Here is a 71874-nt window from a genome sequence, read left to right on the forward strand (position 1 = left end):
TGTAATATCATCACTTTGGGGTACAATATCTATAGCAGTAAGATCGATTCCATGAGATATAATTAGATCTAGTGTATGATTAAAACGATGAGCGGGCCCGGTGACATTTTGCTTGACTCCAAAGGAGTTTATTAGGTCAGTTAATGCAAGTCCTAATGTATCATTTGCATTATCAACGTGAATATTAAAATCTCCCATGATTAGCGCCTTATCAACTGTAACTAGAAGGTCTGAGAGGAAATCTGCAAATTCTTTTAGGAATTCTGTATACGGCCCTGGTGGTCTATACACAGTAGCCAGAGCAAGAGATACATTAGACTTCTTTTGCATGTCTGACAGTGTAACATTTAGCAGAAGTATTTCAAAAGAGTTAAACCTGTATCCTGTTTTCTGGGTAACATTGAGAATATCACTATATATTGTTGCAACACCTCCGCCACGACCAGTCTGACGGGGCTCATGCTTATAACAGTAGTTTGGTTGAGTAGACTCATTTAGACCAAAATAATAATTTGGTTTTAGCCAGGTTTCAGTCAAGCAGAGTATATCAACCTTTTCTGTGATCATTTCATTTACAATAACTGATTTGGGTGTGAGTGATCTAATATTTATGAGCCCATAAGTTTTCATAAGTTTTATGAAAAAGCAATGAAATCCTTATAATCAAGTGATTATAAACTTAATCCGTAACACTTTTGAATAACGGTCCATTAGTTAATATTAGTTAACTACTTTAGTTAAAATGATCTAAGCAAGAACAATCCTTCTACAGCATTTATTAATCTTAGGGTGCTTTCACACTTGGTTCACTTGCCTGGTCCGAACCCGAGTTCGGTTGCTCCCCCCTCCCCCTGCCCCCGCTGGACTGTGTTCATATTATAATATTTGAGTCCGAACCGCGGATCGCTTGCGTCATAAAGCCAGCAGCTGTTTACCCCGTTGCTTGGTAACGACAGCCCAAACACACAACATTACTCTCTGCACTTTTATGTATTACGTTTTTGAACTGTTCGTTTTGTTCATAAAGCTTCGGTACATAACGGCGCTTGCGTCTGTCTTACGAATGTACTGAAAATGCTCTAAAGAACGTTGAAGGCGAACATAAATGAGATGTACAGCTCAATTCAAACGAACTGAACTCTGACGTCAATCGAACCCGGGTGCGCACCAAAAGTGCTAGTGTGAAAGCACCCTTAGTTGATGTTCATTTCAACATTTACTAATGCATTATTTAAATCAAAAGTTGTGCTAACAATGAAAAACTGTATTTTCATTAACTAACATGAACAAATATGAATAAATACAGTAATAAATGTATTGTTCATTGTTTGTTCATGTTAATTAATGAATTAACTAACATAAACTAAAGGACCATTATTCTAAAGTGTTGCCACTTAATCTTTGTAAATAAGTAACGGTAGTGAAATTAAAGAGAGAAGCTTTAGCTCCATCATTAACCTAGACAGTCAAAGGGCTCACTCTGTATATTGTGCAACACCATTTAGTTTTTTATATAAATGGCAATATAAGAACGTAATAAGAATTCATTTAAACTTTGAATTCTTATAAAGTCTCAGCTTTCACTGCTAACTACGCTAGCGATATCGCTAGGTATTATTAATAGTCTGACACTGGTGGTTAATCAAGCTGTCAACATAATGTTAAAAATGACCAAAAAACATCGAGAAAGAACAGCTGAGTCTTACCTGTGAAAGATAACACCCCGAGATCTGTTTTTATTATCGTGTGACGGTTTGTAGGTGTCCAATCTGTCGATGAGTCAGGTATGGTTTCTTCTGTCCTGATGTGAACGTTATGAGAGTTGCCCGCTACAGTCTGCAGCGAGGAGTAGCTACTTGGAATCAAACGGGAAAACGTTAAATAAATAAAACTTATGAATGATGCAGTGCTTATTGATTTATCATTTATCACAGTACAGAAACGATAAAGTATATTTTCTACCTAATTCTGTGCAGAAAATTGAAATAATTAGGCCTATAAACCAATCATAAAATTGCCATTAGGAATAAACATATAGATTACAAATGATTGATTATTATCCAGCAGTGTGTTTGATTTCTTATAGCAAATTCAAATTAAGATAAGAAAATAATTTATTGAAAAAAAAAATTCTAACCCTCTCTCTAACCCATGGTTCTCTAACCATAAAGGCTGCTGTGTAATTTGCCCTCTGACTAAGCATTTAAAGAATTTAAGGCAGGGTGTCCGAACACGGTCCTGGAGGGCCGGTGTCCTGAAGAGTGTAGCTCCAACCCCAACCTGAACCAGCTAATCAAGCACTTACGAGGCATACTTGAAACTTAAAGGCAGGTGTGTTTAGGCAAGTTGGAGCTAAACTCTGCAGGACATCGGCCCTCCAGGACCAAGCATTTAAATAATCCTGTAAATGCACTTAAGGCAGGGGTGTCAAAATCAATTCCTGGAGGGCCGGAGCTCTGCAAAGTTTTGTTCCAACCCTGATCCAACACACATAAATAACTTAAGTAACTTATTTGTAGTTTTCAAATAAGCCTGAAGGAATTGATTAGTTAGATAAGGTGTGTTTAATTAGGGTTGAATCTAAACTATGCAGGGCTCCAGCCCTCCAGGAATTGAGTTTGACACCCCTTAAAGAATGCAGAATCAAATCATTATAATCAAATCAAATTGAATTGTAAACTGAATCGAATTGAATCTTTCTTCATTAAAAAAAAAATCATTCTTGAACCGAAAACCTTTGAATCATGAATCGAATCGGTTTGCGGTCTACCTAAAGATTCACAGTCCTACTAGGTGACAGTAATGTTTTTTTGTTGTTGTTGTTTTTTTGGTGTTGCTTTGGAGGAATTTTACTAAATGCATAAATGCACAATTTTTCAAAAGTAACACCACAGATTTCATGATTTCCATGGTTAATTTTCATCTAATGCAAAAAAGATCATTTGCACAGCCTAGAAAAATTTTGTGGAAAAATCATGCTTTCAGCACTCTTGGAGAGTGGTTAGTTTTTTCTCATGCATTCTGCTGGAATATAAACATCTTTTTTTTAGACAAAAAAAAAAAAAAAAATTTAGATGATGTGATTGTGTGCGTTTGTCCATTGAAGGAGTTTCAAAGAGATTACAGGCTCTTCACTGGAATCTGCAGATTAACATTCTTGCTTAAAACCAGCTGGAGCAACTGAATATAAATAAATATAATAAAAAATGCCACAAGTCAATGGTCAGATAGTTTAAATGCATGCTTGATGTCTGTCTGCCCTCTTCAACATCTTCGTTATCATACTGAATTTTCAGATATTTATTTCAAAACATTAAATGAACCAAATACTGAAATTCTGATACCAGAATTTTCTCTCTCTCTCTCTCTCTCTCTCTCTCTCTCTCACACACACACACACACACACACACATATATATTAATTTTTTTTATGTGAGCTGTTAGCTCAGTATTTCCAGTTCCACTTTTTTTTATCTGTTTGTGAACTGAATGTTTTCCTGAATGACTCTATATATACTACGTAAACAGATATATTTTACTAATTTATTCCAATTCACATTTACTTCAACCCTGCACTCACAGGTCATTCACCAACCTTACAAAAGAGTTTATTTCTCAATTGCTGTAAATTTCTCAACCTGATTTTTGCATGTATTCTAGTTTGAAACGGAATTAGTGCTGTTGCCACACATTCCTAACCTTGTTCACCAGCTGGTCAACATTACAATTCAAATTAATGCATTTTCATCATAATTCCAAGAGTTTCAGGTAAATAGTCAATGCAATGTGGCTGAAAAAGTATCTTCAGTCACATCACACATGAAACGATTGAAAGTACCAATATAGATGGGGAAATGAAAGACTCCTTACTTACTTTGGATCACTTTTATTACATAAATTCATTTTGACATGGTCTTACATTTAGAAAATGCATGTTTATTTAGTAACCCAATTTATAAGAAAGTAAAACCTGGTACTGACTACTGAAGTTCTGGGTACTGAAATTGTTAAAATGTAAAGATTTACAAATCCGACAGAGCTTAGATGAATTATTTCAACAATATCTGATACAATTTATGATGCAAAATAATCTATTCAATTTATATATTTACTGATTGCTAGAAGATCACAGACTGTTGATTTTGCTCCCTTTTTCTCTCCTGAAAAATCTCACCTGGTAGGTCTGAAAGCTCATGCTGGTGCCATATCTGCAGTACATGACGTAATGCTAACAGTTGTACCACAGCAGACTGTAAACCACGGAGCCCAAGGGCTTCTCGGCTCTCTTAGCGACCTCCTCACCCTCAAACAGAGACCAACTGCACACCTTGTCCATGTGGTTGACCAGAATTTCTGCTCCATACGCAAAGTCCTCCACTGAGTCTACGCGGACACCTGCTTTCTTTGTTATCACACCCAAAATCAGCCTGTTGTTAGTCACCATTTTCTCAAGGGCGTTCTTGTCAGTGGTCAAGACTGGCATGATATCATATGAGTTGAGCCACACGGTTGTTCCCCAGATAAATTCTGAAATGTGTAAAGAGAGTTCGAGGGACCTCTAGTAGATCTCCTCTTTTGTACATGGAGATGTCATAATGGACCACTTGCTGCTGCTTCTTCTTTTCTTCAAAATCTGTGGCCATAGAAATGAAAAACAGGCTGAGGAACTGTAGAGGAAACATCCTGGAGATGTGGTGAGATTCTAGATAGTGTGACACCTGCAGGTTTTATCTCACTTGAGGCAGACTGGGGAGGGGCTTGAGGATTACAAACCCAGAGCTATTTTCAGAAAGAAAAAAAAAACATTACATGCCTAATGAAACAAACTATTCATAGTTACTCAGTGACTTTCTCACACTTTGTGGATTAAATTACCCAAGGTTTTCTATTTCTGTAACATAGAAAGGCATGCTCCTTATATAATGAACAAATGTTGTGGCGATGACGATATATAATTCCTTAACATGAATTACTAATTATATTAACTTTTTTAAGATTATCTTTGGTTAAATAAAATAAATCAATTCTTATGCTTGAACAGACAAACATAAATTAACAATTTACAAAAACCACTGCAAAAAAATTCAGTTAAATTGTAAAAATAAAAGTTCAGTTGCAAACTGTACGTTTTTAACAATTTAATTGAAACAACTGATGGTTTCATTGGTAAACAAGTCACAAAATAAACACTAAAGCAAAAACTTTATTATTAATATTATTATTAATTAATATTATTAAAAAGTCTCATTAATGTAAATTTTACTGCACAAACTTAAAAGTAAAGGTTCCCGAAGGGGGGTGCATATTAAAACAACTTTTAATATGGGCCTAACATCGAATTTCATCAGGCTGCAACAGGTTACACCCTTTAACATAAACTTAAGATTTTCGCAATTTAACATCATAAAGGTCTTTGGATTAGACTGACCAAATATTATGTTCTTGTCATTAAATCTCTAGGAGATTGTTACAGCGTAAAAAATGTCACTTCCTGTTGCCAACAGGTGGCGCTATGACTGTAGCTGAATATTGGCATGTAGATCTCTTCAGGTCAAGAGTCTTATCAAACATGTGAAGTTTGGCCTGAGTTATAAAAACTTCCTGTTTCATGGTGACACATGGAAATTCGTCAGGCTGGCACGGACACACCCTTTAATGAGAAGTCAAGATCTTCACAATTTAATTCTTCCTGTCAGGTGTCGAGTTTTGTTCCAAGATACTTTTTTTTAGGTATTGGGACGTTAAATGTTTCCACTGAATTTCATACTTGTATGTGAAACGTAGCTCAAGGGGCAATTTTGCCCCACCCACTACTGAAACCCATATCAGACGATTTTGATTTTGAAAAGATTTTGAAAAAAGATTTTGAGAATGTTTAAGCCCTCAAAAATGTGAATAATTTTGAATAATAATAAAAATAACAATAAACAACTGAGCAATTCCAATTTCGTTGAAAGGCGTGCCCTGCGGTGCTGGGGCCCTAAATATTTTAGCCTGTATTTGTACTAGAATTAGGCAAGAGCGCATAAAACAGCATTATATCATTTGAAATTAGATTTATTTACTTGTTAATACTGTACAGTATGTTTTCTAAAAAGGGTGTCATAAAAAAATATGTAAAATGTTAATATATGAAGGTAAAAATAATGAAAAAGATTAAGTTATTAATAGCAAAAAAATACAATTGTCAGTGACAACAATAGCTGCTGTGACATTCTATAATAAAGCCAAAAAACTTTTGCTACGTTAAATTGTTCGTAAGGGTTTAGATTTGAAGTGTCTCTCATCCAGCCATCCACAAGATGAAAGGAATGATGAAAGTTGGAAGTGCAGTGGATGGCGCTATTCCAAGGAAAAACATGGAAAGCATTCCGATGACACTGGTCAGAAGAACACTCCTCTGGTCCCGGATTACTGATTTTACATTTTCACAAAACTGTTGAGGGAAAGAGATGGCATAGATGAGATTCCGAACACTAAAACAAATAGCCTAAAAGCAGTCATTTGCATCTCAGACACTTCTATATATTATGTTTTATTAAATAAATAAAAAAAAACGAAAGAAATTCATTAAGGTGTACATTTTTTGTTTTTATAGTAAATACTAGATATAAAGCTAACTGTGCTAAAATGTTTGGCATTGAAAAAAGTAGGAATAAAAAAATGTTGGCAATATCTTTTTTTAGGCTATTTGAATTTTCTAAAAATTTTCATATTAACCATATAACAAACAACAGTGAAGCTATTTTACAAATATTATTATTAACAGTTCGTTTCAAATTTAAAGTCACGTGACGAAAACAAAATGCAGAAAGCCATTTTGTTGTCATGTGACAAGAAAGATCGGACTGCACAAGTTATAAATAAAATTTTAATATAAGGGAAAAAAAGCAAACTAATAATAAAAGTTTTTCAAAAAGTGGGAAAATATAATATTTGTAAATAATAATAATAATAATAATAAATGATTGTTACAATACTTTTCTTACATTTTTTAAACTCATAATTATTTTTTTTTGTATATAAACGTTTTTCAAACGTTTGGATATTACATTCTGAGCATGTCTTTATTTGTCTCCGACTCTTTTTAACGTCAATTTATTTAAGCTAAAATAATTCATCAGTTTAACCATATTACGTTTTTAAAAAATATATCATCCGCGTGTAAACTTGGATTTCATCTGTATTTTTATATTAATCTTGCTAAATCTATTTTAAAAAACAATCTTGCTAATGTATAACTGTGCGTAACATCCAAAGAATAAAATCAATATATTGGTAACATTTAATAATTAAATTCTAAGTTTCTCTACATGCTGTGGATATGAAGTATGCACTCGAGGATTCACAAGGAAAGTGTGAAGAAGAAACTTACCTGCTCGGTCTGTTGGCTGGCCGCTGTCCCGTAGCGGCAGTAAGTGACAAAATGTTCACAGTTATTCCACAGAAGACTATACGGAATATGACCAATAAGTTTTTCGGCTCTTCTGGCGACCTCCTCGGCGGCCAGCGGCTGTCTCCTCAGGGTAGTATCCATCGTGTTCAGTAAAATAGGGGATCCGTAGGCAAAATCCTCCACCGTGTCGACGCGTATTGAGGCGTACTTGTAGATCACACCGAGCAGCAGTCTCGTATTCGTCACAACTTTCTGGATTTGAGATTTGTTGCTCGTCAGAACCGGCAGTATGTCAGGCATAAGGTGTGCAACTTTGTTGTCACCGAGATAAATCCCAAAATGAGTGAACAAAGTGCGAGGAACCTCCAGCAGATCCCCGCGCTGGAAATAAGTGCTCTCCTCGCGGCGTATTGGGCATTTTTCTTGTTTAGATGAAGTTGTGCTGAAAAAGTTAAAATGTGCAAGAAGGAAGGTTTTTTCCAACAGCAACGCAAGGGAATCTAACATTTTGCAGTGCTGCTCAGGCTTCACTTCCCCGCTTCGTTTTATTCGGAGCAGCGGTTCGTCTTTGCGTCACTGCGTTGGCGGAGAGATTATTGGCCAGTGATGCACCACTGAAGAGCTGTAAAAATCTAAACGACTGTATATAACATCATATAATAATGGTTCAATGTAAGTGTAGGTTACCTTATCGTATAGGCTACTGTAAAACTTATAATTTGGACACATATAAGAAATGTTGTCTTAACTAAGTTAAAGGTAGGCTCCAGTCTAAACCCTTTTCAGCTAATATGTAAAATTAGTGGTATTTATTCATGTATAAATTAGTATTTTTTTTTAGAATTTATGTATGAGGACCTAAATAAAAAAGTAGCCTATTTATGGAGCAATATTTAGGAAGAATACAAGTTTATGAAGAATACACTCAAAACATTATCCCAATTGGAGTATTGTGTTTGTGTGTGTGTATACAAAAGTAAAATGTATTTTGTATTTAAATCAATTTAATCTTACTTGTTGATACAGGAAATCAGCAGTCTAATAAAGAGGTTGATTGGCAAAAAGTATTTTATGCGTTTGGAAACTACAAAAATACTAAGATTAAATGTATTTAAATACAAAATAGTATTTGATGTAAAATATTATATGTATTTGAACTTTTTTTTTTTTACATTTTTCAAATATAAATATTCGTTTAATTTTTATATCGATTTATGTTCTAATAATTTAATTCTGAACTTAAACTTTGTTGATCTATTTAATTTATTTCTTATAGCTATTGGTGAAAAATTAACAAACAAACTAGTTAAACGGAAGGTCTTTGAGCTCCAGAAGTGTCTGGACTTTTTCTGATGTAGGTATGTGCAGGGCAGATGAATGTGGAAAAAGTGAGAGCAGAAAGTTTGGGAAATGGTGGTTTGAAGTAGAGAGCTAGTTCATGCCATATGGCAATAATTAAAGTCCTCAATACATTCACCCAGACCGCACCAAACAAGAGCCTCTTTTACCAATAGACCAGTTTGCGGGACGTGCAGACAGAGCGCGTCAGCACTTTATTACAAGTCCTAAGAAACGCAGCCATTTCCAATTTACAAAACAGAAAAGGATTGAATTCACCACGAGATCAGCAGCACTACTAATGAATACCAATATCACTAATGTCCTAAACTAAGAGTGTGTCAATGTGAAAACAACTAATTGTCTTGTTAATACTCCACCTTCATACAATCCTTAATGCAAAGTTTATAAAACCCACATTGGGCTTAACAGGACATTTAGTGGTAAAGTGTTAGCAAAATGATGCAAAACAGTCTTAACTCAGAGATAAAGAAAAGGATTAAAGCTGCCCCAAAAAGCCGCCCTCCCCCTGAGGTTCACTTTTGTGGGACAGCGATGATGGACAGGAGGAGAAATCAGTGTCACAGTGGTAACAAAGGTGTCCCAGTGAGGGCAAAAGCTGAATGTTGAGTGATTAGTGATTATTCGGTTCTCTCGCAGGGCTGTTGCTTGCTTGAACAGCAGTCTAGCACTGAAAGATAGCGGGTGATAAATGATAAGCCATTTATCTTCCTTCTCTGTTTTGTCCCCCAGCATCCCAGTGTCTGCATGTGACAGCTGAATGCGCTTGTGATAAATGTATGAGTTTTGAATGAGAGTGATTTGGGTTTATGTGACCGTGTATGTGTTTGTTGTGAATGACACACTGTTGCATTACGATGAAGCCAAGAAGCTCTGCATGCACACAATGAAGAACTGCTGGATCTGTCTGTCAGCCGTTGACAAATGAACGCTTCACACATCTCACCGTCCACTTCCCACTGATCACTCTGCGCCGCTGAGGTCATGCTGTTAATGCATGCTAATGCGGGTCAAAATATCACAGTTTGAACGATTTCCCATAAAACCTGACAAAAGAATGTGTTAATGTCACAGTGAATAAAAATGCATTGAGGTAGTCGAGTTAGGAAAATTTTCGCCAATCATTCTTTAATTATAAGTACTGTTTTTCCAGCATCATTAAAGCAAATTCTTTTCTTTCTTAGAATACATGTGTATTTCCTCAACGGTAAACAGCAACTCAGTCATAAGAAGAGGAAAAACCTTTTGCTCTCTCACTTCCTGTGTCGTTAGGGGTCAGAGGTAATGAGAGAATGATGTGACTCTGGACTTCAAGGGTTTGTTGTTTTGCCATCGCCTGTTAGAAGTGACCAACTCAACACAACAGTTTGGGAACTGTTAGTAGACACAAACTAAAAATGGAAAACACTGTTTACATTCTACAAAGTTCATAATATAATCCATCTGGGCATTTTCAAACATTATAAAATCACATTTCTTTCACATTATTCATTTGAAGCAGTTTTCAAATGTGAAATCTCAACACACCCCTGACATCTTTTAGTCCTTGTCCTTTATTAATCGACCAGTGATTTCAAATTAGGAAGGCCTTTCAGTTTGTAGTCAAGCAGCATTTGCCCATAAGCTTTTCCCTGCAGAAACAACACAATTTTAGTAACACTAAACACATGATGTAACACTATGTTGTGAAGGATTTATAAAACTGGTATATCTAAATGCTGGTTAGAATACACACTAGCATTCAAACGTTTGGGGTCGATAAAATGTTAAATGTTTTTTGTAAGAAGTCTCTTCTGTTCACTAAGGATGCATTTTTTTCATTAAAATACACAAAAACACATAATATAGTGAAATACTAATACAATTTCAAATAACGGCTTTCTATTTTAATCTTTTAAAATCTAATATATTCCAGTGAAGGCAAAGCTGTATTTTCAGCATCATTACTCCAGTTTTCAGTGTCACATGATCCTTCAGAAATCATTCTAATATGCTGATTTGGTGCCCAAGAAACATTTCTTATTATTATCAATGTTGAAAACAGAAGTACTGCAGTATTTCTGTGGAAGCCGTTATATTTTTCCAGGATTCTTTGATGAATAGAAAATTTATTTAAATATAAATCTTTTTTAACATTATAAATGTCTTTCCTTATGCATTGATCAGTTTAATACATCATTGCTGAATAAAAGTAATAATTTCTTACAAAAAAGAAACCCCAGTCTTTGTAACTTAACATAACGGTTCAGAACAAAATAAGGGTGAGGAAATAATGACATTTTTAGAACTATTTCTTTGAGGTTGTACAGTAAATATCTAGATACCCAAGTAATCTCACACCAAGTGTAAATAGTTTTCTCTCCCTTATAGAGTTTTATTATCATTCTTTAAACTCTCTGTGAAACCCACATTGGTTGACGTCACTGTGTCTACATAAATTTTGATGTAGTCTGAATGAATGAATGTGTGCCAAACTGTCTGCGTATGTGCATATTACCTGAGGGTCGCTGCGCAGTGAAGCCACCCCTCCCCCTCCAAGTGAGTTTTGAAGAATGAAGTTCAGACCATTAATGCCAGGCAGTTCGTACCTGGAAGCCACAGCAAACATGTGAAATAGATTATTTTAATTGAGATCACCTCCCTATTTTCACACATCTGTGCATTAGCTCACACCACACTCTTACACAGCCATGTCGGTCCTCAGCATGAGGTGGTCCTCATTAGCGGCACCAAAGGAGTTTTCCCCAACCCATAAAACAAGAGGCTTGCATGCATGGACTCTCCCTCACACACACAGGTCTTTAAAAAGCGGCATAGGCTACAGATGTGGAGTAGCTCAATATAAAGCTGTGACAATGTTTATTTTGCGTGACTGTAACTTCCTTACAGCTTCAGACTTTAATGATTTCCTTAAAAGTAGGTTACTAACAAAGTATTATATTGCGTTGTAGGATAATTTATTTTAAAGATTATCCGTCTTTGCCTTTTACTTCATCAAACCATTACATGTTAACATGTACATGTACATGTCTTTCACCGCTAGACATGGTCGACTAGCACATTTTTTATTTCTTCTTACCGTATGACAGAGGGTAGGTCAGTCTGATCCTTTCTGATCAGATGTTGGAAATACTGTTCCACAACTTCAGCAGTTAAAAACTTTTTCAGGTAGGGGAAATACAGTGGGTGTCTTGCAATAACCCCTAAAAACAGAAGTTATACATATTAGATTTTTAGATCTACGGATCAACAAATTGGGACACTGAGATAGTTAGATACTGTAAGCTAAAATAGATAGATAGCTAAGATAGATAGAAAGATAGATTTAACCTATTGAAATTTCAGTATGAGTTCAATTTGAAATGTCAACAAACTTTCACAAATTATAAAAAAAAAAAAAAAAACTCCCATGTCTAATGTGGACAATATTTAACCACCCGTACACATCTTAGATTAATTTAAGACTAGGGCAGGTTGCCACATCACATGAGAGTGTTGCCTTTTGGGCTAGAGACAGAGAGCTGTGATTTGTGGTTTGTGGTCAGAGAACATGGTCTGCCCCAGCATTTTCCCAGCATTTATTGCCAGAATGGCTTTTTTGGTATGACAGTGACATGCAATAAGCAAACTATCTCATCATTCAAATATTATTCACTGCGTGTGAAAGCACATGGGGAGACACTGACCGATGTTTGAGGAGTCCCCTTTGTCTCCACTGCGCGTGTATGCTAACTCCTCCAGTCTGAAGGTATGCGGGCCAGAGGGCAGATCTGAGAGAGAGAATTTTATTCTCAGCGTAATTCAATTCAGCAGTTGGCAGGTTGAACTAACAGCGAGCATCTGAACCTATTCAAAGAACATTTTTCTCCCAGTCAGTCAACTCACAGATTCCTTGATTTGACTGATCATTTAAATTGGTAAAAGCAAACAAAACAAAAAATTTGCATTTACATGTACACTTTTGTTCAAAAATTAGGGGTCAATAAGATTAGTTTAATTTTTTTCTAGAAATTAATACTTTTATTCAACAAGGATGCATTAAAGTGATAAAAAATGACAGTAAATACATTTATAATGACTGAAGATTTCTTTCAAATAAATGCTGTTTTGAACTTGTTATACATCAAAGAATCCTGAAAAAAATCTGCTTTCATAGTTGATAATAATAAGAATAATTTTGGCATAACAGGAATAAATAAATGTTTTAAATATATATATATTAAAATAGGAAACAGTTATTTTAAATTGTGATAATATTTTTAAAAGTTGCTGTTTTTACAGTATTTTTTTTTATTAAATAAATGCAGCCTTGGTGAGCATCATATTTTTCTTTCAAAAACATTAAAAAAATTGTACTGACACAGTAGTGTACTATATATTTTACTGAAGGATGTAAGAGGCTCCCATGATGCTAGTACCAGGGTTGCAGGTGTTTTGAGCAGTTGCTCATTGCCTCAAGTCTAAAAAATAACTAACCCTTTAAAAGAATTTTTCACCCCAAAATTAAACAAAAAATATATAAAAATCTATTTTCTTACCTTCATGTAATTCCAAATTGGTATGACTTACTTTCTTCTGTGAAATACAAATATTTAAAGTAGAATGTCCAAAAAGCTCTTTTCCGTACAATGCAAGTGAACTCTATTGGGGTTAGACAACATGTCTCAGGACCTAGTCATTGTCTAAATCATACTCTAGATTTAATACGGTCACATGGAATTGATGTTGATTGTGTTGAAATCATGCAGTCAAGTGATGATATCTCAGATCATTATTTAGTTTTGTGCAAACTTCATATAGCCAAATTTGTAAATTCTACTTCTTGTTACAAGTATGGTTGAACTATCACTTCTACAACAAAAGACTTTGTAAGTTATCTTCCTGATGTATCCAAATTCCTTAGCATATCCAAAACCTCAGAACAACTTAATGATGTAACAAAAACTATGGACTCTTGTCATTTCTAGCATTTTAAATACAGTTGATCCTTTACGCTTAAGGAAGGTTAAGGAAACCAGTCTGACACCATGGTATAATGAGTATACTCGCACCCTAAAGAGAGCAGGCCGAAAAATGGAGCGCAGCTGGAGGAAAACAAAACTAGAGGTATTTCGTATTGCTTGGCAGGAAAGTAACCTATCCTACAGAAAAGCAAAACTGCTAGATCCGATTATTTTTCTTCTCTTTTAGAAGAAAACAAACATAACCCCAGGTATTTATTCAATACAGTGGCTAAATTAATAAAAAAATAAAGCCTCAACAAGTGTTGACATTTCCCAACATCACAGCAGTAATGGAGAGGAAGAATTGTATAAACTTGTTAAATAATCTAAACCAACAACATGTATGTTAGACCCTATACCATCTAAGCTCCTAAAAGAGGTGCTTCCAGAAGTCATAGATCCTCTTCTGACTATTATTAATTCCTCATTGTCATTAGGATATGTCCCCAAAACCTTCAAACTGGCGGTTATTAAGCCCCTCATCAAAAAACCACAACTTGACCCCAAAAAACTAGTTAATTATAGAACGATCTCGAATCTCCCTTTTCTGTCCAAGATACTAGAAAACGTACTATCCTCAAAATTATATTCCTTCTTAGAGAAAAATGGTATCTGTGAGGATTTCCAGTCAGGATTTAGACCGTATCATAGTACTGAGACTGCTCTCCTTAGAGTTACAAATGACCTGCTCTTATCATCTGATTGTGGTTGTATCTCTCTATTAGTTCTATTGGATCTTAGTAATGCGTTCGACACTATTGACCACAACATTCTTTTGCATAGACTTGAACAATTTGTTGGCATTAATAGAAGTGCATTAGCATGGTTTAAATCATACTTATATGACCGCCATCAATTCGTAGCAGTGAATGAAGAGGTATACTATCGATCACAAGTGCAGTACGGAGTACCTCAAGGCTCAGTACTAGGGCCGCTACTCTTCATGCTTTATATGTTACCCTTGGGAGATATCATCAGGAAACATGGTGTAAGCTTTCACTGTTATGCTGATGATACTCAGCTCTATATTTCTTCGCGGCCCGGTGAAACACACCAATTTGAAAAACGAATGGAATGCATAGTCGATATAAGAAACTGGATGACGAGTAATTTCTTACTGCTTAATTCTGAAAAAAAACAGAGGTTTTCATTATAGGACCTAAAAACTCTGCATGTATTAACATAGAACACTGTCAAAGACTTGATGGCTGTTCTGTCAATTCTTCGTCATCAGTTAGGAACCTAGGTGTGCTATTTGATAGCAATCTTTCCTTAGAAAGCCACATTTCTAGCATTTGTATGCATATGTCAATTTCTAGCATATGTCAAATGCAGAAATGTTAATCCATGCATTTATGACCTCAAGGTTAGATTATTGTAATGGTTTATTGGGTGGTTGTTCTGCACGCTTAGTAAACAAACTACAGCTAGTCCAAAATGCAGCAGCAAGAGTTCTTACTAGAACCAGGAAGTATGACCATATTAGCCCGGTCCTGTCAACAATGCACTGGCTCCCTATCAAACATCATATAGATTTTAAAATATTGCTTATTACTTATAAAGCTCTGAATGGTTTAACACCTCAGTATTTGAATGAGCTCCTGTTATATTATAATCCTCCAAGTCTGCTGCGTTCTAAAAACTCAGGCAATTTGATAATACCTAGAATATCAAATTCAACTGCGGGCGGCAGATCCTTTTCCTATTTGGCGCCTAAACTCTGGAATAACCAACCTAACATTGTTCGGGAGGCAGACACACTCTTGCAGTTTAAATCTAGATTAAAGACCCATCTCTTTAACCTGGCTTACACATAACTTACTAATATGCTTCTAATATCTAAATCCGTTAAAGGATTTTTAGGCTGCATTCATTAGGTAAGCCGGAACTGGGAACACTTCCCATAACACCCGATGTACTTGCTACATCGTTAGAAGAATGGCATCTACGCTAATATTAGTCTGTTTCTCTCTTATTCCAAGGTCACCGTAGCCACCAGATCCAGTCTGTATCCAGATCAGAGGGTCACTGCAGTCACCCAGATCCAGTACGTATCCAGACCAGATGGTGGATCTGCACCTAGAAAGGACCTCTACAGCCCTGAAAGACAGCGGAGACCAGGACAACTAGAGCCCCAGATACAGATCCCCTGTAAAGGCCTTGTCTCAGACGACCACCAGGACAAGCCCACAGGAAACAGCCTTTTTTCTCCATTCTGTCACTAATGGAGTTTTGGTTCCTTGCCGCTGTCGCCTCTGGCTTGCTTAGTTGGGGTCACTTCATCTACAGCGATATCGTTGACTTGATTGCAAATAAATGCACAGAAACTATTTAAACTGAACAGAGATGACATCACTGAATTCAATGATGATCTTAACTGTCATTTTGCATTATTGACACACTGTTTTCCTAATGAATGTTGTTCAGTTGCTTTGACGCAATGTATTTTGTTTAAAGCGCTATATAAATAAATGTGACTTGAATGGTGGCCACAACTGTTTTGATTTTTCATGAATAACAATAACAATTTTGTCTTTTTCTTATACAAAGCTATTTTATGCTTTGAGGAGACAGTACATGAGCTATATAATCTGCTTTATGATGATTTTGTTAAGTACCTTTAATGCAGAAAAGAGAGCAGCATGAACATTCTTCAAAACATGTCCTTTCATGTTCCACAGAAGAAAGAAAGCCATGCAGGTTTGGAACAACATGATAGTGATTAAATGACAAAATAATTTTCATTTTTGGAGTTCAACACAGCTCACTGTCGGTCTAATTGCTTTATCTGGTTATCATCATTTGATCAGTTTTTCAGTCTCAGAAAAAGCCTCTGGGCTGCAGAAACATTAGAAGCCTCTCTTACAATCAGCCCTCTGTGATGCTCTAATGACCGTGGCTCCAGGTTCTTCTGTCTGTTTGTGTCTGTGCAGATTTGGGAGGGAAGCAAGGTGAAACAAAGTGAAAAGAAAAAGTCCAGAGACAATGTTGCTTTATATTGTGTTCATTTGTATTTAAGACCTCCTGTGTTTTGTGCATGGCCCTTGTGTATTTGTGAATTAATGCAAGTGTGTGAATGAGAGTCTGCACTTGCGCGTGTTCAAACACCATATCCAATGAAAGGATGTCCCTGATTATTTAAAGGCTGCTTGTTTAGGGCAACTGAGAAGTGGCAGATAGTTAAAAAGACTCAAGCAAACACTGCCAGGACATCACAAAGGTTGTGTCTTTCAGAGAACCTAAAGCAAAAGGACTCTGGGAAAACAAGCAGCACTGGATTATGGTGCAAGGGATCTTATAAGACCTCTTGGTAGAACAATCACACTGGCTCTTAAAAGAAGGCTTAAGCCTACTTCTTTCAGTTGAGTTGGTTGCTTAAACATTCCATCCACCTCCACCTTGAAGTAGGTCATATCAAACACTGAATGCTTGTCTCCATGTAAAAAAAAAAAAAAAGTTCTGATACACAATAGTGTCTATCATTAGTAAGTATAGTTCTGAAAAGTTTACAAAGCTTGAAAAATGTTATCTGACAAAAAGATACAGAGAATAACTCATCTGTGAAAAGAAAGAAATGCAATACTAACCATGTCATATTCAGACTCATTTTGAACAGATTACCATAAACTATCAATTCTAAAGGATCCACTGGATCCAATGTAAATCAATGCGTTTACAAACAAACTTTTAACTTATTATTGTCATTAAATTAAATAATGTTATGGATATTTAATTGAAAGTGTATTGTTATGTCCTTTAGAAGTGGTGTGTTGTCGTGGAGCTTGACAGTCGAGGTTGGCACCGTTTTTCAATGTGTGGAAAAGAGCAGCTTGGACATTTTGCAAAAAAAAATATATATCCTTTTTGTCATCATATAGGTTTCAATTGTAAGGTGAACAGTTGATGGCTACATTTATTTGACAAAAGAATACAGTAAAAACATCAATGTGAATTATTATTATTATTACAATTTATAATAACTTTTCTAATATATTTTCAAATGTAATTTATTCCTGCTATAGCAAAGCAGAATTTTCCGCAGTCACATGTTCTAATATGTAGATTTGGTGCTTAAAAAACATTTTTATTTATCATGTTGAGTTTTTGCTGCTTTATATTCAGTGATAACCATGAAATTTTTTTTCATGATTCTCTGATAAACAAAGTTTAAAAAAAAAGACATTATTTGAAATAAAAAGCTTTTGTAACATTATTAATGTCTATTCTGTCCCCCTTTTAAAATTTATTTAAAAAAAACACCCCTAATTTTGTAGTAGTAGGTATAAAATAGTGCAAGTTTTATATTTATGTGTTAAAATCTGTGTGTCCTTTTTAACTATTCCATAAACACTTTACATTTTGTAGTCTACATACTGTACTGTATAATCAGCAGGGTACCTGTGGGTGCTGGGCTATGTTCCTCTGAATGGAGGAACGGGTTGTGTCCTTCAGTTAATGAAGGGTCTGATACTGCCTCCCGGTGTGTCTCCACAAGCTCCCCATTCACATAAATGTGCACCTGAAATCCCCAATTAAGATTCATTCATTCGTTCACTCACTCACTCACTTACTCACTCACTCACTCACTCACTCACTAATCCATATGTATAATCAAATGATCCATTTCCATATTCTGTACAATACTCTTTTTACGTTAATAAACTTAAAATAATACAATGATGGAATTTTGATAAAGGATAATCAGGCCATTTTTTCTCCATTTATCTTAAGAAATCTAAGCCAATTTACCTGATTTCACCATATCCTTTGTATTTCAATATTCAAAATATACAATATGGTATCTAAATGATTCTCCAAAGGGATATAACAGTAGTAGCATGTTACATTTGAACAAAAATAAATAAATAAATAAATAAAAACAAATAAATAAACCTGGTATTATCATGAAAATCATAAAAATAATGTTACTACCTCCAAATCTGCTTTGGGATGAAGGAAAAAGAAAGGCTTCAGCACTGGTGATCTAGAAAAAGAAAACAGACATTAAAGGCTCAATATGTAATTTTTCTGCTTTAAAAATAGCAGATATCACTATATCTATGTTATATATATTTTTTAGTTGTGTACTTACATTATCCCGAAAGTTTCCACGAACTTTCAAATCCAGAGAAAATTATAGTTTAATTAGAAGACACGGCACGTTTCTTTATTTCCGTTTTGTCGCCCGTCTATGGCGTCATATAAACTTTGACCCCTCTAGTTTATCTAACTTCCTGTGGAACCGCCAAATACAAAGGTGAACAGAAGCAAAGACGAGACGAAGAAGAAAAAGTAGTAGCTAGTCTTGATCGAGACTATTATATTTTATATTTATATTGTTTATATTCGTATTTATACTTCAATCAATAACTTAGTTATGGATCATGATTATGCTTTGACTGCACGTTCTGTGAAGCGCAAACGTACGGGTGAAATAAATGACCTGAGAAGGTTTTGGGACGAAGAAGAAACGAGACACGGGTAAATATTGGAGTTGCATTTCCAAGATAGAGAGCGCTTCGTGACAAGCTGAAACTACAGAGAGATGCTTGCATTCTAATAAACAGGTATGCATCCATTCAGCTAACTGTATCTATCCGTATATTTTGTGAATCGATGATGTCTTGTGTAAAACGCAGACGGACTAGCTCTCATGTAGAGTATAATGTAAATCTACATGTGTTCTATATCTAGCTGGATAAAGTAGCTTTTTTTAACATATATTGTGTTTTATACATATATTACTACTAGCTAGATGGAATATTGATTTGATAGGGGTCTGATAATTCATATATCTCTCCGTTCGAAAAGACGTGATTGTCAAAATACTAGGCTGCTGCTGCTGTAGGTGAAGGGAGACCGCTGACAGACCAGGCTCTTGTCTTCATGACAACAATATCTATACTTCATGTTGAACATAAATATAAAGCCTACTGATAAAGGACACCGTCAACAGTATTGACGGCAAAATAGACGATGTTTGACAGGTGCAATATTTGAAAATCGATAATTATTTATTAATTTTTTAAATTACATTTATATCTGAATTTATGTCAACCTATAGACTTCAAACATCAAAATGTCATGAATTAATATGTATTTGTGTACAAAATTACATATAAACATATTTTCCTATTATATTTTGCCTGGAAACGCTTCCAACACGCGTGCGTGTCGCGTGAAAAATAGGCGTCGGTTCTATTTCTAGCAAGCACGCGTTTCCACACAGGCAGTCTGCAAGCTCTAACCTGTTAACATGGGAGCCGAATTAAAAACTGACACGCCACGCAGCTGAGACGCTTGGGCCACGCATCCAGTGTGTCGCCGGCCTCAGTTAAAATGAGTGAGGAATTTGGGGAGCGACAGAGCGCGTGTTCCAATGAACAACAACTCCCATGAGCCTACGCTCTTTCCCGACGTCATCAAAGTACGTCTTATGTTATTATTTTGATTGATGACCCCTGGTGGCCAAAAATTCCATACTGTGCGTTTAAATAATACACATGCAACATTTGGCGGGATACTTTTATATGAAGTTCTAAACAGTTTTTTCTGTACTTAAAGAACTACTCACTAATACTTACATTCTTGGTCGCCCTCCTACAATAGCTGTGAGTCCTGGAGCTGAAGAGAGAAAGAAATTACATATTGGCCTAAGTTGTACAAATGTGCTTTGACTTTAAAGGGATAGTTCACCCAAATATGTTAATTACCCCATGATTAACTCACCCTCCAGCCATCCTAGGTGTGTATGACTTTCTTCTTTCAGACAAATAAAATCAAAATTATCTTAAAAAATGTCTGGGCTCTTCCAAGCTTTATAATGGCAGGTTGATAAAGTTTTAAATATGAATATATATGGATTCTTGGATTCTTACAAAAATGCATCCATTCGCTTTAGAAGGCCTTTATTGACATCCTGAATCAACGTGGAGTACTTTTTACGATGGATTGATGCACTCTATTTTACTTCAAAATCTTGACCACCATTGACTGCCAGTATAAAGCTTGGAAGAGACAGTAAACTTTTTCTATATAATTCCGATTGTATTCATCTGAAAGAAAAAAGTTATATACACTTAGGATGGCTTGATGGTGAGTAAATCATGGGGTAATTTTCATTTTTGGGTGAACTATTCCTTTAAATGAAACTAAAGTGATTTAGAAACAAGGCAGGAAAAAACTGAGACAAGGTTTTTTCTCACCCATGCCTGTACCCGCTGGTGCCACTTCTCTGGAGAAAAACTCTAGCGCTTTCTTCTGCTTGTGATGGACAGCCATCCAAACCACAGCCTCACGAGGACTCTGCACAATAAAGAACAGCCTTCAAAAGCTGTAGGTTACTTGTTCTAATTGTAAACGGACAGTTTACCAGTTGTTACACAATTAATAATTTTCATGTGACGTCACAGGAACGCCCGCATGGAGGGCAAAACAAGGCTTTCCTCCACTGAACACCAGTTATTTTTATGAGGCTTGCATTAAGTAGTAATGTAGTAAGTAAGTGATATTTAAAGGCCAAATTCAATAAACAACTTATTGATGATGCATACTTTGTACAGGCAAGCAGATGAACCCAGAATATAAAAGCAATGCACAAAGTTTAATATTAAACGTTTCCCCATAGAAAACCATTATAAAGAAAACACTTAACCATTTAGCGCATTGCATTCATATTCCGGGCTCATTTGCTTGCCTGTTTTTAGTGATTGAAATATTGTGGTGGGTGCTTCGTATGGATTGCTAATGGCCTTGCATTTTGTTCACATATATTTGTTTTTTACTTTTGGTGATCTAAATATTTTTGGATTGGAACAGATAGAAAATTGACAGGCTTGTGCTGCAGTTCTATGGATGTTCTGCCTGCCAGGTCTTCACATTTTTAACAGAAAACAGAAGCAGACAGCCTACTGCATTGACGGCATGCGGTCCATATGTGTCCTCAGCACCCAGAACTTGAATGTTGACTTCAGCATAGTCCTCCAAACCCAGTTGTTTGAAAATTTGCTGGGTCCTATAGATATTTCATGACGTAATTTCACAATACATACACTTTATAAACACTGTATTTAACAAACTCCATTTAGGATATTTAATCTTAGCTGTATTGCTAATTGAGATAGCAAAAAAAAAACAATAAAATCACTCAGAATAAGCGATTAACCTTTTGATAATGCTCTCTGCTGTTCTTCTGGCTTTTTCTACAGCTCTCGGGCCACCAACAGGACAAACTGCCGTCGCCCTGAACCCATCCATATATGTGGCACAAACCTATAGAGAACAAAATATAAAACTTTATATATATATAAATATAAGTAGTAATATAAATATAACTACTTTATTTATTTTTGATCATTGCGTAAAAAGAAAACAAACTTAAATGACTGACTTAAACCAACCAAACCAGAAATGGTGACCAACCTTGTAGTCGCCTGATGGAGGTGATCCTTTGGCACCACCTACCTTCACTGCTCCACCATCCACATCTACACACATATAAAGCCCAGTCAGAGATTATGTGAGGTATCAGATTTGCTCTGGAGTTTTGAATGTTCAGCAGTTTTTCTTCAGATCAAATCAAGGTAGTGTACATACATTAGCTTATTGATTACACGGACAATGAGATGGAAGTTTAGGGGACAAAGAAAATATTTGTTTTGTGACCAAGAAAATAAAATTTGTTAAATGAAAGAGGTTGCAAAGGTTATAGCAGATAGCTGGTAGGTCACCAGTCTAGACAGCTGGTGTAAAGTCAATTTGCTGCATCTCTGAGTCGGACATTTAGAGATAATAAAGAAGCAACCATCTGATCACTGCATGAGGACTTTTTACTGGAGATAAGAACTGTCATCAGCCAGCTTTGGTTTGGTTAAAGTTATCTATCCACAATACTGAAGATATTACTACTACTATATCTATAAATATGCCACTGCATTAATGTCATAAACAATCATGCATGTACAATACAGTAAAAGTTGACTGACCTGGTATCTCAGTAATGGTGACATTGGAAAAGTCACATGTGACATCAGGCAAGAGGTAACGCTGTGGGTCTCCGATCTCATACACTAACTGCTCTGCCACTGTACCAAATGAAACCAGCCCACCTGTTCTTGGAGGTTTGGACAGTGTAAATGAGCCATCAGCAGAACATTCTACCACCGGGAAGCCCATGTTATCCCTGAAAATGAAAAGAATGAAGCTGAGAATGCACATATATCAAGTATGTTTATTTGCAGTCACTGAAGTTAAAGAAAAGAAGTACTCTCAAGGATAAAAGACATCTGAAGTGTCAAGGAGTAAAAAGAACATGTCTGTGTCCTACTTCACCCATAAAACCAAATTAATTAAGAAACTGTATTTGCTTAAAGAAGGAACATTAGGATTTTTGCACTGACATATTTTCATGAAAATTAAGCACATCCTCCCCGACAATTCTCATTACCTGAATGCAAAAAAAGCCAAACAATTTTCATTACTGTAATGTGAATCAATTACAGTATTTATACATAATGGTATTATGTATAAAGCAGCAAAATAGTTTTTTTTTAGCATAGATGATCATAGGAAATGTTTCTTGGGCAACAAATTAGCATATTAAAATGATTTCTGAAAGAACATGTGACTAAAGACTGGAGTAATGGCTGCCTAAAATTCAACTTTGCCATCACAGCAATTTTAAAATATATAAAAATAAAAAGCTATTTTAAATTGTAATAATATTTCAGAATATAACTTTTTTTTTTTTGAAGATTATTTTAAATTATTATAAAAACTAATATTTTGAAATATTTTGAATTTTTTATATACATTAAAAATTATATATATATATATGTGTGTGTGTGTGTGTCATATTTGTATTACATTACAATAAAAATAATTGAATGCACCTGTAAACATGTATAAAACACAAAGTGAAACATAAATGAAACATCAAAGCAAATTACCGTAATGAGAAAATGTGCTTTTCCTTTTGAATGTGCCATGAATATATGAGCTTTTGAGTGCTTACCAGTCAGGAACTGTGTGCCAGTCTGTGAAAATTCCTCCTGTGGCCTGTGTGCCACACTCAATCAGATGACCAGCAAGGCTGCAACAGAGAAAAACTGAAACCAAAACCAGTCCAGAACTTAAATAATAACATATGTGGTTTTAACCACAAATAATCTTACACTGAATAATCCATCACACCACGCAGCAACAACAACAAATGAATCATGTGTGGCCGTCTGCCCTTATGTTCACCTTAGTGTATTATAGTCTACATCATTGTCCTGCATCTGCTAATCTGTGTTTTCAGCAGATAAACTTGTCAGAGACATTGCACTAGTGTGTGTGTGTGTGTGTGTGTGTGTGTGTGGATGCATACATTTCAAGAGCTCATAGTACAGTTTACAGTACCTTCCAGCAGCCAACAGGTCATAGTTATTAAAATCCCATGCAAACTGTCAAAATAAACAAACAAAGAGCTATAATACTCCTTTTTCCACACTGAATAAAGTTCAGTGTCAAAAACATTTATGCATTCATAAGAGTTATATTTTCTAAAATTAAAAATGAATATATAATATATACAGTTTTCATCATTTTTAGAAGAGGTTCTGTTGATGCAAAATATGCACTTTTTGTGAATGTCAAATGCGTACAGAAAAACTGTTAAAAACCACCACAACAATAGCAGTTTAACAAGAGGAAGCTGGTTTGAATTTGAATGTGAGTTTCTTCTTGAATTAAGTCTCAAACTCTCCCTTTAGAAGTAAATTTGGCTCTTTCTTAAAAGACACACTGCTGGTGTGAAACTTGTTGTCCGTTTTTGTTTTGTGCTGATGAAGGAGGTTCAAATTACCAACACATCGTTACAGGGAACGAATGAGACACATCAACTGTTGCACAAGAAATCTGAAGAATGTTCTTGCGTGACAAACCATACCGAATGCATCAGCGGTCCAAGAACCACAGCGCTGTCCACGCAGCGTCCTGTCACTACAATATCAGCCCCGAGGTCCAGGCACCGTTTAATAGGGAGGGCGCTGTGAGATACAGACACAAGAAAGCTGATTCTCATATGCGCAAACCACCAGTCCGGCTCCAGACACGAATAACAGACAGAACCAATGACACGCTGTAATTAACTTCATACCCCAAATATGCATTCATGCTGTGGACGGTTTTTGGAAGTGGTTTCTTTCCCTCGGAATCAGCCATCCTGAGTTCAGTCAAAGAGTCTTTCTAGGATAAACAACAAAACAGAAGATCACAGGGAGGATTTCAATACTATCTGAACATTTCCCAGAAAGGGTAGAGGATATAATATAATGATATGGCTATACAGTAATCACTACTACTATCACTCATACTTAACCTAGGAATTTGAACAAACCCCTGAAAATTATTGCAAAAAGTATTAACTATACACTACTTGCCAAGCTGAATGTTCAGCATCATTACTCCAATCTTCAGTATCACATGATCCTTCAGAAATCATTGAAATATGATGATTTTCTGCTCAAGAAACATATTCTTGTGGAAACTGTAATACATTATTTTACAGGGATTTTTTTGACAAATAGAAAGGTCGAAAGAACAGCATTTACTTGAAAGAGAAATCTTTTGCGACTTTTTATGAGAATTTTAATCAGTTTACGGTAGAATACGTATTATAGTATTTATACAACCCGAATTCCGGAAAAGTTGGGACGTTTTTTAAATTTGAATAAAATGAAAACTAAAAGACTTTCAAATCACATGAGCCAATATTTTATTCACAATAGAACATAGATAACATAGCAAATGTTTAAACTGAGAAAGTTTACAATTTTATGCACAAAATGAGCTCATTTCAATTTTGATTTCTGCTACAGGTCTCAAAATAGTTGGGACGGGGCATGTTTACCATGGTGTAGCATCTCCTTTTCTTTTCAAAACAGTTTGAAGACGTCTGGGCATTGAGGCTATGAGTTGCTGGAGTTTTGCTGTTGGAATTTGGTCCCATTCTTGCCTTATATAGATTTCCAGCTGCTGAAGAGTTCGTGGTCGTCTTTGACGTATTTTTCGTTTAATGATGCGCCAAATGTTCTCTATAGGTGAAAGATCGGGACTGCAGGCAGGCCAGGTTAGCACCCGGACTCTTCTACGACGAAGCCATGCTGTTGTTATAGCTGCAGTATGTGGTTTTGCATTGTCCTGCTGAAATAAACAAGGCCTTCCCTGAAATAGACGTTGTTTGGAGGGAAGCATATGTTGCTCTAAAACCTTTATATGCCTTTCAGCATTCACAGAGCCTTCCAAAACATGCAAGCTGCCCATACCGTATGCACTTATGCACCCCCATACCATCAGAGATGCTGGCTTTTGAACTGAACGCTGATAACATGCTGGAAGGTCTCCCTCCTCTTTAGCCCGGAGGACACGGCGTCCGTGATTTCCAACAAGAATGTCAAATTTGGACTCGTCTGACCATAAAACACTATTCCACTTTGAAATAGTCCATTTTAAATGAGCCTTGGCCCACAGGACACGACGGCGCTTCTGGACCATGTTCACATATGGCTTCCTTTTTGCATGATAGAGCTTTAGTTGGCATCTGCTGATGGCACGGCGGATTGTGTTTACCGACAGTGGTTTCTGAAAGTATTCCTGGGCCCATTTAGTAATGTCATTGACACAATCATGCCGATGAGTGATGCAGTGTCGTCTGAGAGCCCGAAGACCACGGGCATCCAATAAAGGTCTCCGGCCTTGTCCCTTACGCACAGAGATTTCTCCAGTTTCTCTGAATCTTTTGATGATGTTATGCACTGTAGATGATGAGATTTGCAAAGCCTTTGCAATTTGACGTTGAGGAACATTGTTTTTAAAGTTTTCCACAATTTTTTTACGCAGTCTTTCACAGATTGGAGAGCCTCTGCCCATCTTTACTTCTGAGAGACTCTGCTTCTCTAAGACAAAGCTTTTATAGCTAATCATGTTACAGACCTGATATCAATTAACTTAATTAACCACTAGATGTTCTCCAAGCTGAATCTTTTAAAAACTGCTTGCTTTTTTAGCCATTTGTTGCCCCCGTGCCAACTTTTTTGAGACCTGTAGCAGGCATTAAATTTTAAATGAGCTAATTAAGTGGATAAAAGTGTAAAATTTCTCAGTTTAAACATTTGCTACGTTATCTATGTTCTATTGTGAATAAAATATTGGCTCATGTGATTTGAAATTCCTTTAGTTTTCATTTTATTAAAATGTAAAAAACGTCCCAACTTTTCCGGAATTCGGGTTGTAATACATTAATACTATACTAGACACTAAATATGCCCATAAATATTATAATAAATCAATGTGTGCTGAATACTAGATCCTAAGACAATAAACATTCTATCTCTTAAAGTTGGACTCAGAACTTGTTTATTTGTTGGGCTGCATGATATCGCGGTTTGATATGATTTTCATCTTGGACTATACTGACACTTAGTGGTGAGGCTGGAGCAAAAAAAAATGTCCATCTGATAATGCTATTCTAGATTGCAGTAATTACAGTCAGACATTATTACCTTATTAAGTGAAAGTTTCCAATAATAGGGTGGCTACTGAGATAAAATGAGTAGTATTCGCATGCTCGCATGAGATGAATTACAAAAGCATGAATGGAGCCCAATTACCTGTGGCATCAGGTCATCACCAGTAACCACAGCTACCTTCAGGTCAAGACCCGCCTTTTGAACTACTTCCTGTAGAGCCGCTCCACAGCCAAGAGGATTGACACCTCCAGCGTTACTGACCACACGAATACCTGCAGGACACAACAAAGTATGGCACCAAAAACATCTGTAATGGGTTGGAAATTACTAAATATGAACATTATCCATCATATTAAAAAAACCTAAATGTAAGTATTAGAATGAAAAATGTATCATTTTTGTGTAATTATATAATATTATATTATATTAAGAACATAAAACATCCTAGACAAACATTAATTTACCTCAATAAAATGTGTCTGCATAAAAGTCACATTCTTATCATAATTTTACCTTTTTTGCTGATATCCTTAATAAATGGAGAAAGGGAAAGGACAAAATCAGGAGCATATCCCATATTCTAAAAGAAAAGAGCATTGTTAACGTCAATCCAAGTGTGTATTATAATAAACAAAAGTTAAAAAAAAAAAAAGTAAATCTAACAGAATCACCCTGAATTTATCATCATAGACAACCAAAGCATTTTATGAGTGACATCAGGTCAGTTGGAGGATTGAGGAATAACTTACAGGTGCTTTAGCTTTGGCTGCTGACAGCAGTGACATGGTGATTTCAGACAGATAATCAAACACAAGGAAGTCCAGTTTCCCACCGTGTATGAGCTGAGGAACTGCATGGGAGAGATTTGGCATGGTTTGATGGTTCTTTTTACACAGTTTCATCAAGACATATACTAGCCCAAACAGGTGGACATGCAAGCCACAAAATGTATTGGCTTTAAAATCATAAAACCGTTTAAAATTAAAACAAAAATGTTTGGAAATGTTGTGGTTGTTAAACGTTAGCAGAGTATCTTTTACGAGCAGCCACTAATATGAGCTTGACAAAAGTTGGAAGAAAATGTTTAAGAGTTAAAATTGACATTATAATCTTTTTGGCGTCAGGGAGGTTAGAAAGGGTCAAAAGGCCAGTTATTATGTTTTGGTGATATCTAGTGGTCATGGAAGGAACTACACATGGACGAGATTTTAGTTCGCTTGTTCTGTGTCATTCCGTCCTTGTCAAGAACTATTGTGCAGAGGGATGAATAACTTATAATTAATGCATAGTAATTTTATTCAAATACCTGACGTTGCAGTATCACCCCAAAACCCCGACGCGCATCCGATACGTGTAGTTTTATGCGCTGATGAAACGTAAAGTCTATTACTGCTTCTGTGACGTGAGTCTCTTGTAAAACATCTGACAGTTGTTGCAGATTTACTGAAACTGTGTGAATATAACACATGATTTCTGTAGGAAGGCAGCGGTGAGGTTGAAAATACTCTCACTGTCAACCGACGCAAACACCCGGATATGCGCGTGAGATTCGTCATGCTCGCCAAAAGCGTTTCTTGTTGAATTTATTTACTTTTTCCTCTTTCCGTGGACAGACTTGTTGCACACTTAATACAAAACTTGACAGTCAAAAGTACACATTTGTACAACACACAAACTCATCCGTGTAGGACAACATCAAGTTATCGTGGTTCCTACAAAGGACATAATGTTAACTATCCCAGTATTTAATGCACTACAGATGATTCTATTAAAACGGCTGAAATTGATTAATAAAAATAAAAAATACTTTAGGTATTCATAATAGAGGTCTGAGGACCTATATGAAACAATATATGAGACAACTAAGGTATATAGAGAAAATATGTCACTTTAAGATTATGGGCTTAGAAAGTTACCAACTATTGCTAAATTAATCGAGAATGGTGGTGGTGTGTACAGTATATGTATGTATGTATGTATATATAGCTACAGTACAGCCCAAAAGTTTGGAAACATTACTATTTTTTATGTTTTTGAAATAAGTTTCTTCTGCTCATCAAGCCTGCATTTATTTGATAAAAAATACAGAAAAAAATTAATATTGTGATATATTATTACAATTTAAAATAATTGTTTTTAAATTTATTATACTTTAAATTATCATTTATTTCTGTGATGCAAAGCTGAATTTTTAGGATCATTATTACATGATCCTTTAGAAATCATTCTAATATGATGATTCATTATCAAAGTTGGAAACAGTTCTGCTGCTTAATATTTTTTTCAGAACATGTGATACTTTTTAGGATACTTTGATGAATAAAAAGTAAAAAAAAAATGAAGCTATGTTTTTAAAATATGAATATTTTGTAATAACAATATACACTACTGGTCAGTAATTTGGGGTCAGTAATTTTTTTTCTTTCTTTTTTTTAAATAAAATCAATACTTTTATTCAGCAAGGATGTGTTAAATTGATAAAAAGTGATAGTAAAGAAAATATATTATTAGAATTTCTTTTTTAAATAAATGCAGTTCTTTTTAACCTTTTATTCATCAAATATATTAGACAGCAGAACTGTTTCCAACACTCATAATAAATCAGAATATTAGAATGATTTCTTAATGATCATGTGATAGACTGGATGTTACATGTGACACTGAAGGCTGGAGTAATGATGCTGAAAATTCAGCTTTGCATCATAGGAATACATTTTTACAAGTATATTCAAAGTATATTCAAATCGAAAACTATTATTTTAAGTTGTGATAATATTTCACAATATTACTGGTTTTTCTGTATTTTTGATCAAATAAATTCAGGCTTGATGAGCAGAAGAAACTTCTTTCAAAAACATTAAAAATAGTAATGTTTCCAAACTTTTGGTCTGTACTGTATATATTTAATAATACAGTCTCAAACTTTTCAAGTTAATTCAAAATGTTATGCATGTATGAAGAGGGTCTCTTGAAATGTTTAGGTTCAAGTTTTATTCTCCTTTTATTCTCAAAAAAAAAAAAAAAGCCTAAATGAAATGAGTGCCACAGAATGGGGATGTACTCAAGAGTGGACACATCTGCATCTCATCTTCTGCATCTCATTTCAGTTAAGTTTTATAACTGTTTGAAGAACGGTCTGATCTTCATGCTGATAGATTTAAGGGAATATCATAAGTCCTTCCTGTTCATCCACATGATGCCATCATCTGTCCCATGCTTGGCCATGTATTTTGTATAAGCTCCTCCCCAGTAGTATTGCCCATTAGGATTACAAGAGTGGCATCGGTTGTACCCCCATCCATCTCCATCGTCTCTTGAACATTGTTTAGAAAGATCTCCAGGTATCCTGTTAAGACAAGTGAAGGGGGGAAAGAACATATTAGACACTGTACAGCTTTTCCATGCAGTTTTCAATCTGGACACCATTAGGACAAACTTTTACGACCATACACACCATTTGTCATCATATCCATCGTAGGTGCTGAATATCATGCCATTATGGATGGACATGGTATGGTTTTCTCCAAACAGTTCTGTTGCACCATCCAAGAATGTTTTCAAAATTTCCAGCTGTTCCTGGGTAGTGACCAGCTGCTAGAATGTAGTTGGTAGCTTCGCCCTGCACAGTGAACTGCTCGTATTGAACCTAAACCTTTGAACCGGACCAGTCTTACATTTCAACCAGAATGTCAGTGGGACTAATCTTTGTAAGTTGACTAATACGGTCATTACCCAACTAGTACGCAACTAACAGTCCACAAAGTTCATTAGAGAATGAGACAATATGAAGAGTCTGGGAATGTGATTTAGAGATTGAGAACCCTGCTGAAAAGCTTTTAGAACTTGCTCGTGTAGGCTGGATTATGCTGGTTTGGTTTTGGTGGACTTTTGTAGACATGGTGTTCACCATTTATTTTGGTAATGCTAATTGACCATAGAAACTTGCTGGTTTAGCTTGTTAAGCAGCCTGGTTGTGGAAGTCGGCACATCAGCATTCAAAACACAACATATTGGTCATTTCTGCAGGGTTTAACCCAGTGGTAGGCAAGTTCGGTCCTGGAGAGCCGCAGTCCTGCACAGTTCAGCTCCAGGCTTGAAAAAAAACCTCACCTGCCCGTACTGTAGTAATCCTGAGTGGATTGATAAGCTTGTTCAGGTGTGTTTGATTAAGGTTGAAGCTGAACTCTGCAGGTCTGTGGCTCTCTAGGACCGAATTTGCCTACCCCTGGTTTAACCACATAATATGCAATGCTCATCTGAATTTAAATTCTTTGCTAAATATTTAAGGTTCATTAGTTAAACTCTCACATGCAAAACCACAACATATCATTTGCAAGCTGTAGCTCACCTGGAGTCCCACATCAAAAGCAGTGTTTCCAAAACCTCTTCGGTAGTCTGCCAAAATCAACACTGCCATCCATACAGTTCTGGATTACCACCCAACATTTAAAATAGTAGAAACGTTTATAATGATATTTGGTAAAATAAGTAAACTTATTAGTAGCTAACTTGGTACAGCACTACACTTGTGATATGGAGCCCTTGGGTATAAGTCTCGTGAAACATGAGTAATGACAAAAGAGCACAAAAACTTGCAGAATCAAGCTTAAATGGAAAGGTTGCTTCAGCAAATGTGCTTTTTAGCTTTTATTTGTTTTTGAACACACTTTCGGTTAGGTTTAGGTTTGGGTTTAGTGTAGATGCTCCGTTATTTTTCACTAGACATTTCACTTCACGATTTGCCAGATTAACGTTCTTCTGTTTTGGATAAAACTGAATGCACTTTTAGTGCCAGTCACTCACTCACAATTCAATCTGAAATTATTGCAAAACATAACATCACTTTGTAGAAATGTCACCACTGGCATGTTTTTCCAATAAGCCTGCACTGGATGTTCTCATAACTTTTCTCAACATGCCACATGATTTTGAAATCCTGAATTACATTAGGGTTTGTTTTAAAAACAAAGTGGACATACCTCCGTTTTGACTCATCTGATCGCAGATGACCTTGTAAGGTCAGCTGAGTGGATCAGGCCGTATGAGGTACATCTGAGATTCCTCTCCTCCTTTGCAAATGATATCTCTGCACTCTTTGCCGGAAACCACAGGAATCAGGCAGCTGACTTTACAAGGTATTTTGCACTTGGCCCTCTGAGTAGTGATGGCCTTCTCCAAACATTGAATCTTCAGACGGATCTTTTCCAGCACATTAAAAAGGATTTTAATGTTTTGGGGAAAGGTGATATCCACTGTGTCCTTAATATAAGCATGCTGTGTCTCTGTCTGTGTTCTGACCAACCAGCAAGCCATTGCCTATGGGGGATGTTTAATAATTAAGAATGTCTAATAAAAAATTTAAAATGGTTTGACAAAGACAACAAATATTCATTTGGCAGATATAAGTTTATTCTTACTGACTTAATGTATATTTTTGATCAGATTATGTTTTCCCTGGGAATCAAACCCATGTCCACAGCATTACCAGTTGTGCTATAGGAACGCTAATCAAGAATTGTTCAAGACTATTACTTGCAGATATAAAAGTTTCTAAGCTCTCTTATGAAGTATAGTTACCCTCGCTGACTCTTTGTCTTTGTGCTTCTTCTGCAGTCGTTTTCAAGATGTAGCCATAAACAGAGTTGGTGGACTGGGTCAGCTCATCCACAGATCTTTAGAGCTGATTCTACAGTTGGCCTCATGTTACGTTATTGCTTCTGGAGGGTTTTCTTCAACTCGCAACCTGTGGGACACAACACATCCTAAAGAGGAAAAAATTAGTTGTTTTTTGTGTGTGCAATATTAACTTGAATTAGGGTCATAACCATCATAAACACCAAAATTCAGATTAATGGTTGACAGAATGTTTTTTCAACAATAGATTATTAATGCTATATAATTGGTCTCCTCAATAATGAACATTTAGTTTTGTCATTGACTTATACATAGAAATAAAGCAATTAACAGGGTGACTAATGCTCCACAATCTTATATCAAAGTCTCTGATTTTCATTTAAGTTCTTTACTGTTATTAAGGTTATCCCTCTAGGCCTCATCTGAACACATACTGTACAAGTAGAATCACAATTGCACTCTGACCATTTTCTCTTACATTTTACAGCCACCCGACTCTAGCTGCTCTTCCTTCTCCTGCACAAGTTTTCCCACCGGTTCTGCAGTTGGTCAAAAAACAATAATCTCTATATTATCAAAATGTAACATTATAATTACATTCAATATTACAGTATAATAAATAATATTTACAGTTTCATCATCTTCATCAGACTTTGAGCAAAGCTCCAACAACACACAGGCAAAGTAAAAAGCGAAGCTTCATTTTTGTAGAGCTCACACTTCAGTTCCAGTAAAAGTGAAGTTTTCAGCTGTAGATAATTCTGTGCTGCCCCCCAAAATTTATACCAGATGTCCCCATACACTGGAACACAAGGGACTGCAGCGCTGGTTAATCTTTAATTCTCGAGATGTGACTTTTGGTAATCAGCTCAGGGGCGACATCATTTTATGGAAATGAAGAAATGACACAAACAAAGCAATAATAAACAATCATGAAGCAATCAATTTATGCAACTACATATTTCAATATAACAAACTATACAGTGGGTACACTATGTGACTGATAATACTGAATGTAATATATATATATATATATATATATATATATATATATATATATATATATATATATATATATATATATATATATATATTACATTCAGTATTATCAGTCACATCAGGCAGCATTAGAACTGAATTTCCTACTAGGCCACTATAAATTATACAAAATATGTGTATGAATAAAGAATTCCAGTGTCCCAGTGCAATTTGTGTACAAATGTCAATAAAAACATGACATTCTTTAGCAAAATGACACCCAATTGTTAAAACACAATCATGGTTTTGACTTTTTCAAGGTCATTTATTAACATTAAAGAGGAAAGGATCTCTGGCTGAGAAATATGTTAAGTTAAATCTGCATATAATGCTCTCAATCACTCTCACCTATTATTGTGAAAGTATCAACCGTATTGATAGCTTTGTATTTACTCTAAATTCCGTTCTGTATATCATATTTTTTGATACGCAAAATTTTCAAAATGTAATTTAAAACTTTTTATGAAAAAACTGTTCACAATCTGCTTCATACCTTCTGTCATTGACTACATCCATCAGGTCGTGGTATCCCTCTGTTTGTATATATATATATATATATATACCCGATATCCCTTATTTACTTCTCTTTTGATTTCAATCCAGAGACTCTAATTGACTTTCCTATATAAGGCCAAAGACGTGACATTTACCCATTCAATTGCTTTAAGTTTTAAAGAAGAAGTCTCTGTATAGAGTTCACAGTAGGTGGCAGTAATGCGCCGAATTGGTGCAATCCGCCAAAAAAGGGAAGAAGAACTATTCTTTCACGAAACGGAACACGAATAGGATGTCTGCCGGTAGATACGGAGCCATTAATAGATGACTGGAATCTAGACCGATATTAATAATGGCTGGCCTACAGCCTCAGGTAACGTTACTCGATTCAGTATTTTATCTATAGATAGTGCTGAAGCAACTAATACATTTGATGTTTTGCCCTGAATTTGTGGTCTAAGCTATGGCTGTTCTACGCTACCGGCTAAGCTAACGTTAGCTAGTAGGTTGCCATTAATGTGAACTAGTCTGTTTACATCTCTGTTTAATCGACACGCTCGCTCGTGTTGTTGATAGATTTGTTGGTTATAATGGGAACGGCTCGTTTAGTTTAGTTTGTCGGTCGTTTGTTGGTTGGGCAAACTGGCTTCGAGTATAACGCCTTTAAACGTGACAGGAACATATGATTGTCTATTATATGTATTAATTTGTATATTGTAATAGTCATATCATATGACTTAGATCTTCTCGTTGATACTGTAATTAAAAAATGCATAGCCTATCACACATATCACTGCCTGTTTTATTAAATATGAATCATTGGGCAGTCAGAAGGACTGGACAATCACAACATGCAAGTGGGCAACGTCTGGTTTATTAATAAATGCATGCCTACTGACACTTCATATATATATATATATATATATATATATATATATATATAGTCATATATATATATAGTCAGGTAAAGCGTCTTGAAGAGGTGCGGAAAATGTTTGGATGGCATGGCCATGTTTCTCACACTCATATGCCATAAAGAAGATGCCAGCATCAGAATATGTGCTTTAGATGGTTAGACATAGGTTCAAATGCACAATAATTCTAAACATGCTGACAAAGCATTAAACGTGCTGATTAAATTAAACATTGATAAAGCATATAAAACTGCAGTCCTGCCATTGCCCAACTCAACATTGCATGTGCATTGTTAATTTTGTAGATTCTAAGCCCAGTTCTTTCTTCACAGGACGATCTTTTGAAAATGTCCCACGGAGAAACTTGGAAGTAAGTACTTTTGTTCAGTATTTTTAATTTTGCTGTTTAGAATGAGAATGGACAAATGTAAAAGTTGTTGCGGACAGGTGCCACGACCCATCTTTTTAGTCATAGGCAGTCTTATGACTTTCATCTTGTGTGTAAAAAAATAGTTTCTAGAGTATACAGGTAGGTGCTGGTCATATAATTAAAATATCATCAAAAAGTTGATTTATTTCACTAATTCCATTCAAAATTTTATTTATTAATTACATATAGAATGATATATTTCAAATGTTTATTTTTCTTAATTAAGATGATTATAACTGACAACTAAGGAAAATCCCAAATTCAGTATCTCAGAAAATTTGAATATTACTTAAGACCAATACAAAGAAAGGATTTTTAGAAATCTTGGTCAACTGAAAAGTATGAACATGAAAAGTATGAGCATGTACATCACTCAATACTTAGTTGGGGCTCCTTTTGCCTCAATTACTGCAGCAATGCGGCGTGGCATGGAGTCGATCAGTCTGTGGCACTGCTCAGGTGTTATGAGAGCCCAGGTTGCTCTGATAGTGGCCTTCAGCTCTTCTGCATTCTTGGGTCTGGCATATCACATCTTCCTCTTCGCAATACCCCAAAGATTTTCTATGGGGTTAAGGTCAGGCGAGTTTGCCGGCCAATTAAGAACAGGCATACCATAGTCCTTAAACCAGGTACTGGTAGCTTTGGCACGGTGTGCAGGTGCCAAGTCCTGTTGGAAAATGAAATCTGCATCTCCATAAAGTTGGTCAGCAGCAGGAAGCATGAAGTGCTCTAAAACTTCCTGGTATACAGCTGTGTTGACCTTGGACCTCAGAAAACACAGTGGACCAACACCAGCAGATGACATGGCACCCCAAACCATCACTGACTGTGGAAACTTTACACTGGACCTCAAGCAACGTGGATTGTGTGCCTCTCCTCTCTTCCTCCAGACTCTGGCACCCTGATATCCAAAGGAAATGCAAAATGCTTTCATCAGAGAACATAACTTTGGACCATTCAGAAGCAGTCCAGTCCTTTTTGAAGCGAGACGCTTCTGAAGCTGTCTGTTGTTCAAAAGTGGCTTGACACAAAGAATGTGACAGCTGAAACCCAAGTCTTGCATACGTCTGTGTGAAGTGGTTCTTGAAGCACTGACTCCAGCTGCAGTCCACTCTTTGTGAATCTCCCCTGCTTTTTAAACGGCTTTTGTTTCACAATCCTCTCCAGGGTGCGGTTATCCCTATTGCTTGTACACTTTTTTTTTTTTTTCTACCACATCTTTCCCTTCCCTTCGCCTGAATGAATATAATATAAAGTTTCACTTTTTGAATGGAATTATTGAAATAAATCAGCTCTTTGATGATATTCTAATTATATGACCAGCACCAGTATATGTGTCATTATTATAAGTGAACACCGGCAGGGTCGTGCAGGTGGCCTCAGTAGGTCTGGCCTCGTTTATTATCCTGCAAAATGAACAAAATCTTTTTCTCAACCTCCTGGCCTAATTTTCTGTATTATTAGCATCTAGTTTTGAAATCAGTGCATTTAGGAGTGCTGATCTCTGTTTAAGCTTTGGTTTCACAGAATAAACATTCTCTGATTGTTTCTGATCTGTCCAAACGTGTGTGTGTGTGTGTGTGTGTGTGTGTGTGTGTGTGTAACTTCAGGATGCAGCACGAGAGGTTGCATGTAAAGCACCGAGGTCATGAGGCCATGCATGCCGAGATGGTTCTTATTCTCATCGCCACACTAGTGGTCGCTCAGATTGTCCTGGTTCAGTGGAAACAAAGACATTGCAAATCCTACAATGTGAGTGGCATGTTATAAATTAAAGACTCTTTACTGTGCCTTAATGTAAATAAAATAATGAATATTGTTAATGTTGTTTCTTTTGTAGATGGTCACACTATTGCAGATGTGGGTGGTTCCGCTGTACTTCACTATTAAGCTTTACTGGTGGCGTTTCCTGTCTACATGGGGCATGTTCTCCGTCATCACCAGCTATGTCATATTCATAGCCACGCGCAAACCTCTCTCCCGCAGAACCCCTCGGTAATGCATTTTGCAATATAATGTATAATGCAATTTTTTTTTTTTTTTTTGAAAGAGAAAATGACAGTTATGTTTTTATTCACTCCCCCCGCATATTGTTAATGCGTTAAAGATACTTAACAAATGGAACCTCATTGTAAATAATCTAACTCTGATCTAAATGAAATACATAAAAACAAAATCTGAAAGAATGTGTGTGTATATATATATATATATATATATATATATATATATATATATATATATATATATATATATATATATATATATATATATATATATATATATATATATATATATAGATAGATAGATAGTACAGACCAAAAGTTTGGACACACCTTCTCATTCAAAGAGTTTTCTTTATTTTCATGACTATGAAAATTGTAGATTCACACTGAAGGCATCAAAACTATGAATTAACACATGTGGAATTATATATGGAATTATAAACATAACAAAAAAGTGTGAAAAAAATGAAAATATGTCATATTGAAGGTTCTTCAAAGTAGCCACCTTTTGTTTGATTACTGCTTTGCACACTCTTGGCATTCTCTTGATGAGCTTCAAGAGGTAGTCACCTGAAATGGTCTTCCAACAGTCTTGAAGGAGTTCCCCGAGAGATGCTTAGCGCTTGTTGGCCCTTTTGCCTTCTGTCTGCGGTCCAGCTCACCCCTAAACCATCTCGATTGGGTTCAGATCCGGTGACTGTGGAGGCCAGGTCATCTGGCGCAGCACCCCATCACTCTCCTTCTTGGTCAAATAGCCCTTGATGCCTTCAGTGTGACTCTACAATTTTCATAGTCTTGAAAATAAAGAAAACTCTTTGAATGAGAAGGTGTGTCCAAACTTTTGGTCTGTACTGTATATGTGTTTGTGTGTGTGTGTGTATATATATATATATATATATATATATATATATATATATATATATATCTATATCTATCTATGTGTATGTGTGTGTGTGTATATATATATATATATATATATATATATACATATATATACATATATATATATATATATATATATATATATATATATATATACATATATATATATGTGTGTATAAATATACTATTGTTATAACTGAAAAAATATTTCAGATGTAAACCCCTTTGCAGGATGTGTTGCCTTTTGTAGTGTTAAATAGAATGCATTCTAAAATAAAGCCTATTCCACTTCTGCAGGATGGTCTATAAGTGGTTCCTCCTCATTTACAAGCTGAGCTACGCTGTGGGTGTGATTGGATATCTCGCCATCATGTTTACCATGTTTGGATTCAACGTTTTTTTCAGGTGTGTGAACTTCATTAACAGTGGGAAGATGCTGCTTGACATATTTGCTTAGAAGTGAAACAGTGCCTTTATTCTGACCCTAAAATCCTAAACACAGAATTTGGTTGTGTCTAAGTTAGTGAGTCAGTGGTAAGCCCCTGTTCATAGTTTCCATGACAGTGCTGACACAATGGCATGCTAATTGGAAGGAATTACTCCCTTGGTGACTGGACAATAATTCAAAAATTTAAATAACGGTGATATGATTTTAAAACAAATTTCATATTTTGTCACTGACTGATGTTCAGGGTCCAGCTATCAGAAAGAGCAGGAAAACTGACTACCTAAGCACCATAAAAGTTAAAGCCAATCTAAACCTGAAACATCACCCCCAACACCAGCTGTGTCTAAAGAGAAACCCATTCAGCAAACACGGATGACTTCATACATGCTTTATGACAAACCGTCTAAATGTCATCAAGACATAACTAAGACTGTTACAAACTTCTTGGCTGAGGACATAATGCCGTTTAGTATGGTGGAAAACGTGGGTTTCAGGGAAATTATGTCAGTCACCTTTCACGCTCAGCTATACCTACACTTTATGGTGAAGTTAAGGGAAAGGGTGGAGGAGCAACTGAAGTTAGTGTCATTTTGCGACCACATCTGACCTTTGGTCAGGCTGAACGTAGTAACCATACTTGAGCAGGACAGTCCCCTTTATTGATCAAGATTGGAAGCTCTTCAGCTTATGCCTCCAGACGGTCTACTTTCCTGAGGATCACACGGTTGAAGCAATTCCAGCCGGACTTATGGATGCGCTCGCCTTCTGGGGACTCTGTATGGAACGGATGGACCAGACTACAATACTTCGGGCACAGACAGCTGTGCTATTGGTAAGTTATACACAATTAAATATAAATGTTAGTGTTAAGTTATTTTGTTTATGATATGAGGATATATTGCTAAAATCATTGCAGTGCCAAATAAGCTATATGCTTAACACCAATTAGGCCTTACCTAAACGTAGCTTATCATAGGAGTGCTTGCATGTTTTTATGATAGTTGTTTGTATTTGTTTAAATTCTTTTTATATTCACACAATTTTGTTGTGTGTCAGTTATGCCTGCTGTATGGTTGTTGCCGTATCATTAGAATTTAATTAAGCATGTGTTATACTGTGCACTTGAGTTCTGTGTTGTGTAGGCTATGACTATGGAGCCTTGCACTTTTCTCTTTTACTCAGTTACTCTGAATAAAGCTCCATACCAAACCCAGACACTAGAAATGACTTAGTACTTAGTTGACCTATAGTTTAAATTAGGTGATTTCATTCCCCCTATTTAAGTGATTTTATTGGTTACTAATTTAATCTTTAGTCAAAACATACATATGTATGGATTATACATGCAGCAGTTTTCTCAATTAAATACAAAAAACTTTTACTGGCATGGGAGCATTTACTCTACCAAATCAGGTGTGAAATAAAAGCACAACATTACGTAAGCAGGAGGATTATGATTTTAATACAAAAATGAGAAATCATAGTTAAAATATAAATACAAATGAGAACTATGTATTGCAATTTGCAATATTTTTTTTCTCTCTGTCTACAGCAAAGTTACCCAAGACGAGAGTGGACAAAGCAATTGGGGTCTGTAAAAAGGTGGAGGCTGCCTTCTGCTGCTCCTGGAAGAAGAAACCAGATCTTGCAGCTGCTCAGGATGAGTATGACTTGCCAAAGCACAAGCTCATCTATGAAACACCAACAAGATGGGGCTCCTGTCAACAAATGGGGAAGTGGGTTATGGAGCAGAAGAGGGCCAAAGGTCAAGAAGACCAGGCCGCTGGTTCCTACCTGGCAAGATGTGGATGTTTTAGAGTCTATAGATTTAGCTCCGAGCCAACTCCTCAAATTCACTGATTGTCCGGTAATTCCTATGTCAGTGTATCATTCCTAAAACCAGTGATGGATCTCTTCAACACCTCCATCCTGAAGAAAGCAGAGGATGACACGGAGCTCTCCAGGACCATAAAGACATCAGTGATGGGATACCTCATCAAAAAGTATTATGACCCAGCCATGGATGATCTGTTTGATGTGGCATGCCTCATTGACTCAAGATTCAAGCTTCAGTACATTAAGGAGGTTGAAAAGAGAAAACATCAAAGAGAGAGCTGTGTTGAGCCCCTTTCACACTGCCATTCCGGCAAATACACGGGTAAAGTGTTCCGGCAATTGTTCCCGGGTCGCTAGATTTTGCACTTTCACGCTGCCAGTGTTTACCCGGGATATGTGCGTGCTTTCACACACAACCCGTAAAGATCCCGTAACGACACGTGACATCAGGGCGTGACGTGTAATGTACGAGTCGAAAACGCTAGGCACGTTATACTTTCACTGAAGCAAGCAAACGATCTCTGCGTCACCGCGGAAAGTGAGGAACTAACTAATCTCTGCTTCATTACAGTTTGCACATATTTTTTTGTCACGAACGTTGATCTTCCTTCAAAACAGCCGGTAAAAGAGTCGCGCGATAACGCACGTCATCACTTCGACACGGCATTAGATCTGGCTTTTGTTCACACAGCGCTCGTCCCGGGTCGAAACCGGCAATGTTACGAGGTCCCCAACCCGGGTTCAATGCCGGAATCAATCCCGGGACGTGGTTGCTTTCACACAGAAGGCGACCCAGCAATGTTCTGGCAATATGCCGGGTCCGACGTGCAGTGTGAAAGGGGCTTTGGAGATGCTGAAGGGAGAGAGAGCTGTTGTAGTAAGGGAAGAGGAGTCCAGATAAGAAGCCAAGGTAGCCAAGAAGACAACGTGGTTTCTGGCTAGCTTTTCTTTTTTCTTTTTTTCTCCAAACAAGCCCAACACTACTACTAACACCGAAGGCTTGAATCCACTGCAGAGGGAGCTTTGCAACTACCTTCTGTCCCCAGATGCTGACAATGACTCAAATCCTCTGGACTGGTTGAAAGTCTATCAAAAGAACTTCCACAGAGTAAGCCAACTAGCACAACATTACTTGTGCATACAGTTGGCAACATTGCCACATGTAACAGGGCATCTCTGAAGCCAGATAATGTAGCCCAGCTTGTTTTTCTTGCCAGAAACCTCTAGAGCAGGGGTGTCAAACTCAGTTCCTGGAGGGCAGGAGTCAGGGCTCTAGACTGCGACCAAATGGTTGCATTTTGTGACCATTTTTTTCTGCTGGTGCAACTAATATTTGTGAGCAGTCGCACTGGCGCAACCACTGCATTGCCCAACTCATAAGCTCACGAGAAACCTCAAACGACAAAGAAACGAAAGTGAAACTAAACCCTACTACTTTTCAGCTATTTTTAATGTGATGAACAAAATATAGTTTGTGGTAAACAAACAGTTATGTAAAATTAAAAAAATACATCAAATCACAACTATAACCAGCAGCAGAGAAGCACTTATTGTCTTAGTCATTCATTTCTACTTTTTCTCTATATTCTGAAATTATAAAATCACTATTATAAAATATCAAATCATCAAGAAATCAGATTTTGTCAGAATTGTACTTGTATTGTAAATTTTGTGAATTGTAAGAATTTTTTTTCTGTATTAAGTCAGAAAAGTCAAACTTTTCTTCAATTTGCTACTATATATGCTAGAAAAATAATAGTACTTTTATTAAGAGTGGAATATTTACATTTTCTATGTATAAAAAGTAGATTTTACTCCTGTTACTGTTAATAAAAGTATATTTTGTATGCATCCTAACTCAAGCTTAGTGCTTTAGTCAAAAATGTATAAACAAGATCTAAATAAACAACAAATGAACATGAAATAAAAGTAACTGCACTTATTAATGCAGAACAATAGTAATTTTATAATTAAATTAAATTATCTTTATTTTGAACACCCCCAGCACTACCATTTCTGCTGCTGGCGCCACCATCTGTAGAACTGAGTGGCGCTGGTGCCACTGCCCTCAAATGTTTCTGGAGCCCTGCAGAGTAATTCAACCTTAATTAAATGCACCTGATCCAACTAATCAAGTCCTAAACTATACGGTATATGTGTTGAAGCTGGATTGGATCAAAACTTTGCTGGGCTCCGGCCCATTCAGGAATTGAGTTTGACAACCCTGTCCTGTCATAGGGTGTCATCAACACTCAGCAATGTCTCTGCCCCAGCAACATGTGTTTTTGTTGTTGCTCACTCACTTGTTGTTGTTGTTGTTGTTTTTTTCTTCTCGGTTTTCTGCTGTAACTCTGAGCACTTCATATTCTTTATCTTGGCTGATGCACTTTTGTTTCAATCTGTAAGAATAATCATTCTATGTTACAGTTTATAGTTAAAGAGATTATTATTAATAAGGTGAGTCTAATGTTTATTTGATGGTGATTTCACATTTCTTGTTTTGTATGAAGGCTAAATACAAATAAAAGCCAAACATTACTTTATTTGTAGCCTTTTTATTTCTAAAATATAATATCATTTCAAAAGAGGAGGTTCCCAAAACTTCATTTTGCTGAAGTTTGTAGGTACAATCATCCTTTGTGGGCATTCTTGACTTGTTTACAAAAAAAAAAAAAAAATATATATATATTATTCATATCGATATTGGAATTATATAATATTGACTGAAATTATGAAATCTATTGTGATTATACACTTTGTCCATATTGTCCAGTCCTATTCGGGGATTACATTTTTTTTTTCTTCAGAGGATGTGCATTGATTGGCTAATTGCCATTCTAAGAGCAATTATACAGACCCTAGGGGCTGCATCGACAATTGCATGACTTTCTATTATATAAATATTTTTTTTTTTACAGGATTAAAGCAGAAGATTCAATGGATGTTGGTGTGATCATGCTTTTCTACGGTCTGTACTATGGGGTAATGGGACGTGACTTTGCTGAAATCTGCTCAGACTATATGGCATCCACTATAGGGGTAAATATATGTACTTTAGTCTTTATATGAACATTTCTAGACATGCTCGTATTAATATGTAATTCTCAGATATGCTGCAATATTATTTGTGATGTTTAAAATAGTTGAAATAGGAAATATCTTGAACATTTGCTCATCCTCAGGCCATCCAAGTTGTAGATGATATTGTATGCTCATGGGTACAGATTTGGAAAAAAATTTGCATCCTTTGAAGTCTTATTCTGACAGCACCCATTCACTGCAGAGGATCCATTAGTAAGCAAGTGATGTAATGCTAAATTTCTCCAAATCTGTTCCATTGAGCAAACAAACTCGTATTCATCTTGAATGGCCTGAGGGTTAGAATGTTTTCATTAAATTTTAATTTTTGTGTGAACTATTCCTTTAAATTATTCAGTAAAAAAAAAAAACAAATCAAAACACAGTATACGTTTCCATAATTTCTCCCAGTAACTCTCTTTTGGTCTTCCTCTTTGTTTCTTTTCTGTCTGCTGCCTTCAGTACTATAACATGGGTGGCATGCCGTCCCGAAACCTTAGTGATGATGTGTGTGCTGTGTGTGGTCAGAAGATTTTTGTGGATGTAGATGAAGAAGGCATCATTGAGGACACCTACCAGCTCTCCTGTAACCACATGTATCCTGCATTTCCCCAAAACCTTGTCTGTTATGTTTTTCTCAACAGGAAACAAGATGTTTTTTTTTTGTTACATGAAAAATTGTTGTGTACATGCTTAGCTAATTTAATTGATATATGTTTCAAGGACTTTATTCTTTTTTTTAATCTATTTATTGTATGAGGAAGTATTAAGTGAAAGTCTCTGCAAACATGTTCTTGTTTGTAAAAGGAGTCCATTACGTCTGTTTATCCTTAACTCCCGGTTATCAACAGATTTCATGAATTCTGTATTCGTGGCTGGTGCATCGTGGGAAAAAAGCAGACGTGTCCATACTGCAATGAGAAGGTGGACCTCAAAAAGATGATGAATAACCCGTATCCTTAAATTTATCATAATTTACATGCATGACATTCAGTTAAATAAGTACAGTGTTCCCAGAGCACTAACACTGCCATTCCAGTTTAAGTTTGGTAAGATGTTTTTTTTAAATCTCTTATGCTCACCAAGGCTCCATTTATTTGATCAAAAATACAGTAAAACATTAATATTGTGAAATATTAGAACAACTAAAAATATTTGAATATATTTTAAAATAAAATGTATGACATTAACGTTGAAAACAGTTGTGCTGCTTAAAGGGTTAATTCACCCAATAATCAAAATTATGTCATTAATAACTCACCCTCATGTGGTTCCAAACCCGTAAGACCTCAGTTCATCTTCAGAACACAGTTTAAGATATTTTAGATTTAGTCCGAGAGCTCTCAGTCCCTCCATTGAAGCTGTCTGAACGGTCTACTGTCCATGTCCAGAAAGGTAAGAAAAACATCATCAAAGTAGTCCATGTGACATCAGAGGGTCAGTTAGTATTTTTTGAAGCATTGAAAATACATTTTGGTCCAAAAATAGCAAAAACTACGACTTTATTCGGCATTGTCTTCTCTTCCGTGTCTGTTGTGAGAGAGTTCAAAACAAAGCAGTTTAGTGATATCATTCGATGTAACCGGATCTAACCAAATCGAACTGAATCGTTTTAAACTGTTCGCGTCTCCAATACACATTAATCCACAAATGACTTAAGCTGTGAACTTTTAATGTGGCTGACACTCCCTCCGAGTTAAAACAAACCAATATCCCGGAGTAATTCATGTACTCAAACAATACACTGACTGAACTGCTGTGAAGAGAGAACTGAAGATGAACACCGAGCCGAGCCAGATAACGAACAAAAGATTGACTCGTTCTCGAGTCAAGAATCGTTTCTGTCAGACGCGTCCGATTCGTGAACCGAGGAGCTGATGATACTGCGCCTGTGTGATTCAGCGTGAAGCAGACTGACACACAGAGCGTCTGAACCGAACTGATTCTTTTGGTGATTGATTCTGAACTGATTCTGTGCTAGTGTTATGAGCGCGGGTAAACTGAAGGCTTGAATCAAGGGCAATCATCGCCAATGACGCCATTACATAGAGCGCAAAAGAACCGGTGAACCGTTTTCTTCAACCGGTTTATTGAATCGAACTGTCCGAAAGAAGTACTGGTGATCCGAAAACCGATGCCACCAGTACTTGACTCGTGAACGAGTCAATCTTTTGTTCGTTATCTGTCTCGGCTCGGTGTTCATCTTCAGTTCTCTTTTCACAGCAGTTCAGTCAGTGTACTGTTTGAGTACATGAATTACTCTGGGATATTGGTTTGTTTTAACTCAGAGGGAGTGTCAGCCACATTAAAAAAGTTCACAGCTTAAGTCATTTGTGGATTAATGCGTATTGGAGACGTGAACCGTTTAAAACGATTCAGTTCGATATGGTGAACTGGTTCAAAAAGATCCGGTTACATCGAATGATTCGTTCGCGAACCGGATTTCACAAACTGTTGTGTTTTGAACTCTCTCACAACAGACACGGAAGAGAAGACAATGCCGAATAAAGTCGTAGTTTTTGCTATTTTTGGACCAAAATGTATTTTCAATGCTTCAAAAAATTCTAACTGACCCTCTGATGTCACATGGACTACTTTGATGATGTTTTTCTTACCTTTCTGGACATGGACAGTAGACCGTACAGACAGCTTCAATGGAGGGACTGAGAGCTCTCGGACTAAATCTAAAATATCTTAAACTGTGTTCCAAAGATAAACGGAGGTCTCACGGGTTTGGAACGACATGAGGGTAAGTTATTAATGACATAATTTAGATTTTTTGATGAACTAACCCTTTAATACTTAATACGTTGTGAATATAATTTTCAGAAGAATAGAAGCAAAGTCTTTAATGTCACTTTTGTTCAATTAACTGCATCCTTGCTGAATAATATATTATTTAATTTCTTTCAAAAAATCTTGCCAGCATGAAAGTTTTGAATGATTGTGTTTTTAAGGAGTTTTCAAATATTTTGTTGTTAATGACCCCATAATATAACAATTGACTTGCAAGATATATTGTTTCTAAATTTAAAGGAAAAAATGTATATATTTATTGAAATATTATCTGGGGGACTTTGTACTTTATAAAAAAAAAAAAGAAAAAAAAATTCTTACTGTTGAAATACATACTGTAAAATAAATGTTTATTTTCATCTGACCCTCTAGTGACCCTGGTTTTAAAACTTCGGTGGGCTGATGTGGGTATATAATCTAAATCCAAACAGCTGAGAGTGTTTCTGAAAAGTTATTGTTTTCAGGCTGCAATGTGTCATATTTACACCTTAAATCTGAGCATCAGCTGGGAGAGAACGCATGTTCTATATGGACAACTTCTGGATTGGTTGAGGTACCTGGTAGCCTGGCAACCCATCATAATTGGAATCGTGCACGGAATAAATTTTTCACTTGGACTTGAATAAACACCTACAAGTATTTGATTCTGTTGAAATCTGTGCATGTGTTGACCTTTTTGAATATTTATTTGTAAATTGGACAAATTGTACACTTTATAATATAAATCCAACAGCAGCTTTTGCTTTTTAATTTATTAGACACACAGAAACATTCATTCAGACATGCACAGAAGTGACCTACGCTGATACATCAGAGACCTACAGAAGCCCCTCTAAAGCTGCTGTCTATTACTCCTAATCAGAACTGTGCCTCATATCATCCATCTGGCTGTCTGTCTGTCTAAACGTTTAGCATTTTATTGGTGGGTTTTATGTAATTGTGGATATTGAATGATTATGTTTTTATCAGGGTAAAATGAAGAGGGGTGAGAGGTGATTGGCAAAATCAGTGTTTTTTGTTTTGTTTAACATTAAGCTTGTCAAGATGTCAAACCCCATGATGCAACCTGCTCTGTTGAAAATAAAACCATTTTTATGTGGTTACTGATGTGACTGGAGTCTGTTATGATTGTGCTGAATAGAAAGCATAATGAGTTTGTAAAAATTAGGAAATTAGTCTTAAGCTGAATTTAGATTTGCTTTCATTGCAAATTGAAATCTATCACTTTTTCCACAAATAAAGCATCACAAGTGTTTAACACATTACTACTAATTAAAAAAAGTGGCAATATATTTACATAGTATAATTTATGAATAAAATTTTATCATGATTTTTACTGATAATCCTATCCAAAATAGGACAAGAAGCCTTTCCAAAGTCACTTTTTAATGCACTGTACACTTACTCATGATAAGCATGATAATATGAAGCGGTTGCAATATTAGAAAACTCAACACAGTCCGAGCAGGATTATTGTTCTAAATCGTAAACAGGCACACATCAACTAGATAAACCAAATGAAATCAAATATTCTACTGAAACCATTTTCATCAATCAAGTAAAAACAATTCTAAATGTTGCAAGACGTAAATGTTAAGGCGTTTTTTTTTTATGTATGGACATAAAACAATAACATTCAAGTCAAATTCTTTTCTGATGGAACATACAAAACATTCTTTACATACAATCAGCAATAAAGCAAATCAGCACATTATGCATATGCAAAACCATTAACAGTACCGACTCACTGTACCAAAAGAAAAAAAGACCTTTACGTTGTGATGATGAAATACACGTGCCATTCAGTTATGAAGAAATTTGTATGAAATCATTACTCCAACACTATGTGAATCATGCCTCTAAGAATCCTGGGATACATGATCAACAAATCAAAATCAATTCCTTGAAAATGTTTGGTTTTTAACTACGTTTGAATTTGAAACCCAAACATACTTTCTTTGAAACATTATTTACGATAAATACACAAATATAGATATTTCCAGTTTTTAATAGTATTTGTAAGGAAAATAGAGAGTCCTAATATTTTCTAAATAAAGAGCCCATATGCTGCTAGTTTTAGTCGATAAGTATGCAAGGTAACAGTGCGTCGCGTAATCTACTGTTAGTCTCTTACACACATATACACAGTATGTCATTACACACGACAATGATTCAAATGCTACTGGTGATGTTTCAATACCACACTGTAATTTAGCTTATTGCAATTGCACTGATTGGACTGAAATTATGAATTAAACTGGAATGGGTGGAATATGATCAGCGTTTGTGAAACTATGATCAGGCCTACACTACTGGTCAAAGGTTTGAAATAATTCATAATATGCTGCTTTGGTGCTCAGATATAATTTGTGTTAAATTATTATTAATAATGGTTGTTCTTATCAATTTTGAAAACCATTTTTCATATTTTTATGGAAACCGTGATACTTTTTTTTCACCAGGATTCCTTAATTTAATAAAAACTTTAAAAGCATTCATTTGAAATATAAATCTTTTGTAACATTTTAAATGTATTTACTGTAATTTCTGATTAATTTAATGCATCCTTGCTGAATATAAGTTTTATTATTATTATATATTTTTTTAAACCTCACTTATACCAAACTTTTGAATGGTAGTGTATAACGGTGTAACGATAAAACCTTTGTATTCATCCGGAAGAAGGAGGCGGGAACCGGCGGACAATCAAAAACATTTTAATAACAAAATAAACACAAAACAGCGCACCAGCCCCTCACGGACGACTGGTGCGCATAAAATAAAAACCAAAACACAACTAAAAGCCCAGTCCTGGTCCTCTCTCGTCCTTCACTGTCGTCGCTCCAGTTTTATATCCTTCCATCTCCTCCATGGGCCTCGAGACCGGTGGGACGAACAGGTGTAGTTCATCTCCAATCACTCCCCCGGCCTCGCTCCCATGTCCCTCGGCCCCGCCCCACTCGTCACATACCCCCATCGCCCTCGCAGGCCGGGGGGTACTCCCGAGACTGCGCTCTACTCCCCACCCCCCCCCCCCTCCCTCCCTCCCTCCGGGGGGGCCGCTCCCGGGGACCTGCGGGAACCTGGGGGTAGGACAGGCGAGGCGAGAGAAAAGGAGATGGAAGGAGGAGCGACAGAGACGAGAGAGGGGAGAGAGGAAAAAAAAAAAAAAAAAAAAAAATTCCGGTTCCCAGACGCACCGCTGCTCGGCCCTCCACCAGCTGGGTGATCTCCTCCGCGGTGCCTGGCGGTGGCACTGGACGGCCTTCGGCGGACGGCACGACACTCCTCCGCCGCCCGGTGGACGGCGACGGCTCCTCCGGTTTTGGGCAGCCGGCAGGAGTCCCCCGTTCCCTGCTCCTCCCCGTTCCGGCGGAGGCAGCAGGCTCCGGCCACCTGGCGAACGGCGCCGACTCCTCCGCTCCCTCACGGACGGCAGCCGTCTCTCCACATCGTGGGCGGCCGGTAGCGAGCTCGCCCGTCCCCGGCAACTCGCTCCAGTCCACCGCCTCGAGCGTCCATGGCGGCACACTCCTCGCCAGCTCGATGGCACCGCGGATTCACCACAGCGGCGAGGGATCTTCAGCAGCGCGTCCCTCCTTCTCCCGGGCTTCGGCACCACTGTAACGATAAAACCTTCATATTCATCCGGAAGAAGGAGGCGGGAACCGGCGGACAATCAAAAACATTTTAATAACAAAATAAACACAAAACAGCGCACCAGCCCCTCACGGACGACTGGTGCGCATAAAATAAAAACCAAAACACAACTAAAAGCCCAGGCCTGGTCCTCTCTCGTCCTTCACTGTCGTCGCTCCAGTTTTATATCCTTCCATCTCCTCCATGGGCCTCGAGACCGGTGGGACGAACAGGTGTAGTTCATCTCCAATCACTCCCCCGGCCTCGCTCCCATGTCCCTCGGCCCCGCCCCACTCGTCACAAACGGTTTCCACAAAAATATTAAACCGCAAAAACTGTTTTTAGCATTGATGATAATGAGAAATGTTTCAGCACATTAGAATGATTTGTAAAGGATTGTGTGATGCTGAAGACTCAGCTTTGCTATAAAAAGAATAAATAACATCTTAAAATACATGCAAATAGAAAAGTTATTTTAAATTGTAATAATATTTCACAATAGTACTGTTTTTACTGTATTTCTGATCAAATAAATGCAATCTTGATGAACATAGAGACTTCTTTAGATTAAAATGTTTTAATTATTCCAGACTTTTAACCAATAATTTATAATTTAACAGTAAGATGCATGAACAATGGAGCCAACACATCAAAGAAGGAATGCTAAAGCTTGGAGACAGATAACGCTGTCTTCTCTCTTGGGTGCATCAGTTATGAGCAGCTCAATAACTCATCAAAAAGTTCATTAAAGGTTTGAGATAGGGTTCTAATAGCATCCTAGAAGTCAGATGGGGTTTGGATGTGTCCAAAAGCTGGCGGCACATGCACGGTCCACACATGCAGCACATAAGTTTCAGCTTGGGTGGTCGTTCACTCACCAATGCATTCTGATGTCTCAGTATTTCCACAGTGTAGAGTGTGGAGGTTTGGCAAAGGCATTTCAAGGCATCCCATAAACAGTGTTAGCAAGCTTTAGTCTTAGGAGAGTTTTCCCACAGTAGTTAGAAATTCAAAAAGATTACAAGGAGAAAACCAAGGAGATAGAATACCATTACATTACATTAAGTGCAAGATTTGGACACGTACAGTATGACTTGGATTCTCTTTCCGTCTTAGATCAGAGTCTCTCTGAAGTCATTGCAGGTAGCGGTACACTTTAAAGCAGTGGTTCCCAGAATCAGCCACCACAACATGGCCATCCGAGGTCAGAGCGAGACCCTGCGGCCCATAGAGAGGGTCTGCCGCTGTATTAATGTAGGACAGAAACGATCCACTCCCATCAAACACCTGAGAAAGAGAATGATTTTTTTACGTTCTATCTTGAATGTTTGTGTTTATTCAATTTATGTATATTTATTTTATGTAATATAATTTAACTATATAGTACTGTTCAAAAAGTGCTTTTTTATATCTATTCTTATATATATATATATATATATATATATATATATATATATATACACTAGATTTTAAAGTACCAGATAAATGTTTCTGGCTACATTGTCTAGACAGAGAGCAGTTAGAGTTCATACCGACTAACTCTTGTGTCTGTCAAAGTCAATACAGGACTTCACAAGGACTCATTACCTGTATCCGACTGTTTCCCCAGTCTGCCACGATAATGTTCCCATTGACATCCACAGCAACCCCTGTGGGAGCATTGAACTGACCGTTCCCTTCACCATTTGAGCCAAATTTCAGCAAGAATTCTCCATCTGCGTTAAATACCTATAAGAGAATTTGAAGTAGCAATATAATATAGATTACAGAATATTATACATTACAAATAAAAGACAAAAAAATACACCCTCTTGTTCATGTAACAACATGGAAATATTTGTGTTGAATATTGACACTGTTAAAAAAAACCCAGCATGCATAAGATTACCTTAACAGAGTGGTTATGGAAGTCTGTGATGATTAGTTCATTGTTGTTGTTGACTGCTGCAAAGTGTGGGCCTATATGGAAAGGAGGGTCTAGGTTAAATTCATACAGAACCATTGAATGATTACATTACATGATTGTATCAACTCAAATCATAAAGCTACATTTTATATAATTTGCATCTGTATGTTACAATGCAGTCTGCAGCCCTTCATCAGATGCTGTAGACCTGTACCTACCTGCAAACTGTCTGTCGCCGTTTCCCCTGCTGCCAAACTTAGTGACGAGTTTCCCACTGGGCTGGAAGATGAAAACAGTACAAGCCTTGTTGTCCACAACGATAACATGACCATTCTGATCCACTGATACACCCTTTGGCCCCATCAGCCTTCCTGAGCCCAGCTTAGCCTGCAGAAACATCAGAATATTGTCAATAAAACTAAGCAGGCATTTTATTCTAGTTTGTAATGATGCAGTTGCACACTAATTCTGAACTCTGCTTTTAACTGACCTTGTATTTGCCCTCGCTGGAGAAGATGCTAACCCACTTATTGTCATAGTCAGCAATGATGATGTCTCCATTTGGATGCACAGCTACTCCAGTGGGCCGCTGCAGTTGCCCCGGTGAACGGCCACGTACCCCGAACCGGCTTTGAAACTCTCCCGTATTTGAAAATATCTGATCAACAGAGGATTGAGGTCAGTTATTCAGAAATACTGTACCTACAGTTTCAATGTTGGTAAATAGTGGATGATGACAGGGCCTTGTTACCTGCACGCACTGATTGTTACTGTCTGCAATTAAGATCTTTCCTTCTGAACAAGCTGCTACTCCCTGGAGGTTAGTGAACTCTCCTTTATTCCTCCCTTTTGTTCCTATAAAAACAGATGTCATATAAAGACTGTTAAAAAATCTGGAGTCAGTAAGATTGATTGGTTGATTTTTTTTTATTCAACAAAAATGCATTAAAGGGATACTCCACCCTAAAATGAATATTTTGTCATTAATCACTTACCCCCATGTTGTTCCAAACCCGTAAAAGCTCAGTTCGTCTTCGGAACACAATTTAAGATGAAAACCTTGAGGCTTGAGACTGTCCCATAGACTGCTGTTTCTATGTGTATTTAGCTTTGATTTGAAAAGAAAACAGCGCATCCTTGTGGAGCGGAGGACACAGAAGAGTACACGCAGAACAATGATATGGATTGACACAGCGGAGACCGCTGACAAAGGAATTATTCAATAAAGTCATTATTTTTGTTTTCTTCGCTTACAAAAAGTGTTCCCGTCGCTTCATATAACCCAGATTGCACGTCTGATGGCAGATGGAGTATTATGACGACTTTTTATACCTTTTCTGGACCTTGACACTGTTATTTACTTGACAGTCAATGGGACAGTCTCAAGCCTCCAGGTTTTCGTTCAAAATATCTTAAATTGTGTTCCGAAGATGAATGGAGCTTTTACGTGTTTGGAACGGCATGGGGGTAAGTGATAAATGACAAAATTTTCATTTTGGGGTGGAGTAACCCTTTGAATTTATAAAAATGACCTGAGTTTATGGGTAAAACAAGAACAAATATCTGCCAGCAGACTCAGAAAAATACACTTAATTCGAAGAAGTTTTAATACCCAATTAACAGATATCTGTTCTTGTTTAAGGATAAACTCATTTAATTTTTTTTCATTTATCAGAAAACAAAACTTCATACGTTCAATTGCATCTCAAGTAAATATATCTTCATTTAACGACTGTTAGATATTTTTATTAGAAAACAAAACAAAAAAACTGAGGTAGATAAACATTTAATAAGCATTTAATGCACTGACTTTATTATTTAAGACTATAATTTAAGACTATTTAATTTGTGAAAATGAGAATTAAGATGTATTAAGAACTGCAGAGACCTTGTTTACTGCTAGTCTAGATGGAAGAGGCAGCAAAACTAAAGAGGCTGTTGGAAAAAAGCATTTTGTTATTTATTCAACCATATGTACCTATTCTAAAAATGAGGTCATCCTCGATCGGGTTCACTTTCTTTTTTGGGGTGCTGAACAAGCTTCCGCCCCGTCTGACACCCTTTTGCCGGCTTCTGCTCCCTGGGGACTTGGCGCTCCGTTTCCGTGCCCCACCATCACTGGATCCCGTGGATGCAGCATTGGCTGCGGTGGTGGTGGGTGAAGAATCATCCGGAGAGCTGGTGACCTTTAACTGGAAGGGGCTTCCTTTAATATGCTGATCATAAAGTCTAAGCGCTAGACTAAAATTTCCCTCTTTCTTCACCGTGTATTGGAATTCATACGTTCCATTTTTAAGGTCCACAATGTCGCCGTCTGCAACGCTGCCATCCGGCGTGCAGACTTCAGCTGAGATGATGGCGTTACCCGTCTTACACAGTCCTCCAGACTTGTCTCTTGTGGTGATGACGACAGTTGCTGGCTGGCCCACAACACACTGTTCTAGACCATCACCTGATGCCTCGGACTGACTGGCCACGGCATTGGTGGTGACGATAGTCCCCAGGTTGTGGATGGACTTGCGAAGTCCTTCGATCTCCATCATGAGATCCAGCTGGTCGTTCTCCTCAGGCTGAAGAGGAAGTCCCTGGCTGGCCAGGTCACTGAGTCTCTCTCCCATGTCTTTATGGGTCTGCAGAATGACAGCCTTGTTTCCCCCGTCCAGGGCTTGGCCGGTCAGACTGCAGTTATAGTTGATGGCAGCTTCCTCCTGCAGAAGAGTGTCCAACTGAGCCTGCAAAACCTTTAGGATACACAAAATCAAACAGAAGGGACATTTCAAAAGATAGAAACATTTCAAAAAGTTAAGAATTTGTATTCTAATTAATTTATATTAAACTAGCATGTTAATGTATGTCAATAAACATTCAATTAATAAATATACATGACTGTTTTAATGTTTGGTGTCAGTAAGGTATTTTTAAAAATAAATTCATATTTTTATTCAGCAAGGAGACATTGGATTGATTAAAAGTAACAGAAATGAAATTTATTTTACAAAAGTTTTTAAACTTCCAATTTTTTTTTTTTAAATCCACAGAATATTATCAACTGTTTTCAACATAAAAATAAGAAGATGTTTAGAAAACAACAGCATATAAGACTGATTTCTGAAGAATCACATGACGTGTGGAGTAATGGCTGCAGACAATGTAGCTTTGCATTATCGGAAATAAATGGCATTTAAAATATATTAATAAAGAAAATAATATTTCTCATTAATTTGTGATCAGATAAATGCAGTATAATTATCAGTAACCAAACCTAAAACCAAAACCATAAAAACTTTTTTAAAACTTATTTTACTTGAGAGCTATTTGCCAAGGGAAACTTTCTCATTTTTGTTTACTTTTTATTTAGTTGTTTACTAAAATAACTAAAACTTAAACGTAAAAAAGAAGACGAAAATACAACTAGAAATTAATAAAACTTCAACTAAGATTAAAACTTATACAGAAAATATGAACTAAAATCTAATTCTAAATATTAACAAAAACTATAATAGTATATCGGTTATAATAAAATGACACAGAGCCTTGGTTAGCATAAGATACTTCTTTTAAAATATACAAAAAACTTACTCACCCCAAACTTTTGAAAGAAATTATGCATAAAAAATATGCATATTTAATCTAATTAAAAATAGCCTAATTTGTCTAATATTGTTTGAGGCACGTATTTTAATACTTACTAGAGTTTCATGCTTTTAGCTTAGGAGCATGAAACTTAACTGAAAACAACTGCGAGTGGAGTCTTCTGTGCACATACCTTCTGCTTCAGTCCATAAGTGACTTCCAGCTCCATGAGCAGGACGCTCTTGCGTGTATCGAGAGTTTTGTGGAGCTCGCTGAAAGAGGAGTGGATGTCTTCCTCTATGGAGCTGCGCTGAGAGTTCAACTGCTGCAGAATGTCTCTCAAACACTGAACTGCTTCTCTTATCTGAGGAAGCCTGTGAGTTATTTAAATAGGTCCATTAACCATCCATTCATTTGTCTATTCATCCATCAACCATTATTGAGTACAGTAACAACAGTAAATCACTATGCAATCATTTAATGAATTAAGCAATTAGGAGATTGATTTTTTGCTTAGTCTAAGGCCCATAGATAATCTACAGACTTATTCATGTTCTCTATACTGATGGAAAGGTAAAATCTGTGGAATGGATTTAAATATGGTAAAATGTGTGCCAAATTGGATCTGATGAAAGCATTTTAAAAATATTTATCAAATGAAAAAGGTGTATATTCAGTGTCGGCCTTCTTATTTATTGACATGATGGGCATCATGGGAGCACCTGTTCTTAGCTGAATCCACTCTGTCTTGCAGTGCCGCTAAATGTTGGTCCACAATATTTTCCAGTGAATCAGTGGGGTGTTCAGCATGTTCTCCATTCATACAGTCCACACATACTGGATTCTCACAAGCCAAACAGTACAACGCAGACACCTGAATACAGCACAGAAAAAAATTAATAAAGCAGAAATTTTAATCCACTCTAAAATGAACCGAAATGTCAAGGGGTGTTCTATTTTGTAAAATGTATTTTTTATAATATTTGCCATTTCAGTTTTGTATGTATTAGTTTTAAATGTATCTATAGTGATTTTTTTTTTTTTACAATTGTTTCTATTATATTTTGAAATAGTTAATATTTTAAATATAAAATAGCATTTTCTAAATACATTGTTTCTAATATGTTCTATTTAAGTTTTTACTAAAATTATTTCTATAAAAATTGATTTGAAGGTGTTTTCTAAATATATTTCTATAGTTCTTTTCTATTCCATTCTATTCAAAAAAAAATTTTTGCTAAAATAATTCCCCATTATATAAAGTAAATCTGTGCGTCTGAAATCATATACTGTCTGAATAGGAACTTAATTCATGAACGCAAAGCGCAACTTGCATTGCTTCACTGCCATTCATAAATCCTCTCCTGTGGCCTCATGGGACAGTAAAGTGTCCACATATGCACTTCAAAATCTCAGCACAAGTACATAGGTCAACTGGATATTTTTCATCTAATTTTTTCCAAATACTATGAATTAGGACATACTATTTTGGCATATGGTCTTCTCGTAATACATAGTAGAGAATTCAATTTCATTCGATTCATTATTTTTTCTTTCCCTGTATATTCTTATAAAAATACATTTGCTGTACATAAACTAGAGTGGAGGCTTATTTTGTAACTATTTTAATGGCATATTGTTTAAATACGGCCACCACATGTTCCCTAAGCATCTGAATCGTTATTGGTTACTGAAAAAGGCATGTGCGTGAAACACAACTATACATTACTACTGTGCAGTGGCAATCTGACTAAATAAAGCATGAACCCTATTCTGTTTATATTGATGGTGACTACAAGTTTGTTTGATGCTTGAAAATTAGCTCATTATCTTTTCTGGGAATATTCAGGATACATTTCAGGTGCTACATGAATACATAAGAAATGCTTTCATCATAAATGTTCTCTAACCTATAAGAACACTAAGCGTTACCTCTTAAGTTATGATATTTATAGACGAAACCACGTGAGATCATGGTACACTTGTTTTTCTGGGACAGAAAGCTTATGCTCATGGGAAAAACACTGCCTTTGAGAGATATTTCACCCATCTGTGCAATCATTTAGTGCTGTGAGTGAATGTGTCTATTAAAATAAATCTCACTTTTCCTTTGTGTTGAGTGCAAATTAGCGCTGTTCCCTTGCCAGGCAGAGCCTCTAGTACAGTACATTCCTCACTGCTGCTTTCAGGAGAAGCTTGCTGCGCCTCCATGCGGTTGGAAGATGTAACTGCACCCACAATACAAGGATGCAGAAAGCACACACCTAAAACAAGATGAAAAAGATAGTTATTTCATCATTATTTCTGACGAAAGTAGTCTGATGACTTGTATATATTAGTTTAAACTATAAAAGCAACTGTATGCAGTTTTCTGCATTTTTGAAGTCCCTACGGTTAAGTGAGTGGAATTATTGAATTAATCATAATTTTGTCATACTTACATACTACAGAATCAGACACCATTCGCCTTAGTAGTCAGTGTAGCATTTCAATAATTTTGAAATTAATAAATGTAAAAAACGTACATACAGTTGCTTAAACTTTCATCATTGTGATTATATCTCACAAGTTTATTTCTTATTTTTTATTCTGAGGGGGAAACGGACTTCCATTATGAAGCCTATGCTAAAAAAGGTGGAGAGACAGTACAACTCAACGTCTAAACTGAAGGTCTTTCCTAAAAACCATGCCAAAATATGTTCCATTAAGTTCCAATATGGATAGAAAATAAGTCATATTAATATCTGGTAAGGCAAAGGAAAATGTTTTTCTAATATTAAGTCCAGACACCAAAAATAATTAGCTGTTTTGTAGCACAGAAAATATTCTCCATAAGAAATATGACATAAAAGATTGAGAAAAGGCCACAAAGTTAGTGGAAGCCAGGTTAAGTTTTTAATGTAATCATACAACAGCTGAAGAAATCTGGTCTGATATTGAGTAAAGGCTTCACAGAAGGAAGTGGTGCTCACCTCAGAGAGATGAGGCTCAGGCGTTGTGCATGTAAACGTGTGTACTCTTGTATGTAACGCAGTGATATTAAGGGAAGAATGTGTATTTGATCCACTGGAGACACAAACAGACCACAGGTTGCAGGGGCCAGTTACAGTTTCCCCTCATTTGACATGGATCCCTACAGAGAAAAGAGATCAGAGATGAACACACACATAAAAACTGAAACATATACAGTATGTAAGTCTACACACACACACACACACACACACACACACACACAAACCTGTAGAATGAAGAAGCGTACACAACACAATCATGGTAAATGTCAAGAGAACATGGTATCTCCATGACACAATGCACACTGGACTTATACTGAACATGAAAGAGAATTAAAAATATTCTCAATGGGTTACATCAAATTTACAGAGACCTACAGGTTACTATGGTAACCTAAGATGGCAATTCACAAGAGCTGCAGTCAAATGAATATTTTCTCATTCTGCAATTTATGTATTGCAAGCATGTTAACGAGCAAAGTCTCATAGCTGAAGTATTTTTGAACACATTTGAGGCAGACACTTTTTATGTATGTGTTTCTGTGATAAGAATTTTTAAGAACCAGATCTACACATTAGAATGATTTCTAAAGGACCATGTTACAAAGAATTCAGCTTTGCCATCACAGGAATAAATTATATTTTAACACACACACACACACACACATTTGTTTTTGTGAAAAGTGGGGACATCCCATAGGCGTAATGGTTTTTATACTGTACAAACTGTATATTCTATGGCCCTACACCAACCCTACACCTAACCCTAACCCTCACAGGAAACTTTGTGCATTTTTACTTTCTCAAACAAAAAAAAACAAACAAAAAAAAACCTCATTCTGTATGATTTATAAGTGTTTTTAATACCAATTTTTGTCATACCCATGTCATTATACAGAGTTGTGTCCTGATATGTCACAAAAACAAGAGCACACACACACAGACACACACACACACACACACACACACACACACTCACACTCATATACAGTGGGTACGGAAAGTATTCAGAACCCCAGACATTTTTCACTCTTTGTTATATTGCAGCCATTTGCTAAAATCATTTAAGTTCATTTTTTCCCTCATTAATATACACACAGCACTCCATATTGACAGAAAAACACAGAATTGTTGACATTTTTGCACATTTATTAAAAAAGAAAAACTTAAATATCACATGGTCCTAAGTATTTAGACCCTTTGCTCAGTATTTAGTAGAAGCACCGTTTTGATGTAATACAGCCATGAGTCTTTTTGAGAAAGATGCAACACGTTTTTCCATTTTTCCATTCCTCCTTGCAGATCCTCTCCAGTTCTGTCAGGTTGGATGGTAAACGTTGGTGGACAGCCATTTTCAGGTCTCTCCAGAGATGCTCAATTGGGTTTAAGTCAGGGCTCTGGCCTGGTCCATTCAAGAACAGTCACGAAGTTGTTGTGAAGCCACTCCTTCGTTATTTTAGCTGTGTGCTTAGGGTCATTGTCTTGTTGGAAGGTGAACCTTCCGCCCAGTCTGAGGTCCTGAGCACTCAGGAGAAGGTTTTCATCCAGGATATCCCTGTACTTGGCCGCATTCATCTTTTCCTCGTCGTTCTGTCCCTTCAGCTGACAAACAGCCCCACAGCATGATGCTGCCACCACCATGCTTCACTGTTGGGACTGTATTGGACAGGTGATGAGCAGTGCCTGGTTTTCTCCACACATACTACTTAGAATTGAGACCAAAAAGATCTATCTTGGTCTCATCAGACCAGAGAATCCTTCAGGTTCTTTTGAGCAAACTCCATGAGGGCTTTAATGTGTCTTGCACTGAGGAGAGGCTCCTGTCGGGCCACTCTGCAATAAAGCCCAGACTGGTGGAAGGCTGCAGTGATGGTTGACTTTCTACAACTTTCTCCCACCTCCCGACTGCATCTCTGGAGCTCAGCCACAGTGATCTTTGGGTTCTTCTTTAGCTCTCTCACCAAGGCTCTTCTCCCCCGATAACTCAGTTTGGCCGGAAGACCAGCTCTAGGAAGGGTTCTGGTCATCCCAAACGTCTTCCATTTAAGGATTATGGAGGCCACTGTGCTCTTAAGAACTTTAAGTGCAGCAGAAATTTTTTTGTAACCTTGGTCAGATCTGTGCCTGCAAAAATCTGCAAAAATGTCAACAATTCTGTGTTTTTCTGTCAATATGGGGTGCTGTGCACTGTACATTAATTAGAAAAAAAAATGAATTTAATGATTTTAGCAAATGGCTGCAAAATAACAAAGAGTGAGAAATTTAAAGGGGTCTGAATACTTTCCGTACCCACTGTATCTATATATATAAAGGTTATTTTCAATAAAAAAATTCACAATATTACGGTTTTACTGTATTTTTATAAATTAAATGCAGCCTTGGTAAGCATAAAAGACATAAATAAAATCTTATTGACCCCAAATTTCGAACAGTATTGTATAATACCATAATCCACAATGAAATACGAGCACAATATTAAAAACGTGTGAAGTTTACTTTATTACAGTGCAACTTTGTTATTAATTCCAGTTGCTTTGAAGAATTAAATAACTACGTTTAAACATACTGAAATACTACTCTTCACAACACAAACTTAATAAATAATTTACAAAAGGCTGTAATATTCTGACCCAGAGCAGAGAACAAATAACAAGTTTTTTTTGGAAGTTGATCTTTGGTACTGATTTCAGTGTATTTAACAACAGATGGGGGGAAAATCCCATGATGACCCATGGTTTTGACTTTTAACGGCTTCCATTCATGATCATAGTTAAAATAGACAGCGAACATTGACTGAAATAAATGGATCTTTGTCATGCAATTGGATTAAAGACTCTTAGACCAACGAACGTTTAGGCAGAACATGATTAAATGACTAAACATTACATTGACTGTATTTGCTTTGGAGTATAGCTGCTTCAGTAATTTATATCCCACAATGCTTCTAGTTTTTTTTGAAAATGTAACTGGAATGGGGTCGTAATCATGTTTTGAGCTTCCTCAACTTTGAATCAGTAACTACAAGCACTCATATTCAAAGAAAGTAATATAATGTGGTAGTATCCCACATAATCACTAGAAAATTATTCAAAACTACTTAGGCTACTTTAAGTTTAATTTAAACTTGAATGGGAATGAGGTCACATGGGATTTGAATCGGATGAAAAGATAATGCCCATATGATGATGTAATAAAAGGAAATGGAATATTGAGCTGCCATATGTCATTACTCTTCAGACAATGCCATTTCTATCAAAAAAAAGCTCTCAGTGTAAGAACCAGAGCCCCGTCTTTCCATCTCAGAGATCATAATGACAAATGACAAAGAGTGTTAACCATAAGGATCCTGGCAAATGCAAGCAAGCGATTTTGTGAAGGACTATTTCGAGTTACTGAAGCAGAATCTCCCCAGGGAAAAACCACTCAGGCATTCTGAACAGAAGATCCAAAAGCTTATTCCAACTCTACATGATACAAATCCATTAAAAAAAAATAATAATAATAAGATAAGATTTTCTTGGCCGGCAATTCCCAAAATGGGGTATAAAATAGGGACTCAGTGAAAAGAATTGCTAAACTTTCAGAAAATATAGATAGCCAACTTCAAAATCTAAATTCAAAAATGCTTGCAAGCTAACCAGTTAGCCGACTTTCTTTTTTATTTTGCTAACCATTTAGCCTGTTATTTCAACTTTTATCAGTCAGCTTATTAGCATACTGCTAACTTCATAACTTTGTACCCTAAAATACTGCTAGCTTGATTAGCTTTGTGGCTTTGCTGCCATGACTACAAAAGGATAAGCAAAAATGCTATATCGATAACTGGGATTCCCAAACGTTTTGTCAGCTAAACCACTAAGATAATTCCTTTACGTACCCCTTGAATAATATATCAATAATTTAACAGCATACTTGTATGTTCACAGTTCTCTGATGTTGGTTAATGGTCACATGATATGTTTTCAATGTTTTTTTTAATGTTCGATGTTTCAATTGTTTATTTGAATCTTTTTCAATTTAATGATTGACTAACTATGAGCTTTTCATCAGCTCTTTATGTAACCCTAACTACAGTTATGAAAATCCTGATCTAAAAGATATTGTAATGTAATACATTTATGCTATGGGTTATACAGTTTTGGACGACACAGACTTTAAAGTATATAATAACATTCAGTTCATACAACTTATGTGTTGTGTACATTTTTGTAACCAGTGTGTTTTATTAGGTCACACTTTTTGATTAAGCAATTAAATTACAAATGTAGGCTTAAGGGCAAATTACCACATGTGAAATAAACCACGTGGACTTGTATGAAAGTTAGTTTGACAAACAACACACTTTTATTCAAAGTTGGCATGAAACATTAAATTGAAATAGTTTGAATTGTTGTTGTTTACTTGTGCAACACGTCATCAGAGAAGAGATGTTCTTAACAACGAGAAGTTAATCATTTTGATTAAAGATTAAGAGGTTAAAAGATTATTATTAAATAAATAAATACAGGCACAAGGCTCAGTAATTAAATACAATCCCAATACAGCCTGGTCTGGAAGTACTTAAAAGCGAAAACAAATGATCTAGGACTGGGAAAATGCCTGGAAGAGTTAAGAAACACCCACTTTACTCTCAGTTTGCTTTAATCAGAAGATGGTAAAGGTAGGAAGAGGTCCACCATCATACATATGTAAAAATTGTGCCTCTGCGTATTGATTTGCTGGGTGGGTTTGCCATTTTAGACCAAACATCCTGAAAAGGGAGGATAATTTATATAACCTACTGTGGTAAAAGGCAGCAGGAAACTGGTTCACTGCAGTAAGTCTTTAAGAACAATGTAGGAAGGCCATTAGTTCTTATGTGGTCATGTAAAACAAAAATGTCTCTAAAATGCCAGATGCCTTCAGACAGATAGAGGGTTCATGCTGAAGGTGACCAAATGGTGAAACATTCTCTGACAGAAAAAAATGTTATGCTGTTCCTTAATTATGGAAAGTGCTTCTTATTTCAATCACATATTAGCACTTTACTTTTCTAAGAATCAGAAGCATAATTCTGCATATACCAATTAATAGGTTTAAGCAGATATATTTCATAGTACATATGTATTTTTATACTTAAAATAAGTGTTACTATGTATTTTGTAATACATTTTTTAACCTATAGTTATGTATATTTTACTGTTTATTTCTAAGTAAGGATGCTTCTACAAAATACTGGGGAATACAGATCGTGAAGCAAATTTCAGTCCAAATGAAAAATGTCTTGTTTCTTGCTTTTGCATGTCCGATTGATTGAATTTAGGCCAAGGAGCATAGCATATTGACATCATGCCAAAAAGCTGCCAGCAAAAAGATGCAAGTATATTTGAAAGCCTGACAAATGAAATCAATAGAATATAAAAAAAAAAAAAGTACAAAAACAAACAAACCCGTTTTGATATAGAGAGGCCTATCAGAAAGATGCAACACATTCACTTTCGTTCTTAAAAATACCTGATATTCTATGATAGCATGATTCATATGCAGTCTTCAGTAGAACAGGTTTAGTTCAGGCTTAATGCATTAACTTACATGCATCAAAACCACTTGATCTAAAGAACCAAACCTGCGAACGCAACAGTAATATCTTCCATCACAGTGTATATGTGAGCATCCATCTCCTCTCCTCCTCCTCCTCTCCTTCCACCCCACCCCCGTTCTTGTTTTCTATGGAAACATGGTGCGTTGGTGTATAGCAGATGCTGCTGCATAATTCCCTCCCTTTCCGTGTAATTCTCCATGTGTCTGTCTGGATTTCGGGTCTTACCTTTCCTCCATAGCTGCGTAGCTTCCATAGCTGCGTAGCTTCAGTTAAACCAGCGATACAGGAGCTTCTTGTCTTACCCATCAGCCTCAGACCCATTTCCCGTAGAGGAGGGATGGGGAGAGGGGCTGTTTTGTCTCCTTTCGTTTCTGTCACTCCCCCACTCTGCACTACACAGACACAGCGACATAAGCAACCCACACCAGCCAGCATGCCGTAAGGGAGGAGCCAGGAGCGGGCTGTCGCTCTGTAGCCAATCACAGGACAGGGAGCACAGACTGTCAGATTGACGCAAACAACCTTCGTGCTCTTCCTCTACCTTGTTTTTTTTTTTCTTTTTTGCTCTGTCTGCCTCCTCTCACACCAATAACATGATTAATCCTGTAGGCAACAAGTCAGATTTTTTTTTTTTTTAAATTAAAAGAATGTGTTGTTTCAATAAAATGTATTATTTTATATTTTGTATATTGCGGGGATTTGATAGCACTAGACAATATTCGCCTATAAATTATGCACCATTTATTTCTATATAAATTGTGGTAAAAAAAAAACAAAAAACAAAACAAAAAACATGTAATGTTACTTTTAATATTTGAATATTACTTTTAATTAATACAAAATGTTAGTTAAATATAGAGCAAAGATATTTAAAATCAAATGCATGGAAGGCAAGAAAATCATATGTAATGCATACTTTTATCTCTCTCTCTCTCTCTCTCTCTATGTTTAGGCAGTTGCATAATTGTTGCCATTGTCTTGGTAAATAGGGATACATTAATTTTTTTCCAGTCAAACCAAAGAGAGCATTGAGGCACTTTTGAATGCTGTCCGAGTTGGAAAACATGAGTGGAACAGCCTGGCACACTCACACAACATGTCTCAGTATCATTACAACTGCTGGACAAAGCACAATGCAGAAACACACACCCAAGTGAATAAAACTAAACAAAAACATAATAGTGCATTTGTGCATGATGTTAAGACTTTATTTGATTCTGATCATTCTCAGCATAAACTGAGCACATTAGGCACTGGAGAATAAGACAACCAGTTACCAATTCTAGCCATGCAAGACAGTTAAATTAAGCTGTACTTTTAAGTTAAGCATCCTTCACCCTCCGAATGTTTGGTTTAGCTAAGGTGGCTTGAGACATTAAAGTCAATATCTAGGTTGTCTGGTTAAGTCGTGGAGACAGTAAATGGCAGGTTAGCAGTACCCTCTCCTGGAAAAATGTCATAACTACAACATCAAGGTGTGTATTGTTCATTAAAGATCCCCTGCAGTCACTTTATTCCTTAAAGCTCAGATAATCAAAATTATTTTTGAAAATAACAAAACCCATAAAGAGATTGATTCAGCACAAGAAACAAAGAAAGATGTACATTTGTAGTTTAAAGTTTATTTTATTATTTTCTTTTAGTTTTGCATTAAAATTCAAAATCAATGCATGTCTGTTACAATCAGCAGTTTGAAAACTTTAGAAATTGGTGATGGACAGACATAAAATGTTAGTTTATCAATCAAAATTAGGATTAGAACTCAATTCTAGCTGGTCTGTAACAGATGAAACTGAGAAGAGTATTGCAGGGTGCATCATTCCAGCGGTTCTCACCTATGGAAATTCAGATACGTTATTCAGATGAATTGTCAAATATGCTTTAGTGTAAAGAGAAAGCCATAAATATAAATGTGTAAGAAAATGTGCAAAGTTTGAAAAACACCTTTAACAGTTTATTTTATGCTAAATAAAAAATATTGTTAAATGGCTTTAAATATATGGACAACGTGTATATATTACCTCCATAGCCCATTTCCACACAATGTTCACTTTCTCCGTAATTATTCGGTTCACCAGTATGCCAGTCACTGAACTCAAACTTTGATCCGTCACTCCAAAACCAGACAAAGTCCTAAAAAACATTAAATTAACATGATCAAACTTGCTGCTTCCTTTTTATCTTTAAATAAGAACTCTGATAGGCTAATATACACATTTCATTTTGAGTGTGAAGCTGCTTCTGGTGTTTGTTAGGGCAGTGCAAACAAGCCTTCAAACAATCAGAAAAATCACAAGCAATACATCTGACAAATTTAAATTTGAACAACATTTACTGTTCATTTAATTTCAAAGTTTTACATTCATCTGACACTGGTTGGACTGATATTTGAAGGGAAATGACAAATCAGCTACCTTAGTTGCATCATGAGCACCAATCCAGGTACGGGTGTTGCCTTTACCATATTTTTTCACAAAGGTTTTTAGGAAACTGTTTGTGAGCTGACTGTTGACAGATGCAAGGTTTCCTCCGAGGTCAATACATTGTTTCTGTAAGAATAAAGAGTTTGGCTCTTAATGAATCGTGCTTTTTTCTTCCGGAGCATCAATTAGCATTTGAACTTTTTGTCCCTCAGCTGTCCTCATTGAGAAAAGATCTCAAAATCATACAGTCAATGTTTGAAAGGGTTTAAATATGCAAACGGTGCTTGAAAACAATAGTAGTTTAACTGTCAAGGACAAACAAGGAACTCATGAACAACTATCACAAAAAACATAGAAACAGCTGTGGATCATCCAGGTAACAACACAGTATTAAGAATCAAGTATATGTAAACGTTTGAACTGTTGCATTTTTATAAATGCAGCTATTATTTTCTCTTGAGGATTATATGTAAACATTTTTATGTGAAATATCACATTTATAAAATTTTTGCAGATGTGTGCAGATAAGTGTATGTTACATTTTGACCACAATTGTATCTATATTACAGAGAACCCAAAATTACCTCTGCTTCAGCCCATTGTTTTAAGTCGCTGAAATATTTAAAGCATTGTGTTCCAAATTTCTCCCAGCCTACGGGGCATTTTCGACCAATGCTGAAAGGTTCTGCAAGAAATATTGAATAAAACTTAAGCATTTGTTCCAAGAGATTGATGAAATGTGTGAATGTAAAAAAAGAAGCGTCAACCCTTCTCATCATCTGCAGTAAAATAGGGAAATTCAGTCTATTTTGTTCATTTACCTTCAGACTTGACTCCATTTACAACCAATGCAAAAAGAAGGAATGCTGCAGAAATCCACATGCTGACAAAGTCCTATTAATATCAACATTATTGTAAATATAATGTAACGAATAAATGCATTAACAAATTTTAAAACACTAAAAATGGAAATACAATAAATAAAAGTCATACCAAGTGAACCGAAATTCAACTAAGCAGGCAGTAATACTCGTTGGTATAATACTCAGTCCATTGCTTGAAATCAGCTTTATTTATACCCAGTTGCTCAGTCACAATGTGCAGCTGGTTGAACACCAATGAAAACTTCTTTAAATCTATCAGTCCTTATTTGGTAAATAAGACTTGATCCTGAACATCCTCATTTGTGATGTTGCATTGTGTTGCATGTGAATTTCAGTGTATTATTCTTAGCTGATTACTACTATTTGAAATAAAAGCAAACTAACAAAAATAGTCACTGTAAAGTGATTGAATGAAGCTGTAGGATTTTGCTTTAATAGATATGAATAGTAATTTATCTGTTCAGATATCATATTTCAAAGGTCTGTTTACTTCCATTTTACCTGCTGAAAATATGATGTGAAAAGTCTATGTTCAACCTAATTATAAAAATAAAATAAAAACACACATTTTCAATTAATTATCCTTTTTACTTTTAACTTAATTAAATATGAACTGTGCATTTTACAAATTAAATATTCAATTCAAGTTTCAATTTAATTAAAGTTTTTTTGGTAATAACCAAAATAGTGTGCACATCTGTCATTCAATTTGTAGCCAAAAGCCCAAAGCGAAAACATTGATATTCACTTGAATTCAAAGGCATTACATTTTTATATAACAGTAAATATGATCTGTTTTACATTTTTGCATTTGATGAGTAAGTTTTATCACTCACAATGTCTCTATTTTTTGTACTAGAAATCATTAAGTCTGGGTATGTTATATTCATGATGTATTTATAGAAGTATACATTCATTTAATATAATTATTCTGCAGAAGGTGCAAAAGAAACAGAGAAAAAGGGATACTGGAAATATTACACAAGTTTAACCGTTAAAATGTCATGATGATTTTGCATTCATGCCATTATCTTTATCAGACACACCCAGTGAGTTATGTGAGTATGAAACATGTTGGTAAAGTTTTGCATATTACAGTTTAAGATGGTTTTGGCCACACACTTTTTAAGCAAGTCTTACTGTTATAATATTGTATATATATATATTTATATACAAGAGTGCATGGCAACACAATAGAGCACACTGCAGGCTATAAACACAAATCAAACTAATTATATATAATATTATTATTATTAAAACACAAACAATACTATTACTCTCTTTACTCTATTTAGAAAGAAACAGTCATGGTTCAGGGTGCCTCATTGGCTCCCCCTGCTGTCTGTGTTGTAAAGTCATCTACGTCAGAAACTAGATCTCTCTCCAGCTCCACCAGCTGGCATAGTGGTTTGATCAGCTGTAGACTAACCCTCCCACTGCCTGAGTTATTATGCCTTCTCCCGAACCCGATGGAGCCATTCTCTGTCACGCTGAACCGCAGCTCAATCCTCCTGCTCCATACTTGGGTGAACCTAACATATATCACTTCTTCTTATCTCAATGCTCTCTGACTTTCTAGCTCCAGCCTTCCTGTTATCCCAAGGAGCAGTCCAAGGTGACATTTACCATCACGTTCTTGGTGGGTCAAGTGAGAGAGTGGGGAACGGCCATGTGGAATGACAAATATCACTGCTGTTCTTTGTTTGAGTCTGTGGCTGGAATGCTAAGGCGCTCTGGAACCATTTCCTACAAATACATCAAGGGCGAAATCAAACTGCCCTCTAACCTGGACAATTTGATCGACCTCACCACCTGGGTGGAAAACCGAGTTGCTCTCAGTTCTCGACATTGGAGGAGCATGTTTCCTCCTGAGCACATCATTAGAGCTGCGTCAGAAGCGGGGATTGACACACCTTCCCAATGTGTCGTTTTCCTGGAGGACAAGATGATGCAGGTTAGGAGAGCATGGCTGACTGTAGGGGAGCGATGTTAGCGATGTTATCACCAGGACAATCAACTGTGTCTCTGCTGTCGAGAAGCAGGTCACGTGGCAGTTTTGTGCCCGACAGTGAGGCGGTGCATACCACTTAAGGGAGCATGGACGGTGAGCATCACTACAACTCAACTGCCCTCTGGTGATCGTTCTGAGTTCCAAGTGTCATTACTGTTAAATGGGACTGCTCATCAGGTGTCTGCATTGATCAAATCTAGAGTGGAGGGCGATTTCATGGATTCTGGGCTGGCTACATGCTTGGGAATATCGTCTGTTGCCCTAGCCAAGCCTATGTTGGCTAGAACACTTTGCGGCACCCTTCTCACCAGTATTACCCATGCCACTAAGTTTGTCACACTCACACTTTCTGGCAATCATGCTGAGGAGATCTGGTTCCTTCTCATCCACTCATCCACCGCTCCAGTGGTTTTGGGACACACCTGGTTGATCAAGCATAACTCCCACATTGACTTTACTCAATGTAGTCTATTATCACTGTTTTAGCTTGGAGCCTCTTCTTGGGTGGTGCATTGTCCCCTGTAATGTCTCATTCTGTGTTGCAGGATGAGCCGGTGAATCTGGCAGATGTAACGGAGGCTTTCCATGACTTGAGAGCGGTTTCTGAGGTTCTGAGGTTCATCTCTGCCTCTGCACTGCCCATACAATTGTGCAATAGACCTGTTTCCTGGCACTTCTCTGCCTAAGGGATGCCTTTACTCTCTGTCCGGACCTGAGAGGTAGACCATGGAGAGCTATATTCAAAATTCTCAGGTAGCAGGCATTATCAGTCCCTCTACCTCTCCAGCTGGGGCAGAGTTCTTCTTCGTGGAGAAGAAGGATGGTTCACTATGCCCCTTTATAGACTATCAGGGGATGATTGACATCACAGTGAAGAATCATTATCCTTTGCCGTTGATGTCATCTCCCTTTGAGCTATTGCAGGGTACAACCATCTTTATGAAGTTGGACCTCCGCAATACTTATCACCTAATTCGGATTAGAGAGGAAGACAAATGTAAGAACACCTTTAACACACCCATTGTGCACTTTGATCATTTGGTCATGCCATTTGGGCTTTCCAGCACCCCGGCGGTCTTCCTGGCACTCTTCAACGACATGCTTAGAGACATAGTTGGCTGGTATGTTTTTGTCTACCTGAACCCTCTACCCTTTTGTCTGACAGCTTGAGCAGGCACAATAAATCTGCATGACACATGCTTGCTTTTATTTAGTTTCTCCTGTTTTATTAAAAATAAAATAATGATATTCACAAACATCCTCACTGTATTATTAAATATCTGATATTCTGATTCTGAAATATGTGCAAGTAAATCTATTCGGTAGTTTAAACACTTTTATTTGTTAGTTGATCTACACTGGGTGATGGGCGCAGCAACGTTAGTTCCCACTGAATCCGAGCTGTGGGATTTACAAGACGCAAACACGTTAAAGTAGGTCTCTGGTAAACTGGGAGAAGAGCAGAGTAAACTTTAAAGTTAACTACACAATCTGCATATGATATCAATAAAAATATGTCGTCACATTATATTTGTAAGGATCATTAATGCCGTTTCCATAGACATCATCCTGTATTCTACAAACTGTTAATATATGGTTTTGCTAGTACTTATGTGTATTTAAATGTCTGAGAACTAAAATAAGCATTATATGGTTGAAAACACTGAAAATTTGTGATAATATGATAAGTGCTCAGAGCGTCCAATCTGGCTCCGCGCCAGCCAAAGCACAAAAGTGGATTTAAATTCAGCAGTTGATGACGTGATGCACAGAAAGTTTTAATCACATTGGTGTGATCGTACGCTTCAGGGACCAGCCAAGACTGATCACACTGGTGTGATCGTACATGTTAAATGGTTAAAAGATTTGTTTATCTCCACTCCTTCGTCATGCGCATTACTAAAACCACAAACTGCCTGACAGAATCAAGACCGAAAACTGAAAGTGAGCAGCACCCATTTTCCCCTTGTTTGTTTTCCACCAGTTTGGAAAAGTGTTTTGTTTTCCCCTTTTCCCTGCTGTGA

At 36.5% G+C, this 71874-nt stretch overlaps 5 protein-coding genes and 2 pseudogenes across 7 annotated transcripts in view; 1 reads left to right on the plus strand and 6 right to left on the minus strand.

Moving 5' to 3' along the window:
• Window positions 1-3869: 3869 nt before the first annotated feature.
• On the minus strand, window positions 3870-5010 carry LOC132141849 (lecithin retinol acyltransferase-like; annotated as a pseudogene).
• Window positions 5011-6030: 1020 nt separating this feature from the next.
• Window positions 6031-7990, minus strand: LOC132141850 (lecithin retinol acyltransferase-like). Its single transcript, XM_059551513.1, has 2 exons — window positions 7375-7990; window positions 6031-6435 (listed from the first exon to the last, which is right to left on the minus strand). The coding sequence occupies exons 1-2, from the start codon at window positions 7900-7902 to the stop codon at window positions 6283-6285; spliced, it is 681 nt and encodes a 226-aa protein (XP_059407496.1). The 5' UTR covers window positions 7903-7990; the 3' UTR covers window positions 6031-6282.
• A 2060-nt stretch (window positions 7991-10050) lies between these two features.
• LOC132142318 (uncharacterized) lies at window positions 10051-28952 on the minus strand. Of its 2 annotated transcripts, XM_059552107.1 has the most exons (20): window positions 28575-28952; window positions 28018-28118; window positions 27782-27848; window positions 27410-27540; window positions 24898-24986; window positions 24688-24787; window positions 24159-24202; window positions 23770-23847; window positions 22742-22938; window positions 22179-22243; window positions 21922-22028; window positions 21669-21771; window positions 20963-21062; window positions 20342-20381; window positions 18690-18741; window positions 18156-18276; window positions 12441-12524; window positions 11834-11957; window positions 11252-11342; window positions 10051-10385 (listed from the first exon to the last, which is right to left on the minus strand). In XM_059552107.1, exons 1-20 carry the CDS (start codon window positions 28822-28824, stop codon window positions 10311-10313), a joined length of 2019 nt encoding a protein of 672 aa, XP_059408090.1. In that variant the 5' UTR covers window positions 28825-28952; the 3' UTR covers window positions 10051-10310. The 2 variants fall into 2 exon arrangements, with proteins under 2 accessions (XP_059408090.1, XP_059408091.1); XM_059552108.1 differs by lacking the exons at window positions 27782-27848; window positions 28018-28118; window positions 28575-28952 and having other exon boundaries at window positions 24898-24982; window positions 27410-27542.
• A 1430-nt stretch (window positions 28953-30382) lies between these two features.
• On the minus strand, window positions 30383-33370 carry LOC132142126 (fibrinogen beta chain-like; annotated as a pseudogene).
• Window positions 33371-34686: 1316 nt separating this feature from the next.
• On the plus strand, window positions 34687-47925 carry LOC132142319 (RING finger protein 175-like). Of its 2 annotated transcripts, XM_059552110.1 has the most exons (10): window positions 34687-34808; window positions 35682-35719; window positions 37390-37531; window positions 37620-37774; window positions 38962-39069; window positions 43867-43987; window positions 44489-44622; window positions 44878-44979; window positions 47328-47458; window positions 47581-47925. In XM_059552110.1, the coding sequence occupies exons 1-9, from the start codon at window positions 34788-34790 to the stop codon at window positions 47446-47448; spliced, it is 942 nt and encodes a 313-aa protein (XP_059408093.1). In that variant the 5' UTR covers window positions 34687-34787; the 3' UTR covers window positions 47449-47458; window positions 47581-47925. The 2 variants fall into 2 exon arrangements, with proteins under 2 accessions (XP_059408093.1, XP_059408092.1); XM_059552109.1 differs by having other exon boundaries at window positions 34688-34808; window positions 47328-47925.
• A 2844-nt stretch (window positions 47926-50769) lies between these two features.
• Window positions 50770-64783, minus strand: LOC132142320 (tripartite motif-containing protein 2-like). Its single transcript, XM_059552111.1, has 12 exons — window positions 64758-64783; window positions 58913-59073; window positions 58044-58204; window positions 56663-56814; window positions 56134-56314; window positions 54346-55108; window positions 53119-53222; window positions 52858-53025; window positions 52586-52754; window positions 52350-52420; window positions 52049-52189; window positions 50770-51748 (listed from the first exon to the last, which is right to left on the minus strand). Exons 3-12 carry the CDS (start codon window positions 58149-58151, stop codon window positions 51596-51598), a joined length of 2010 nt encoding a protein of 669 aa, XP_059408094.1. The 5' UTR covers window positions 58152-58204; window positions 58913-59073; window positions 64758-64783; the 3' UTR covers window positions 50770-51595.
• Window positions 64784-66138: 1355 nt separating this feature from the next.
• Window positions 66139-71874, minus strand: part of si:dkeyp-75b4.10 (galactose-specific lectin nattectin) — a 32803-nt gene continuing 27067 nt past the window's right edge. Inside the window, exons 2-6 of the mRNA XM_059551515.1 lie at window positions 67777-67849; window positions 67540-67640; window positions 66947-67081; window positions 66554-66665; window positions 66139-66367 (exon numbers count right to left, since the gene is read on the minus strand). Of these exons, the coding sequence (XP_059407498.1) occupies window positions 66288-66367; window positions 66554-66665; window positions 66947-67081; window positions 67540-67640; window positions 67777-67837 (489 nt within the window). The 5' untranslated portion in view covers window positions 67838-67849 and the 3' untranslated portion in view covers window positions 66139-66287. The remainder of the gene's footprint in view (window positions 66368-66553; window positions 66666-66946; window positions 67082-67539; window positions 67641-67776; window positions 67850-71874) is intronic.

Source organism: Carassius carassius, chromosome 6, assembly GCF_963082965.1.
Source record: "Carassius carassius chromosome 6, fCarCar2.1, whole genome shotgun sequence".
NCBI lineage: Eukaryota > Metazoa > Chordata > Actinopteri > Cypriniformes > Cyprinidae > Carassius > Carassius carassius.

Excerpts from the sequence above, each read along its gene's own strand:
- LOC132142320 (XM_059552111.1), bottom strand. The coding sequence starts at position 58,151 with ATGGAGGCGCAGCAAGCTTCTCCTGAAAGCAGCAGTGAGGAATGTACT. Across the intron at positions 53,223-54,345 it reads TGACCTCATTTTTAGAATAG|GAACAAAAGGGAGGAATAAA; the intron begins GTACATATGGTT and ends CTGTTTTTATAG. Across the intron at positions 53,026-53,118 it reads GTAACAATCAGTGCGTGCAG|ATATTTTCAAATACGGGAGA; the intron begins GTAACAAGGCCC and ends TCTGTTGATCAG.
- LOC132141850 (XM_059551513.1), bottom strand. The coding sequence starts at position 7,902 with ATGTTAGATTCCCTTGCGTTGCTGTTGGAAAAAACCTTCCTTCTTGCA. Across the intron at positions 6,436-7,374 it reads CCAGCCAACAGACCGAGCAG|TTTTGTGAAAATGTAAAATC; the intron begins GTAAGTTTCTTC and ends TTCCCTCAACAG.
- LOC132142319 (XM_059552110.1), top strand. The coding sequence starts at position 34,788 with ATGGCTGGCCTACAGCCTCAG. Across the intron at positions 37,532-37,619 it reads GACATTGCAAATCCTACAAT|ATGGTCACACTATTGCAGAT; the intron begins GTGAGTGGCATG and ends TTTCTTTTGTAG. Across the intron at positions 43,988-44,488 it reads ATATGGCATCCACTATAGGG|TACTATAACATGGGTGGCAT; the intron begins GTAAATATATGT and ends TGCTGCCTTCAG.
- LOC132142318 (XM_059552107.1), bottom strand. The coding sequence starts at position 28,824 with ATGACGAATCTCACGCGCATATCCGGGTGTTTGCGTCGGTTGACAGTG. Across the intron at positions 22,939-23,769 it reads TGGCACACAGTTCCTGACTG|GGATAACATGGGCTTCCCGG; the intron begins GTAAGCACTCAA and ends TTTCATTTTCAG. Across the intron at positions 10,386-11,251 it reads CACTGCGCAGCGACCCTCAG|GGAAAAGCTTATGGGCAAAT; the intron begins GTAATATGCACA and ends TTGTTTCTGCAG.